Source organism: Psittacula echo, assembly GCF_963264785.1.
Source record: "Psittacula echo genome assembly, chromosome: 3".
NCBI lineage: Eukaryota > Metazoa > Chordata > Aves > Psittaciformes > Psittacidae > Psittacula > Psittacula echo.
The window spans coordinates 110,668,360-110,740,448 of NC_137736.1; the positions used below are offsets into that span (position 1 = coordinate 110,668,360).

The 72,089-nt window shown below is 41.8% G+C and overlaps 1 protein-coding gene across 1 annotated transcript; it reads right to left on the reverse strand.

The window, feature by feature from the left end:
• Positions 1–1,059: 1,059 nt before the first annotated feature.
• ZC3H12C (zinc finger CCCH-type containing 12C) lies at positions 1,060–25,264 on the reverse strand (the record flags this gene model as incomplete). The annotated part of the gene is made up of 6 exons (XM_080613744.1): positions 1,060–2,456; positions 3,221–3,327; positions 4,187–4,421; positions 5,422–5,561; positions 19,073–19,839; positions 25,241–25,264. The coding sequence occupies 6 exons, from the start codon at positions 25,262–25,264 to the stop codon at positions 1,060–1,062; spliced, it is 2,670 nt and encodes an 889-aa protein (XP_080469870.1).
• Between the last annotated feature and the right edge of the window lie 46,825 nt (positions 25,265–72,089).

Genomic DNA, 72,089 nt, shown 5'->3' on the forward strand with positions numbered 1-72,089 from the left:
TATTTTATGAAAAGCATATTTTATCCAGTACACTTGTGCAGCAATACAAAGAAAAAAACCACATAAAACTACTAAATGAGACCTTACGATTTCAGGCCCCCTTCTCCTGACCAGAAATACATAGAGCTTGGTAACAACACACAGGAACAGAAACAGGGGAGGCTGGTTTGGGGGAAGTTCTGAGCATTTGCAGCTTCTGGCAGGCTCAAAGGGGACTGCAAATTCCCAGCACCTTTGAAAATCAGGCAATAAGGCTTTTACCTTATCCATAAATAGTAAACAAAAAAACCCACCAACCATTTTTTTAGCTCCTCCGATTGCATCTGATCTTACTAACAGACTGCATCAACAAAACATGTAACTATTTAAACAAAACAAAGCAAGCAATGAAAAGTGCCATACTATAAATTACAAATATATTGTTACCCATTTCACTGTTAACTGGTAACTCAATTATTTGTTTAAAAAACAAAGTCAGGGCTGTAGCAAATCTTTGTTTCCTATAAATAGATGATTATAGCACAAAAAAGCTACAAAACCAACCAACCAACCAAACATAGATACTTATGGTGTTGTAAAAAGTTCAAAAACTTGGCTTGAAAATTGCCTGCCAGAAGTAGCAAAATCCTTTCTGCAGGTTGTTTTAATACCACACAGACCAAGGACAAACAGTTAAAAACGAAAACAAAAATCCCAACAACATGTAACAAGGATAGAAAGTGCTGCATATAAACCCCTGATGCACCAAAGATTATAACCAGAGACCACAGATTATTTTTTTATATATATATATATATATATATATATTAATTTAAACTGGAACATTTTCCAGATGTGAAAATAGCCATTTAAAAAATTTCAAACTAGAACACGAAACATATCTGGTACTTCTGATGCATGGGGCTATACATACAGACTCCATGATACAGTATTTCACATAAACGGATTACTATATAACCTCCTTGCTGAGAAGGAGATCCCAAATGCTATTGTAGCAAACCTCCCTCAGCATTAGAGCTGAGCTGAAAACTACTAGACACCACAAAGATGCGTCATCTCTCAATAACCTAGCTGAGATTTTTCCATTAAGATGGCTGCAGCGAGCTGCTGAGCGTCCGTCACATGAGGGTTCTTCTTCATAACGATCCTCACAAGATCAGGGGGGAAGATGTTGCAGAGGTTAATGTAAACCTTCTCCCGTGTGTCTTGGTGCCTTAGAGGGTCTTGAGGGATTCCACAGTAAGGTACACGCCAGGTCTGGTCCTGCTGTTCAGGTAAGCTTTGGAAGGCAAACTGCTCGTAACATGGCTGTGTGGGGTTACTTGACAAGGAGTAGGTCTGGCGGTAGCCATATGCATCCATCCCATAACTCTGCCTATCCCAACTTCCCAGCCCATCTTGGCCAGAATAAGGCTTTCTGTGTCTTAATGGAGAATTATCATATAAACGCGAGTCTGAAATGCTGTCTATTCTCGTGGACACAAGGGCTCTCCCCAGATGCATAGTCTTTGTGTGTGTTGAACTCTGAGATGCAGAGTAGTCACTGGGACAACTAGAACGAGCACCAACTGTTGGATGCTGCAGATGCACAGCCATGTATGGAACTGGAGGTTTGTGGTGATGCTTTGGTTCTTCATGACTATAGTTTTGCACTCGTGCAAGAGGCTCATGGTAGCTCTGCAGGAAAGGCTGAGTGTTAAGGCGGCCATGGGGGTGCATATGTTGGCACTTCAAGTTCTCCTCCAGCTGTGGGTCAGGAGAACTCATGTAAGAGCGATCGCTGTAACCCACGTAGGAATCACTACTGCCACAGCTAATGCTCCCTTCGCTGCTGCAGTCAGACGCTACAGAGCTAATCCTATAATCTGTGTCCAAGGAGAAGCGCCTCTCAGGACTACGTGGACCAGATATACTTAGATTTGAATATGTGCTCAGCATAGAGTAATAACCTACATCCACAGGAGACTCACATTTTGGATACTGGTCATAAGGCATTGGTGTTCCGTGATTTTTGGTTGCCATCATCACTGTAGAATACTGTCCCTGTGGTCTTTGATCCTGAGGTGGGAAGTGAACTCCGGGTGGAAGGCCGTTAGTTAAAGGTGCAGTACTTTGGGATTTTGCAGCAGAGGAACTCGGTATGCTAACTAAAGAAGGTACAGACCTGGTTTCCAATTTGTTTTTGGTGGGAAGCTTTTCCTCCAAGTCTTGATAGACTTGAGTCCTTATACTAGGATCCGATTGCCTCTTTGGAGCAGCACGTTTCAGCTCAGAAGTGCCATCATTTTTAGAGCTACAGGGAACACTATTGCTTTTTACCAGTCCTCCCTCACTCGTAGTTTTGGCAGCTGTGCTTCTAGACATGGCACGAAGTTCATCAGCTACAGATCGCTGAGGTTGATTTCCTCTTTCTGGATGATAGTATTTACATTTGTGTCCATAGGTACATTTCTTCCCTATTAATACAAACATAAACAGATAAAAAACCATAATCACCCAAAATCTATTAATCATCAAACAGAAGAAATGTCCCTAATTTACAGTTTTACTGATGACTGAAAAGATCTTGCAAATGGCTCTGTGCAACACAGGGTGAGATCTAAGGTCTTCTCTTTGTATTATGGGAAAAAGAGGCAATGGCAGCGTGCTGCAGCTAGTGCTCTGGGAATGCAGGCCAACACAACCAGACACATTGTGAGCTGAACATGACACTGTCAGTGTGTCTGTACACACCTGATGTATTGGGCCAAGGAGATATACAGGCAGAAAACTTAACAGGAAAGTCCCAGGAGTCATAAGACCAGCAGGTCTCAGCTCAGTCAAAATGGTGGTGTGCCTGTGGGGATTCTCAGCAGCCAAAGTTCAGACAGATCAGTCAATTTTCTGGAAGAAAATTACATGTCTTATGACCAAATCACATTACAAAAGGGCCTTCTTGAGCCTGCAGAATTTAGGTGCTGTTTTGGATCTATTCCTACAAATGATTAATAAATTTGCCCTGTTAGTTCAACTAGTAGACAGAAATGTTCTCTAACTAGCACATGAAAAAAATCACCTCACTTCCTACCATCAACTCAGCATTTCAACCATTTCAACCAGGCTAAGACAACAACGTAAAAACTTCTGTTGAAAAGCTTTTATTTTTGTCAGTGTTAACATAAAGCAGGACCTTGTCCACAGTCCTGGCAGTGCACAAAACTGACAAGTTAAATCAAATTACCATATGGACACGGTTGCTTCTTATGTTCTGGCACAATAGGCTTCTTCCTAAGAAAATTGTCCAGACTTGGCCCATGGCGGCCAAGAGGATCATCAGGAGGCATAAATCTAAAAGCAAAACAAAAAGTATTATGGAAGCAAACAAGCCTTTTCATATTCCTCATGCAATGATCAAGAACCTCATGACTATTTCCCACACCATAACCTGCCATCCTGACATTTTTAAGTCTGGGTATTTTGAGAGCTGTTTTGAAATGCCACCTTTCTGCTGCAGGTACTACCCGAGAGGTGAGTTACAGAAACAGGCACCCCTAGTCTGCTTCAGACAGCTTTAGTCTAGCTCGGCTGACTGCTCTGCAGCAAAGCAGCAGGGCTGCACACAACCCATTCCTAAATCAAAGTAAGGGCAGCAATACAGGTGTGAAACCCCACAACTAACTCTGCAAAACTGCTGACTGTCCAAGACTCTTGCTCCAGCACCTAAGCACTCAAATCCAAGTGTCTGCTTGGGAGAGTGCAGTGGTAACTGCAGTTGATCTGTATGTCAGTGTAGGAAGACACCATAGATGTATCTAAGCAGACAGTTGAAGTAAAGACCTCCTGAGGGTCCTACCAACATGGGGTTTTCTATGACTCTAGGATTTAGGAGTCTAACCACAAGGACTCAGAAATGTGGCTCAGGGTATCAAAAGAACTGGAATATTATACCATATCATGCATCAAAAACACATTGGCATACACCAAAAGAGGAAAAAATAGCATGAAAAAACATATTGTTATAAAAAAGCCAAATCAAAAAACAAAGTTGGAGTACTTTTCACCAGAAGATCGAATCTATGATCCACTATTTCTCCTGTTTTTCTACATGTTTCTAATGATTTGGGTGTAACACAGGAAGTCATACAAGTCTTTGAACTGTCCTTTCCTCAGTTATTGTAGTGGCACATACAAAGATAGAATGACTTACTTGTCATTAACAAATGAATACATCAGCAAGCGTTCATCTATGAACTTCTTCCATTCAGGCTTTTCATTAGCTAGATCCCTGTAGTTATCATTGGAAACAATGATGCCATCTGACTCAAAGGCCAACTTCACTATAAATCGGTCATCATAGCATACCACCCTTCTCCCTTGCACTCGGCGGGATGGTGTGAACACAAGAATCTTCTCCTTTTCTAATTTACGCAAGATTTCTTGATCTACAAAGAATAAGAATTGAAAGTTGAAATGAAAAATAGGTTTGTTTAATCACCACAGACATCAGATTTGATGAAGAAAATCCAAGCACTTAGGACTAAATACGATCTTAAAGGTCCCTTTCAACTTAGTTGATTCTATGATTCTATGTCTTAAGTGGTTATATTTCAGCAGACGATATCTGGTATATGGTATGTGAAGTTACAGCCTGCAGTCAACTGGCAATACTTTCAAAAAAACCCTGCAAAGAAATGAAAACCTCCTGTTCCACACCATTTCTCTAAGACTAACACAGGGGACCTTGTTCATGCTGCTGTGGTTCAAAAGAAACACTATTTATCAAAATACCTGTGAAAAACTTTTCTCACTGAAGGGGTGCTTTTAAACATTAAGGAATGTTTCAGCAAATAGGAGGGCTACACCCAAATACAGCCAAGGATTTCCCGTTACTGAGCTCCTTGGTGAAGACAGACCTCTTCCTTCTTTTTGTGGTACCCTGCAAGAAACATCTTTTGAAATAATTCCAGTATCTCAAGTTAATGGAATTACTCTGCCCACATAGAGACGCTTACTCCTCAGAAGGTGTCACTGCTAATACCCCCATGGACTAAAAAAAATCTGCATTCTGTACAGGCACTCTGGCTCTTCACAAATATTAACAGCATCCCCTAAAAAGAGCTCCGATGTCATCTCATAACCAACAGCAAATAAATGTTTTGTATTAATTTTTTTCTTTTTTTTTTTTTACCTCCAGTAACACTTCAGAATGTATCTTTCCTCGAATGGTTTACATATTTATAGATAAGGTCTTATCAAATCCAAAGAGTTTTCTCTCTAACCCTGCTAAATAAGCATATTTAACATTTTATGTGGTTCCTTCTTATCCTACACAGTCTGTCAACCACCTATCCGAATGCATTTTCTTCTTCTTTGTGTGGAATCTGGAGATCACAAGCCGCTCTGAAAGATGGACTCAGAATACTAAGGTGGAACAGAGCTTACCTGTGATAAGAGCATCAGGTCTCGACTGTTCTTTCCTCCATGCTGGCACAAACACAGTAACATCCTTGTGGCCTCTTTCCAAAAACCAGTCTACTGCCAATTTGATTCCTCGACAAGAAAATACTTCTTTGTTCCCATGGCTGAAACACATATGAAACTTCCTTATTGTATGATTTTGCTTTTCTATGACCATCAATGGAGCGCAGTGGAATGCCCTGCAGCTGCTCTGTGGTTTCTAAAGGCAGCTGGGAGTCAGTCCCAGCCTTCCCCAAACACTGACTTCACTTGCAAAATGGTGTGGGATGCTGAATCTGCCCAACATTTATAGCACCTGTACACAGATTCAGTAAGGAAGGAAAAACACAAGTAGGGAGCATTAAAAATCCTCATAGCCCAAACAAAACTATACGGTATAACAGGCACCACGAAGATTCGATGAGGGAGAACAGGAGGCCTGAAATACCAACATGGAAGAGTGCAATGTGTTTTGGAAATGCCAGCAGATGAGTACTGAGCACCGGTGTGCTCAGTACGGGAAGAAACAGCAAATCCTTGCTACAGGAGTTCCGTGAGGTCCTATCCAAACAATGAAAGAGAGAGGTCTGCAAGCCCAAGGGGATGGCAGGCACTCTGCAGGACAGATGAGGCAAACTGGAGAGACTGGCCAAAATCAACACTTAAGAATTTGCTCAGTACTGTGCTTCAGAAGGAGAAATTAACTGTGTATTAAAAATGCTGTGGAGAGGCAGTTAAGCAGAATCTGATCAGACATAAGCAAAACAAAAGATGTGCGTCTGTTGTGCAATAACTGTCTGAGGTAAGGCAAGAGACACAATTATGTCATTTCCTAAAGGCAGATGAGTCCTCAGCCAACTTCTACAGCCAGTTTTGGGCATGACGTATTACAAAAGACACAGATGAACTGGAAAGAATCCAAAAGAAAGTAAAATGAGACCTATGGGTAAAGGCTGAAGGAAGCACATTTAGTTAATCTGGAGAAAAAAGACAGTCTGTGGAGGAGCAAAACAATCTACAATGTACAGAAGGTAATTAAAATAGAGGACAGTGATCAACCACTGGGTGTCTAAGGAAAAGTTCTGGGAGCAGGAGGTTGCAGGGCAGCCTCTGTGAGAAGAGGGGCTGTCCCACGCCAGGTAGACTCAGCTCTAGTTGGGTCCACAACAGAGGAGAAGGGAATGAGGAACACCAAGGTTAGAGGAGGAGCAGGCACACCCCCAGAGAGATTTGCAGCCTGTGGAGAACAGGAAAAGTGCAAGTGCTGTTTTGACCCATGAGTTTTCTTATTCATGTTCCTCCTGTTTTCTCCCCTGTTCTGCTGGTGCGGGAGCAGCAGCCAACCCACCACAGTCACACCAGGTAAGGACAGAAAAGTCCTTTAACTAGACTAAGGAACAATCAAGACGTACATTACATAAAGCTTTCTATCTGATCAATGGGACAGTCTGCCTGGGGATTTCGGGATCTCCTCACTGGACACTTTGTAAAAGAAATCAGCTGGCTCCTCTGAGGCCAGCCCAGGCTGTCCATGCACAGGAGGAGATGAGCAACTTTCTGAGGTCTCTCCCAGCCCCACAGGTGTGTGTAGCAGAACAAATACACCAGCATGGCAGCAAGCCGCTACCTTTCAGTTGGCTAGCTTGTTGTGTATAGCAGGTATGCCACAATGTGCTTTCCAGAAAGGTAAAAGACAACTCCTTCATCAGGAGTGATTTATAAAGGGGACAGCATGATGATGGATAGCCACAGGGGTCCTAAAAGTTCCTCCTACTCGCATGTTTTGAGGTAAATAAAAACACCAGAAAGTTTTTTAAAAACATCTTTTTTTTTTCAGTAGGACCATTCTGAAGTACCTATTTCCAGCTTTCTAAAGCACATCTCTGCTCTGTGTTCCTTTATACTTTGATACAGCTTGAGTAATTGTGCTATGGATGAAGTGCCACAGTGAGAAGGTGCCAAAGTACGAAAACATTTAAAACAATGTTCAGAGTCCAAAAGCCTGTGAAGGAGGTGGTGTGAACCTGTCTAGGGGTGGAGAGAAAATGAATCATGGCTAATACCTCTCCCAAAGCATCATCCTCAGTAGATGCTGTGCTGAAGGCCCCAAACAAAAGGAAAAAAAAAAAACAACAAACAAACCAAAACAGAAAAAACAAACAAAAAAGAGGGAAAATTAAAAAAAAAAAAAAAAAAAGAGGCCACTACCATTATCTGGATTTAAGTGAGGAGGAACTGTGCTACTTCCTCTTCTATTGATGCTGGAGCTGAGACCTGGAAACATATATTAAGATATTATAATCATTGCTGGATATAATAATCAAAAGTTTGTACATTTAGGCTGACACAAGGTACTCCAAGGATAGTTCCAGTCCATCTACTGTACCTATAGAGCTATTCTAGGAACACTGTAATGAGCAAGACATCTATGTATCTCACTATCCTGTTTAGCTATGGTTATAGGCCTCTGCAATAATACATTCTGTTTTCATCCAATACACCATTACATTGTAATGACACTGTAGTAATAAAACACATAGCAATTATTTTATTAGGTATTGTTTCATACTACCCAATTATTTCTGTTCTTGCTTGCCTGAAAGAGTAGCTCCTTTGTGTACTTCATAGCTTTCTAAAAGCAAAAAATAAAACCACATACCGATAACATCACATGGGCATAGATGGACTGAGCGCACCTTGAGAAGGATTTGGGGGTGCTGGTTAAGGAGAAGCTCCACATGAGCTGGCAGTGCTGGGCTGCATCAAAAGGAGTGTGACCAGCAGATTCAGGGAGTGCTCTCCAGAGATGGAGAGATTCTCCACTTCTTCTCTGCTTTCCTGAAACCCCACCTGCAGTACTATGTTCAGCTCTGGGGCCCTCAATGCAGGAAGGACATGGACCTGTTCGAGCAAGTCCAGTGGAGACCAAGTATCATCAGAGGGCTGGAGCACCTCTCCTGTGGAGACAGGCTGAGAGAGTTGGGTGTATTCAGCCTGAAGGAGAGAAGGCTCTGGGGAGACCTTAGAGCAGCTTCCAGTGCCTAAAGGAAGCCTACAAGAATTCTGGAGAGGGACTTTTTACAAAGGCACATAGGGACAGGACAAGGGGGAATGGCTTTAAACTGAAACAGGGTAGATTCAGATTAGCCATTAGAAACAAATTCTTCATTATGAGGGTGCAGACACACCGGCACAGGCTGCACAGAGAAGTTGTGGCTGCCCCATCCCTGGCAGTGTTTGAGGCCAGGTTGGACGGGGCTTGGAGCAACCTGGTCTAGTAGAAGGTGTCCCTGGCCATGACAGGGGGCTGGAACTAGGTGAGCTTTAAAGTCCTTCCCAATCGAAACCATTCTATGGTTCTATGATTTAAAATGCACATGCACATATGCATAGAAAAACCAGCTAACAGCATTTCCAGCTATGGCAAGCCTAACTACATCTCCCTGAGACAACACAGAATCAGGACACTTGGTGCACATTCAGTACTCGGAGGGCAGCCATAGGGCCTCCTTTGCAAGCCTGATACAAGAAGTTACTGTTCATGCTATCAGCTGGTCATGTGCAACCATAATCATACTGCAATCCATTTTAAAACAGCTGGGAAGGGCTTGTTCCAGCTACTAAATTCCAGTGAAATCACTGTACTGTTATTACTCTAAACAATCTCCATGGTTTCAAATGGATAAAACCACTTTTCACTCCTGACAGCGAACAAGTATTTTGTTAGACCACATTTTAGAAACAGTATTTTTCCTCCTGTAAGTCTGAGAAATCATTTCAGGAATGAAATCCGGGCCTCTCTGAAAGAAATGGACATTCTTGCCTATTGCTTTCCATCAGGCTGGAATTCAAGCCACACTTTTAAAGGTGGAGGGAGGATCAGGCAGTTCTCTTGCCCAATACAGACTATTACAATTCTTTCATCCAGAACATAAGTTTTATATATACTTAAACTTCAAATACATTTAAACTGTACAAAACACACATGGGGAATGTGTTACAATCCATACATTTTTTCTGCATTGCTGAGCAAAGGGATTTATAGCTTCTATAAATCTTCACTTCTTTTTCTACTCCTTTTCAGACACGTCTAAGATGGTATCTGAGTGGATATAAATTCCAAGAAATGTAAATGATTAGTGACAAAGCCTGTGAAGAAGATGTGCAATTAGAATTTGTTCTTTTCTTCCATTTTGTTGTCATGCAGATCTGATGCTCTCCTTTTTGTGATCTCTGTGCTTCATCAGCTTTATGATACATCATATGGTGAAAAGACTGAAATCATCCTGCTGCTTCTGACTTTTTTCCTTTTTTCCTTCTGAATAGTTGTAAAAAAGAGGAGAAATGTTTGGTGTTTTTTTTTTTTTTTTTGTCAAGAAACTTTCTTTTAAAAATCTCTTCCCAATTATTACAAGTATGTGAAAGCTCAGATCAGTCAGGATGTCAGCTGCAGTCCTGGTGCATATAGCTTTAGTTCTGCTTGCTGACTGTGTTTAACCTACCACTTAGTTGAAAGAAGATAAAGTACATTACTTAAGGTTTATCTACTTTTCTTTCATACCATGCATAAATGATTCTTTTTATCACCAGTTTTATATTTGGCCTGTTGATAGCTGTGGTTTTATTTCTGGATTAAAAAAAAAAAAACCACAAAAAAACAAAAAACAAAACACAACCCCCCCAAAAAAAAACACACACAAAAAAAACCAAAAACCACCCCAAAAAAAAACCCCCACAAAGCAACCAAACAAACCCCAACACTTCCTGAACAAAAACCAATAATTTTCTAGGCTCGGAGAGTTAGTAGAAAGTGGTAATACATCTGATAAGAACATGTTCATTTTCTCTGTTACCTTCCTAGCCCCCAAACTAGATTATCAAGCGACTGTCTTGAAAAGAATTAAGGTATACATTCCTAAACAGCGACTACTAACAACAGTTGCAAGACTTAGGGTGTGCTCTAGTGCAATATCCAAATCAACACGGAGCCCTCAGATTTGAAAGCTACAGAAAACACACACATTAATGATAAGAAACATTAGCGATGAGGTCTACAATAATGTCTGCTGAATAAACATACAGGTTTTTACACAACTGGAACGTGTACGCATCAATGTACTTCCCATGTAAAAGCATACTGATTAAAAGCAAGAAGAACAAAACTAAAACACAGATCTGCATGGTAACTTTAGAGGGTTAGCAAATTATTTTCTTCTATCATGTCACAGGAGGAAAACAGTGCTCAGTCCATAGCATAGAGGTAAGAATTTCCAACCTATATCATATTAGTGACTCATTAGCCTGGCAGTGTGTTTTTGCCACTAGCCTAATTCCCTTTTTATATTCTTTCATTTTTTAAAGCTCTAATTTCCTAATCAGAGAAATAATTTGTCCTACAGCATTTTTCAGTAACCCAGCCTCTCATCAGTCCTGAATAAGTTCCTTATATATGTATCTTGGTGCTGACACAAAGTGAATGAAAACAGTTCCCAGATGTTTGGGTTGTTGTTTTGGTTTGGGTTTGTTTTTTTTTTCCATTAGCCCACGATAAAGTCTTTGAAGGAAAAAAAGTTGAAAGCTGCAATGCCTTTCAAAACATCTTTTGTGTGTAGGGCTTTCAATGTCAGAGCACTCTATGGACTATGGCAAGTGTGGTTGACAGCCAGACATGCATGCAGGTGTCTGGCTGAGCAAAAGTCATGCACTCAGCAGTCAGAGGTCAAAAGAGGCAAACACAAGTTATACTCAAAGCTGCCAGTGACAAGTTTCTATCCACATGATCATTACTTGTTGGAAAAATACTTTTATCTATTCCTTGAAGTCACTTCTCAAAATAACCTAAGAGACTAGACAGCCAGTGCCACTGGAAGATGAATTTCTATACCAAGGTACCAAGACAAATTGTGTCTGCCGAGCTCAGCAACACACAATCTGAGCAGAAGTTAATGCAGCTCAATTGTTAGTTCATTAAAATACATATGCAATTAAACTGCCATACGAAAACTACATATGGCATAGGTAAGACAATCAAACCATCCTTTGGTTGACACAATTTGCAGTTGTGGAAAAACTTCTATGTAGACAGGGTATCAGTGAACATTTTACTATGGCCAAATGATGTGCTTCATGGTTAACACACAGGGACAAGACTGAGTTGCCTAAACAGAGATATCTTAATGCTGGTTAGGCACAGTATCACAGTATGCTAGAGATTGGAAGGGACCTCAAAAGATCATCTAGTCCAATCCACACCTTTGGGTATCTCACACTTCCTGCAGCTGAATGCCACTCCTGAATGGCACTGTGGTCCCTGTCACATCTGGGAGGCTTGGGTGTATGCTTGATGCCATCAAGCATCCAGAACATCCATAGCTGAAAGGATGGCTGGGCATGAAAGCTGTAAAAAGACTAAGATAAGTGTCTTGAGTGGGAGTGTTAAACTTAAAACCAACCTCCCCAAATCAGCACCTTCCTCTTAGAAGTAAAAATTAAGTATGCAATGGTTATCTTGTACTGCATTTTCCCTTATGCAACAAAGCACCATCAAGCACCATTTAAATATATAGGCCAAGGTTTTCCGAAAGGGGAAACTGAAGTGCATCACCTCCATGGCCTGGGAATCCTAAGGGTGAAGTCTTCAGAAGAATCTATTAGCTTAGAACAAGATTAATTGATTTCAACCTGCAAACCCAGATAGAAAATGATCAAAATAGTTCAGTCCTTTTGCCTATATAATTCTGAAAGTGGTTGTCTAAAAATTGTAATACAGCTAGTAAAATATCCAATTATCTGCTTATCAGCATTATCTTCATGCTGTGCTCTCTGTACGCACAACAAACTTCAGCTCATATGTTTTCAGCAAAGTTTTATATATATTTATGTAAAATTTGAAACTTTTTTTTGTTGTTGTTAGCAAAGTCTGAAGGCACCCAAGGTAGCCAGGGAAAACTAACAAATATTGAGCAGAAGCAAATGAATACAATAGTTAAAAGTTTTCCCATTGCCTTTGCACTAAAAACTCTGTTCCTTACTCCTTACTTCTTGGTGACAAAAGCCTAACTTTGATTCCATCAAAGTATCACAGCAATAAACAAATTTTAGGCCATTTTCAGCATCTCAGCCTTCTCCTTGAAAAGGACAAAGGAAAAGGACTGTGCAAATACGCTGCAGTGAATTTCTCTCTTCAGAAGGATCTCCCTCAGCCTCAGCAGTAAAGGAAGGTCCTAAAATGAAGTGGCAAAAGGGAACCTCCAAACCTTGTTTCTGCTGCCTCATAGAGAAACAGGACCTTCTCCCCTCTACTCTAGACTGCAGAGGCTCAGCTCAGGAAGCTGGTTGTGTATGAAGAGCAAGTCCAAGAACATACTGAAGATAGATGTAGCTGATGATCTGTCAGCGCTAGATGGACAAAGATCACCATCTTTTCCCTACCTCAGTTACGTAAAGAGGAAATTTAAAGTAACTTAAGTCTCACACACAGGGATACAGAACTACTGTTGACTGAAATGTGTTACCTGCATAGTATCTATGTTGTGCAGCTTACACTAAACAAAGGTCCCATGTGCATTTTAATGTCAATGAACAAATGCCTTTCTTACTCATATGAACTAAGGTACTAAGTGAAGATTTTACATTACAACATCATCATCTACATTCAAAAAACCCCACCTAATGAAGAAGGGTTAGAGCTACACAGTTCTCTGGAAAGCTGACAGGTAGGGCATGATGGAAACCCGAAACCTACCCTTTAGTCCAGCCTCCCTCAGCTGTGGGAAGTGTCTATCAAGAGCTCCACAGCTGCTCCAGGGGATTTGCTGTTCACCTCTGATTTTAAGTTTACATACACAGAAAAATCAGTCTCATCTGTAAGAGTATTCTAACAAAAGACTTTGTGTGCATTAGGCCTAAATGTGTAGACATCTTTCCTCTTCTGGAAAGGAATTAAGTCAACACCATGAAAGCTAAAATAATGAAGAACAAGACTGGATCTGAAGTATCCCATAGAAGTTAAATGGCAATTCTTAAAGTCATAGCCTGCAAAAGCCACCTTTCTGATACTCAGTTGAAAGACCGCTTTTGCTTTGTTTAACCACTTTAATCAATTCATGTTCTTCTGCTAATATGGGAGCTTTAAACTAGAAATACATAAGATGCACCTAATCAGCTGTTTTCAGTTTAAGGTATGAATGACAAACAATGCCACCTCAGCATATAAGAGCTTTCTAAGCAGATAAATAGAAAGTGGGTGGGTGTGTGTGTGGTGGTGGTGTGGTTTGTTTTTTGGTTTTCTTTTTTTTAATTTTGGGTGAGGGAAAGTTGTTTGGGTCCTCGGGGGGAGTTTTTTTGTTGGTGGCTTGGTTTTTTTTTTTTTTTTTTTTTTTTTTTTTTTTAAACTACAGTTTGCTAAAGCAGCTTGTCTGGAACAGGAGCAGTCACCAGATTAGACCAGCACAAATGCCGGCTCTAGCTGGCCAGAGTAAGTTATTCTGGCCCAAACCTTGTTCTGTGCTGCCCTCAAGGGCACCACAAATCCATCCATCATGCAACCAAATATGAACATCCAGTCACATAATCAGATACATCCCTCCTCCCTTGTGTCACACCTAGCTGTCCTCCTACCCACAAAAACACTGTGTTTCATTTACAGGTCTAATAGAAAAATAATCCTTTCAGATACACCCCCCCTCCCCCTTCTGAATTAGGAAGCTGGATCAACTCATTTTGCAGCCACACTGTTACTAGATAAGATGCAGGTAGGAAAGCATCCCTGGCAGCAAGACAGAGGTAAGGTGGAAAGTAAGTCACTCTGCATCACTCATTAGATGCTTTGTGAAACTGCATCCTTGATTAGTCATGCAACGGAGAGACAGGGCAACATGGAGTGTTTTATCCTCCCAGAAGACAGCTGTCTCATGCTACTTGTATTATTTGACACCAGTCACCTCAACCTCCTCCACAAAACTTACTCCCCTCCCCCACACATCCTTTAAAGGAAAAATCGCAGTTCTTATCTAGAATAATTATAATAATAAATGGTATCAAGTATGTGTATTACAACAAGGGAGTAAGAATATAGATCACAGTCTATGCATTTCTGTGAGAACATATGAGGCATCTCCAAAGAATCTCTCTTGAGAAACTATCTACAGTCTTGCTTAGGGAACAAGCTCATTTCCCTTTACCAACTCCAAAGTGAACTCATTGGCCACAGCTTAGAAATGCAAAGAGGAAAGAAAGGAATAGACTGCCAATTTATAGGTTAGTAACTCACACAGTATCACAGTATCACAGTATGTTAGAGATTGGAAGGGACCTCAAAAGATCATCTAGTCCAATCCCCCTGCCAGAGCAGGAACACCTAAATAAGGTTACACAGGAATGTGTCCAGGCGGGTTTTGAATGTCTCCAGAGAAGGAGACTCCACAACCTCCCTGGGCAGCCTGTTCCAGTGTTCCGTCACCCTCACTGAGAAGAAGTTTCTTCTCAAGTTTAAGTGGAACCTCTTGTGTTCCAGTTTATACCCATTACCCCTTGTCTTATCATTGTTTGCCATTGAGAAGAGCCTGGCTCCATCCTCATGACACTCCCCCTTTATATATTTATATACACTAATAAGGTCCCCCCGCAGTCTCCTCTTCTCCAAACTATAGAGACCCAGCTCCCTCAGCCTTTCCTCATAAGGGAGATGCTCCACTCCCTTAATCATCTTAGCTGCCCTGCGCTGGACTCTCTCCAGCAGGTCCCTGTCCTTCTTGAACTGAGGGGCCCAGAACTGGACACAATATTCCAGATGCGGTCTCACCAGGGCAGAGTAGAGGGGAAGGAGGACCTCTCTCGACCTACTGACCACCCCCCTTCTAATACACCCCAGGATGCCAAGACTCCTCCTAACAGGAGCCAAGACATTTGGCAGAAATTTGAACAAGGTTGTCTGAACTGCAGGTAAATTCCTGTATCTGACCCCCTGCTTTGAACATCGTTGTTCTGCACGTAAAAGCTGAAATCTTTCCTTTTTAGGTATTTAAAAAGCTTATTTACCATTACCTATTTTCTTTAAAGGGAAAGGCCAGATCCTGTTGGTAAACAACTGGTTGCACAGCTGGTGTCAGCAACAGGGACTTGTCTTTTACAAACATGGGACTGACTTTCATAATCAAGGACTGACTTCTAGGAAAAGGTAGGATCCGCTTCACCAAGCACAACAAAAACCTCTTCGTCAACCAGCTGACCAAATGCAGAGCTAAAGTATCTTTGCCAACAGGCTGGCCAAGACAGCAAGGTATGAGCAATTCAGGAAGTTTATGGAATGTACTGATGATAACTTAAGATGGGTGACTGATGACCCAACAAGGGAACCTTCTAGGCCTCATACTTACAAACAAGGAAGAGCTGGTCAGAGATGTGAAGGTCAGGAGCAGCCTTGGCTGCAGTGACCGTGAGTGATGGAATTCAGGATCCTGTGAAGAAAGAGCAGGGCAAAAAGTGGGACTGCAACCCCAGACTTCAGGAGAGCAGACTTTGTTCAGGAGATTACTATGTGATATAACTCTGGACACAAAAGGGGCAAAGGAGGGTTGGTTGATTTTCAAGGACCACCTCCATCAACCTCAAGATTAGTCCACCCTGATGTGCAGGAAGCTGGGCAAACGTGACAGGACAAGACTGTCCCTCAGCAAAGGTTATGGAGCACTGAACTGGGACATTCCCAAGCTGCTGGGCCCTGATGGGGTGCACTCAAGAGTGTTGAGGGAGTCCGCTAATGAGATCGCATGGCCATTCTTGTTAATCTTAGGATGTGGTGAATGGGGGTGTTCCTAAGGACTAGAGAAGAGTAAATATTCCTTCTATCTTCAAGGAAGGCAAGAAGAATCAACTCAGGGAACTACAGGCTGGTCAAACTCACTTTGATTCCTGCTAATGCTCCTGGAAGCCCCTTCCTAATAAATTACGTAGACTGGGTGAAGGTGATTTTGAACAGTCAGCATGGATTTATTAAGGAAAAATACACATGACCAACCTCAGAGCCTTCTATGGTGAGATGGCTGGCTCTGTGGATTAGGAAAGCAGTGGATGCTGGTTTTACTGTGGCTTTAACAAAGCTTTTGACGCTGTCTCTTGTAACATCCTCACCGACAAACTAATGAAGTAAGGGCAAGATAAGGGGACAGAAGAGGCAGACTGAAATTTGGCTGACCTGCTGCATTCAGAGGGTTATGATTAGAGCCTAAAGCCCAAGCAGAAGCCAGTGTTGGTCTACCCAGAGGTTGATACTGGGACAAGCATTGCTTAACATCTTCGTTAATGACCTAGATAATGGGAGAGAGTGCACCCTCAGCAAGATTGCGGAGGGTGAGTAACCAGGAAGGGCAGTACACCAGATGGGTGTTCTGCCATTCAGAGGAACCCTGGCAGGGTGGAGAAACAGCCCAGCAGGTACCTCAGGAAGTTCAACAGAAGGAAATGCCAACCTTGCACCTAGGAAGGACTAACACCACACATCAGTACAGGTTGAGGGCCAAACAACTGGAAAGCACCTCTGCAGAGAAGGACCTTGGGGTTCTGATGAACACCAGGCTGACTATGAGCCAGCAATGTGGATTTTCAGCACAGAAGACCAACAGTCTCCTGGGATTAGGCAAAGTGTTGCCAACAGATCAAGGGAGGTGATCCATCCCCCTGCTCAGCCTTGGTGAGACATCTGGAGTGCCAGGTTGAGTTCTGGGCTCCCTATTACAAAAGAGGCGTGGACAATACTTGAGAGAGTCAAGTGAAGGACAATGAAGTTAATCAAGGGTCTGGAGCACGTGCCATTCAAGGAAAGGCTGAGAGCAGGGACAGGAGAACGCTCAGGAAAATCTTACCCATGTGTATAAACACCTGATGGAGGGAATAAGAGAACAGAAACTTTCTCACTGGTGTCCAGTGACAGGACAAAACACACTGGGCACAAACTGGAATACAAGAAATATTGCTTAAACATAAAAAAAAAACTTCTTACATTGAGGGCATTCAAACATTGGCCTACAGAATAGGTCAAGCCTCCATCTTTGGAGATGTTCGAAACCCAATTTCACACAGCCTTGAACTGACACTGGTCTGTGCAGGGGACTGGACTAGAAGATCTTCAGAGGTCCCTTCCAAACTGAATGATTCTGTGATTAAATTTGGTAGAAGACATGTTAATTTGATTCCTGGACACAGAAAGACTGCTGTACTAATAAATCTAATCTGTTTTAAGGCCCTGTAGCATGCATAGCTTGCATGCACATTTGACTCATTTCATGTCAGTGGTCAAGAAAGTAAATTGAGCATAGGAAGGCAGGTCCTGAATATTTATGCTAATACTGAATAAACATTAAGGAAAGGTGACTGATCTGGAGCTACTTCTGGAATGTATTCAGTGCAGTTTGTGGAAGAAGTTGAACCTAAGTCTACTCACAAAGTCTGAGCTCTGCTAACTAGCTAGCATTTACACAACTGTTTTGGATTTATATGTCAAATACAATCTACACCCATTTTAGAGTCTCTGGATAACTTCTTGGTTGAGTACCAAATTGTGTTTGTTCAACTTCCTTGCCAGCTCAAATTGAACAAGATTAGGAACGACACATCAGGTAGAAAGAATTCTCAGGAATACCAGATTTATGAAGAAGTAATATCCTTGCTTCACTGGCTAACACATCTACTTAAATAAACAAAACAAATAATACTGGCATAAATGAAAGCTGTATTTAAATTTAATTTGAGAAAGCCTCATTTAAAGGTAATTGACTTGATTACGAACTAAGAAACTCTGTGCCTTTAGCCCAGAAATGAACTTATATAACTAAGCTAATGAAAACCACATCAAGATTAAAATTTACCTTCTAAACCACGGTGCTATTAACCAGATACTCCTTACGAGTTACCCAATTAGCTACTAATAAATTTGTCATTTAATCATTCTTATAGCCATAAAAAAAAAAATCTCGGGATTTCTCTCTGCCATTTCCTTCTCTCTCTAATCACCTATGAAGTATGAATCTCCCACCTCCCCACAGACAAGTTTCTTGCTATGCACCTACGTAACTGGGGTCAGTATGGGTGAATGCTGGAGGTAAATGTGTTATCTGTGGGCATGTAAATGAAAGTCTAAAATGTAGCAATTTCAAGAATTAATGGCAATAAAACCTAACCCCAAATCTGATAACCAAGACCAATTTCACAGACAGATCAGTTATTGTAAGCCTACCAAGGAGAAGTATCCCTTAAGCCGCTTAATTCTAAATCACTTTTTTAAGGAATCTTAGATTTTCTTTAACCTCCTGTATGTAACTAGATACAGCAATTGCTCATAGCAGTGGTGCTTATCAAAAATTAAGTAAGTACTAGACCAGCAGCAGGAAGGAAAGATTTGATAGCTGCCTACACAGGGACAATGGTGTTAACCCATGGTTCCTCTAACTCAAATATAAATCTGACTACAAGTATAAATTACTGGACTCTTACAGACCTCTAGCCTGATTACAAGATTGGCATACTGTGTTGTCAACAAAGACACTTGCGAGAGAGGTAATTATACCATTCAGTGCTTGAATGGGGCAAAATCATTCTGCTTCCATTTAAATATAAAAGCAAAAGCTTAATGGTCACATACCTCATTGCAACATTGCTGCCATCAATAACTATTGGCCTCAGGTTGTCACCATCTTCTGTCACATCCTCCTGCAATGGAGACTCTGACCTCTGAGACTCTATGGAAGACGCTTCACGCATTACACTAGTGTTAGCATTAGTTACAGTCTGATCAGTCTCAGTTTTATTCCCAAGTTTGACAAGTTCTCCCAAAATATCATTTATTAAAGCATCAGTACCAAGTTTATTTAGTACAAGTTGAACCTGCTCTTCAGAGTAACCCAACTTAAGTGCAAACTCCAGTTTGGTTTGATATTCTCTGACCACATCAGGGGTCTTTTTGACTTCCTTAGGTACTATCTGAGCCTCTTCTATCCTAAAGTCTTGCAAGATTTCATTTCTTTTTAGTATATGAGGCTCTAGGCAAGGAGATCGGCACACCAGTCGGTGAGTCTTAGGCAATAAATGTGATTCTGATGTTGAATTATTCAGTCTCTCTGAATCATTATCAGAATTTGTGCTTTCTTCAGAGTCACAGCTGGAACTTCCAAAAGTCTCTTCAGATGCCTCCTTGTCCACATCTTCTTTCCTAGAATTAACCTTATCCATTGTCGGCTTCTCCACCATTGACCAAGGTACAACTGCATTTATTTGTGTGCCAGTGCTCCCCACATAAAGGTGGCCTAAGTCATGCCCCAGATGATCCTTCAAGCCCATGAAGCTGCTGCATGTACTTGACTCCACTTTGCTGTTTTTCTTGTATTCCTGAATATAAAGTGTTCCGTATTCCTAAAGAGAGAACAAAAACAATGCAACCGGTTACTTATATTGCTTGTTTTGTGTTTTGTTGCTGACTCCTCAGAACTCCATTTATTCCCTTCCAGTAGAGAAATGTGGCTTTTTTTGCTAAAAACTTTTCCTAAGGAACATTTATAGCTAAGGGGATAAACAACTGATCATTTTTTCCTGTGTGTATCAAATGCTTTTACTTAAACATTTCTAGAAATGGATTTATGAAAGAACAGGAAACCAAACACTGCAAATTCACCTACTGTAATGCAGACAGAAGCATGTCACAACTTAGAGGAACCAAGATATTTCTTCTACCTTAAGACAGTATTGTAAGAATAATAAAAAAAAAAATTAAAAAAAAAATCAACTATAAAATACAGGTACTGTAAAAGCATTTTAAACTAAACACCAACTCTGTTGAACAGAGAAGAACAGGCATAGTACTATATCAGCTGGCTTATTAGGCAAACATAAGACATTGTAACACATAAAATGAATTAGTAACACATAAAATGAAAACATAATTAAATTAAAACTTATTAGCCCTAAAAGACACTATCAGTTCAACCGAATACACTCAAAACTATCTCTGAATTCCCTTATAAAGTGATAATTAAGTCAAGAAAGACTAACTGCACTCCACAGAGCACTGCATTAGTAACACACACAGAACTTAAGAGACATGGATTGATCTAATGGCAAATAAAGCCAATGGAAGTCTTTGCATTGATTTTCACAGACCATTTGTCAAGACAACAAGGCAACAAAATTAAAAGCTGATTTAAACTCTCAGACTAGATTTGTGCAAGCCTTTTGCTGAATCAAAACTACATATAGATAGAAATCACGTAGGAAGAACAGAAGAAGAAAAGTTGCCATTTTCTGAACTTCATACACTTGCCACGTCAGTTCTTCTGGAGGAATTTTGCATAACGGTAGTTATATACAGAAGTTAAGTACCCATTTCATCACAAGGATTACTTCCACAACTTACATTTAAAGGCAGATTGCTACCTCTTTCCCTTTTGTTCTTTTAAACAGGAATCTTTGCTAACTCCTTCAACAAAGAAAGTAAAAGATAAATGATTTCTCATAGATAAAAATGGACCATATGGACCAAATGTACTGCAAGGTTACCATAAAAATGAAGAATTTACATTAAGGGAAAACTATGGAACAAAAGAGTTCTTTTACACTTCCATCTTGTAAGGCAGAATATTAAAGTAAGATACAGAGTCAAAGGACTTCACTTGACCTTGACAGATACATTACAGACACAAATTTCATCAAGAACAATATACCTAGAAAAAATACTATGTCAAATAGAATCTCGTGATCTATACTAACAAATAACAGGTATGTCGCAGGAACAGCCAATATCTGTCAGCAAGTTCATTAACCCTCCTATCCCCTTTATGTTAGCAGATAAGAATGACCCAGTATTTTTAAAATACAGTGTACTTTCCTCATCTTGGAATAAAGATCTGAGAGTGCACACACAAGAAATTAACCCAGAGGAAAGACCAGAGAGAATCAAGCAAAAAAATCAGTCTGTAGTTCAGTAAAAGCAGACTTCATTGGCACTGACTGCTGAGATACCACTGTTGTGGTGGAGCATTTTGGCTATGGGGCACAAAAACTTGCTTTACCTAAGCTTTTCTAGTTCAACTAAGTAAATCTATCGTCAGTGTTTTCATCTCCAACACCTTAATCCAGGCAACACTCATCAGAAAGAAAATACGCTAAAGTTTTATTTAGATCTGACCTTGTTAGAAGGCAGCAGAGCTGTAATTCATATGTATATCAATGAATATTACTTTCTTTTAACTCAAAGCTTTAAGTTTTCAAGTAACACCACAGATTATAAACAACAAGAATTTAGGAAATGAACCTTTTCACACAGTGATTTATTAACTAACATAATGCACTTGATAGCACAGCGCTAACAGCAAATCACAACAATATCCCAATAAAAGGATACAGTTAAATAACCAACACTGTGGCCTTCGCAGCACAGACACCAACACAAATAAAAAAATTAAAAAAAAAAAAAAAAAAAATCTCAAACAAGAAATCCCTATTGGAAGCGAGGCTGCTTAGCAACCAGCCTGTAGTTGCTAGGATGCGCTCCTTTAACATACCATCATGAATACTAGCGCAGCGAAAGAATAATTTGGTATGAACAAAAGCCCATGAAAGAGAGCGGGACTTAAGTGCGTCTGGTTTCCCTTTGGAGAACAATGCAGCTGCCAAAACGATCTGGAAGCCCCGACATCATTGTTCCACCAACCCCACAATCTGCTCTGACTCGAGGAAGTCTAGTTAATGGGCAACACTTTTAAGCTGGACTGAAAAGTTGAGCTGGCTCATGTACCACTGCCACAGAATACGGGGAGATAATGGGTCACTGCCTAAATCCATGTACTGTGAAATGTCATTTTAGTATTGAAGTGAAAGTAGAGGGAGGTTTTTTTTGGAAGGGGGGAAGAGGAGGTTGCATATTAACAGCACGGAATAAACAAAGCTTGAAGTGCATAGACAGAAAGAGGATGTTTTCTCAGTGTTAGTTAAAATAATACTTAAGTCATTCTTCAGTCACTTCTTCCTTGAAGTTTAAGTGCTGTACAGCAACTACAACTGCAACACCCTCCACCTCTGAATCCACCCAGGGATTCAAAGAAGTCACTAGCATATGAATATGTCTGAAGATCAGGCATTATATGAAACATACTTTAGATGATTTGCACACGAAAAATGACTGTAAACTGAGCTTTGTCCATTGTTGGGAATGTATACGTAATCAGCCTCACAGCTATCTATTAAGTCACCTGTCAATCTCCATCTTGCTCCAATATATAATTGCTTCTTTTGTACAGAACTCTACTGTTTTTCTGAAACTATGTAAAGAATAAGGTAATAAGAGCAGCAGCTTTAAAATCTGTCACAGCATATAGTCACCATACTATTGCTTTAAAGCGTAGTTGAAATGATGTTTACACTTGTAAATCCAAAGCTAAAGATTTCTGAAATAGTTTTGCATGAGCAGTACACTATTCCTGGCATCTGGCCTAAACCCTGCATTCAAACTGCATTTATTTTCAGACAAATTTTTAGAATGTCTATGAACTTTGTACACCATATGGATCTCTTAAAAATGCTAGACTTTGGAGCTCCCAACATGATGTCCTTTATGAGATTCATTGACTAGAACCATGAAAATCAAATGTCACTGTTGAACACTGTTGGAATTGATTATTTTATCTTGATTTGGTTAGGGAAGAGCAACATGCCAGCCAGTCTATTTGAATTAATTTGTATCCCAAATAATCACTAGTGTACCTATATATAGGACAATGAAGAACATGAAAACCAGAAAAGGTCATATTTATCCAAGGAGCAACATCAGATAAGAACTCCTTGCACTCTTTATTTACAAAGACTTTCATTACACACATATGGTTTTAAAGTATACCATGCAATATAGCTTAGAAAAATATCTGCTATGAATTCTGACTCAAGTGAGAGCCAAACAAACATTAAAAAATCTGCTTGGGCAGACTTCAACCAGAAAATCATTGTCGAGAAAGTCTCCAACTTTTGGTTATGCTCAGCACAGCCGAGTAATAGAACTTGTTTTTATGAAAAAAAACTAACAAAACTGTTAACTCTCAATTTAGACATACGTATGACAACGTTTGTTTTAAACTATATCCTGTTTAAAACTACAGTATCTCACACTAGGTTCACTGTTAAAGGCCTAAAATACTGTATTACTGAGTCAAAGGCATTTATAAAGTATAAATGTAATACTCTGTACTACTACATTGTGGAAATGTAATCTTTTCCCATTTCTTAGAAGTCACCATTATTTTCCACTAACCATTAATCAGCCCATTAATTCACCTTTTCACAAATCAGAAATATTTCTCAAAGGGATGTGGGCAAGTACATCATCTTATCTTTTAATATTCAGAATATTTTCCACTTACAACTGAGCATAAGAAAAGCAATTTAATGCAAATTTAGTTCACAGAGGAAAATAACGAAGAGTGAAACAGTGTCATGTGGCACAGTGCAACAGAGCTTGTCTATTCTCAAAAGGCTGTCAAAAGTTTCCAAAGATACATTCTACAGTGAAATAGTTCAGCCTATTTTCACACAGGCAGACTTTTTCTGAGTCTTCTAAACACAAAATGGAAAATATTGAAATCACAGTTTGTTGAAACACTGTCGTTACTTGTCACAAATAGAAGTGCAGAGCTGATCAGAAAATAAAAAAACCTGATTGTATCTGTTATTCAAATGATAGAGATACTGTAACAATGCAAATAAAATAATGAATATGTAATAAATGCCTACTGCTGTAGTTTCTATGTATTTAATTACCATTGCATTTCAGCAAGAGCTGTTGTCTGCATCATTCTATCCAACAAAGGAAGGATGTCCCATTGAACAGATTGGTTAATGCTCTGGGGCAACAGATGTCTACTGGAACTGCAGGAGACCAGCAACTGGTGGCCTGCCCATCTTCTGAAAACTTTCAATAGACTCATGCATATGTTCACACAATAGGGCATGTGGTAGAAATGCAAACCTCTTTTTAACCCTTTTATATGCTCTCTTTCCCTCCCAACTCATATATGAAGGTCTTTGTTTTGGGTTTTCATTTTTTTTTTCTTCACAAGATTCTTGGAACACAGGCTCCTGGTGTATACAGTGTTTGTTCTTCAGCCTAACATCTGAACTCAAAACATAAAGCAGATTAGAAAGTTCATAAAAATAGCCAGGCTAGACCTGACACACTTAAGAATAGCTTTCAAAGCCAAAATATTTGACTGGAACATGTTCCCATCCAACAGCATCCTCATGCTCTATTTTGCAGTACGGTATCTTCAGGTAGCCTGGAATGGAGCTCTTCCTATTTTCACAAACACTGGAGACCGCACACATTGTATGGTATAATGTAAAAGACGTTTGATTTTTTTTTAAAAAAGCTTTTTCTACCAGTCACAAATTAATGTAAGTAATAGCTCATTTGCAAAAAAAGAGTAAATACCTGTAACTTAAGAGTTGAAACCTCCCTTTCTCCTGAGGGGACTTTAGGAGAATTTGTTCTGTTGATGGCTAATGCCTACCATATTCAAATTCTGGGAAATACACCATTACGAATGCTTTTGAAAGTTCCTTAATAGAACACACTAGGTGAGATCATTGCTCTTTAATATACTTAAGTCTTCAGGCAAAATTGGTTTTCTTTCCCTCTTTTTCCAAGAGACACCCAAAGTGTGCAAATCTTAGCCGACACACACACTAGCTATGCTGTCCAAATGCAAACCGATATGCTGAAACACCAGAAAGGTGAAATGTCCCATTTCTGCAGAGAAGTCCATATACTTACGTTCGCTGGAAAACACACAGACATTGGTTTCTTGTAGCTGTTCCAGAAGCAACTCCTTAACACGATTTCAGCTGCAGACTTCAGGCAAGTGAGCAGAACAATGAATGGACGAACAGATGGACCCACGATGTCTTTGCTTAACCTATTACTGAGCGGACGCAGAGCCAATCACAACCCGCAGAGCTCACAATTAGTTGGCTGGGCAGATGCAAGGCAACCTCCCCACCCTGCACCAGGTTCGGAGGTTTCTAAGATAAGCAAGTTGATGTCATTCTCAGGGTCTGCCCCGGGCAGCATGTGTATTAACGAGGGGTGTGCAGCAACAATAGGCCATACAAAAGAGACTAGCAGGCAGCTGCTGTATGAGAGCCAGAGTCATTAGGGAGCAGGCTGCCAACAAGAAACACCTGGCTTGGGCAGACTTCAGCTTCTCCTCATTGTTTCTAATTCATGAAACAAAGAAAGGAATTATTTTTGAGTAGGAAAACTTGTGAGTTCGTATTAAAATATATCAGTCTTATGGAATATAATCCCTTTTCTGATGGAAACAAAAAGTTCTTTGTAAGGAAAAATATGAAAGAGAAAGAAATCTGTCGGCAGCTATTGTAGTTCCCTTTTCTTGTTAGCAAAATTAATCTTACTGGTATAAAGTGTGAGGAGGTATGAAAGGAGCCCACACTAAACACTGAAATATATTCAGAAACTGCTTTCTGAATCTACTGACACTTTTGTACATAAGTCAATAAATGTAATAAATTTGCATTTACACACAACCCTAAGAGAGTACTTCTGGGTAATTTCAATGGAAGGTGAAACTGATTAAAGTAAACCCACATAATATTAATATGAGGAATAATGGATATTTTTAAGTAGTGGCATTGAAACATTAGGGCATTTGACAGAAAGGAACTATGAATCACCCTTTTGTTCTGGAGTCACTCATATTTATTTGCAACAGAACTTCTTTCCCTTTTATTTCACAGATCTGTTCTAGATGCCAAGATCTTCTTGTCTTTGCAATGATGAAATATTTGAACAAAAGTCAGGAGCTAGGCCATAGACAGCTTTTTATTGTTTTCATTTTTAAGCAAATCACAAGGAAACACAAACTTCAGCCCACACCTCCTCTCCCTGCCCCCTATTTCTAATACCATCAAGCCCTGCAACACACACATTTACTGATATAACAGTAGCAATGATCAAAAAAAGTGGAACAACGTGGACTTTCAAATAAAAGTTGCCACTGCTGGTAGCTTCAGTGAAGACAGCTCAATACAGAGGAGGAGGGGATTCTATATTTGCAAATGCTCATCTGAATGACTACTAAAGCATATTTACTGAACTTCAGCAACACTACAGTTGTCCTCCTCTGCTTGGCAGGACAAGCAATCTGCTGGATTAGGGCAATCTGCAGGGAAACGTAGCCAGTGATTTCAAAGAAGAAAAGAACATGAACAGGTTGGAATTGTTTTGAATAATTTCCCAGGATTTATGTGGATATTAAAGTGATTCAACATAGTAAATGAAATCACGTACCATCATGCTGTTATACTGATGCATTTATCATGTGCTCAGCTATTAAACTGCAAAGCAGAAACCCCAATTGTAGTTTCTCAGCACTGTCCATTAAACACTCCTAAGAACAACCTACTAACACCACTATTTTGGAGCTTTGAAGTCGGAGGCAGGAGGAGTCTCCTCACTAATTTCTGCCACTGTGAACACAAAGAGTGAGAGAAAGCTACCCATGAGCACAGTGGGATGCCTGATCTCCAGCACTGGATTAAGCCTCTTTGCAAACAGAAAATAAAAGCAGTGATCTGAAAAAGCTAATCAGTCCCTGCTGTGGTATTTAGACTACCTCAGTTGCTGGTATTGGATAATGTTAAGCATATTAAAACTTCTGTAGGCAAAATAGGAAGCCAGTCCAGTTCACCTGCGTCCAAGAACTGCCCTCAAATGCAGTCAGAATCACATTAGTTGAGTATCCCCCTGATTAGAGCCAGGTACTTCTTTAGCAATACAAGAAATGTTCGTTTTGCAGAGGACATGTATGATATGCTTTATGTGCATGTCACAAATTGAGAACACCGTAGCACAAAAGTGATGTACTTAGGGCCTTACAAGCACAACTAGGGCAAGTGTATCTGGCTTAAAAATCTGCCTTAAAAATAAGGTTGTAAGAAGTTTACTTGAGAAGACCTGCCCCCTCAATGTCTTCTACAGTAACAGTAAGAATAGCTCACCCCTCAAAACAAGTCTCCATACTCCAAGTGCATGTCTTCAGGGAACCAGGTCTAAACTTTGGTTGCTGATTATTGTAATGTCATCCTGTAGCACTATGACCAAGGCCAGAACAGATACAGTCTGAAGACTTAAGTTATGTTGTCTAATTTATAGAAAATATTCTAACAAGCTGTAGTTGCATGAATTAAGAAGACATTTTCTACCTCCACCTTGTGCACAATGTCAGTTACTTAAACCAGATGCTTGTTCTGGAAGCATCTTCTCAGCTCTTCCCTAAAAGAAGCTGGACTGTCCAAGGTTTACAAGGTGTCAGACTGTCCTATTAAATCATGCTTGTGATGACAGAAAAGCATTTGTACTAAGGTTTAACTAGTGCATGAAGCTTTCTTCTGGGAATGATGAGCTCAACAAAGAAACCTTAGTAAGAAATACTGGCTCTGACTCATCACTAGAATGGACACAGTACAAACAAACAAAGCAAATTCTACTTCTGCAGAAACCTCCAAATCCAATAACCTGGCTAGTTCAGCAATCTCCTACTACCATATCTCAAATATAGTGAAATTAGTAAGCTAAAACCAGTCACACCAAAATACAGCAAAAGTAACAGCTCTTCAAATTTCTGGTCTTGCAAGATAAGCTATAAAAACCTGGTTCTGAGTCTCTTAGAGATTGGACACTGTGTTCAGTGCTCATCAGGTCCCTAATGCCACTTGATTAAATGACAGGCCAGCACAAAAGCCTGAAATGGCTGGAGCTTGGGGATTCCATGGCGGAAGGAGATTTCCAAACAGCACACAGCAAGGTGATGGAATGCTGCAGAGAGACACGGACATGGGTGAACCTCTCCTGGGTGAGGGTGGGAAGAACAGCATCCCTCTCCCATTGCCCAGTTTGATATAAAAAGCACATATGGGAGGATCAGAAAGACGAAAGGAGGGACAGCTGGGAAATCTGGGCAGTGTAGGCTGAAGATATTAGGGAAGCACTACTACAAGGGTTAAAACCCCACCCTAAAAAAGAGCTGCCAGTTCCAGCCAACTCTTCTTGTTTCAAACAAAGCCTTATTTAAAAAGAAATCATTTTATGCAAGCATACAAAATGGTAATTCTGTAACTCAAGTGGTATTACTGCAGATAAAGACAACTTGTGCCACTGAAGTATTTCATTATCTTTTATTGCAGAACTTTATGCTAAGCCTCCAGTAATAAATGATATATTTGCAAGAACACGCTGCACAAGCTAAATCAATCACATACCACTGCATTTATGAAATAGAAATGAACATTGTATGCTACAGACAAATCTCACTGATGTGGCACTGCAAAATATCCTACATTCACTACTGGACTTGGGAGCTGCAAGGGAGATGCTTATCTTTAATATTAGGAAGTGGCAATACAACAGAAATCCTTCTTTTTCAGTTAGTATGTTAAGAGATGCAAACTATTTTAAGAACACTTTGAAAGAAGTTTACCTAGTTTTGAGGAATAACTGGTGCTCTAGACTGTATCTAGACAGCCATAAAAACACACACACACACACCCCCCACTCTATAGCTGTAGAGAGCAGTGAACTAAACGACCAGTAAAAAGTGCCTAGAATTCATTAAAAATTGGCACTGTGGTAAAGATCAGTAATGCATTGCCTAGAAGAATAACTAGTCTTTAAAAAAAAACATATTTAAAAAGGATCAACTATATTTTCAAATGCAGCGTAATTTCTCTGTAGAAAAATATGCACTTTCAAATGCATTGAAACAAAGCAGTGAAGAGTTCTGCCACTCTTTCAAGGACTCAGTTGTCTGTGATCATCCTTATAATTCAAAAAAGCAGAGCTGCATTTTCCAGCAGACCATCATCTTAAAAGGTTAGAATGTCTACAGTTGCTAGCATAATCCTGTTAGATGGTCACTACTGACTGCACGCAAGACTTAAGCAAACAGTTGCAACATTTATCATGTCATCCTCTAAAGAGTTTTGAAGAGGAAACCCCTAAGTTTTATCATAAGCAGTGATTACTTTTTTGCTAACCATGGGTACAAATGGATCCAGTCCTTCCTTGTCTGTGGGTAGACAAAGGCCACGATCATGAGACGACGAAGTGCCTGCCTGCAGCTGCACCTAACTGCAGAGTCTGCCTACATTAGGAGCCCAACAAGCTTGAGCCATACCAGACAACCAAACAGAAAGCATAAAGCAGCATTTCGGAAAGGCAAAACCACTGGCGTTACTCGTCATTACCACACAGAGAAGCAGCTCCTGAAATGCAATTTTCTGAAGCAAAGATTTTAATTTTGAAAGTAAATAGTTTTGACCAGTCAGTCTTACCTCTGTGCCTGGTGAAATCTTGGATCAGATTCTCCTGGAAGACATGCTAAGGCACATGAAAAACAACAAGGTGCTTGGTGACAGCCAGCATGGCTTCACTAAGGGGAAATCCTGCCTGACCAATTTGGTGGCCTTCTATGATGGGGCTACGAAACTGACGGACAGGGGCAGAGCAGTTGACGTCATCTACCTGGATTTGTGCAAAGCCTTTGACACTGTCTCAGATGACATCCTTGTCTCTAAATTGGAGAGACATCAATTTGACGGGTGGACCACTCGGTGGATAAAAAACTGGCTGGATGGCCGCACACAAAGAGTTGTGGTCAACGGTCATGGGTCGGTGTTGGGACTGGCCTTGTTCAACTTCTTTGTCAGTGACATGGACAGTGGGATTGAGTGCACCCTCAGCAAGTCTGCAGATTACACCAAGCTGTGTGGTTCGGTTGATATGCCAGAAGGAAGGGATGCCATCCAGAGGGACCTTGACACGCTTGTGAGGTGGGCTGATGCCAACCTTATGAAGTTTAACCATGCCAAGTGCAAGGTCCTACACCTGGGTCGGAGCAATCCCAGGCACAGCTACAGGTTGGGCAGAGAAGAGATTCAGAGCAGCCCTGCAGAGAAGGACTTGGGGGTATTGGTCGATGAGAAACTTAACATGAGCTGGCAGTGTGCACTCCCAGCCCAGAAAGCCAACCATATCCTGGGCTGCACAGCGTGTCTCACTAGTGCTGAGCAGAGAAGGATCACCTCCCTGACCTGCTGCACCATCCTTCCTAACTCAGCCCAAGACACCGCCGGTCTTCTGTGCCACAAAGACAGAGACTCAAGGATTTTCCCATCTTTAAGTGGATGCTCCAACTCCAGAGTGGTTAAAACCTGGCACAAACATACAAGTCATTATAACCATACCTGCACCAGTACACTAGGGCATATGCACACAGATGGCAGGATCACAGAAGTCTTGTTTTCAAGGACAGTAAATCACATGATTCTTGGGTTTTTTTGGGGAACAGATATCCAAGATCCCTGCATCCAAAGTCAGGGAAACATTTTCCTTTGCCAGGGGCATAAGCAACGTGAGCATTTCCACAGGTTGACCAGTTAAGGCTCCACTTTGCAACCAGGCCTGTGTTCACAATGGTAGAATCCCTTCACTCCCTGCTCTGATACTGCCATGTGTAAGACCCACACCATTCTGTGAGTCTCCTTTTAGGGCCGAGGCCTTAGTTACTGTTCCCTGTCTGGAAAAAAAAAAAATTAATTAATTAAAAATACAAATACAAGGAAGAATACAACAGCTGCCACCAGCACTGACAGATAGGTCTGACAGTCTTTTTAGCTTTCTTTAAAACTGCACTTACACACAGAATCACACACAGAACATTAGGAATTGGAAGGGACCTCAAAAGATCATCTAGTCCAATCCCCCTGCCGGAGCAGGAATACCTAGATGAGGTTACACAGGAATGTGTCCAGGCGGGTTTTGAATGTCTCCAGAGAAGGAGACTCCACAACCCCCCTGGGCAGCCTGTTCCAGTGTTCCGTCACCCTCACTGAGAAGAAGTTTCTTCTCAAGTTTAAGTGGAACCTCTTGTGTTCCAGTTTGAGCCCATTACCCCTTAATACCCATTAATACTTAATGCAGTATCTTGTATGCGTTTCTGCCTGCAAGAGCCTAAACCATTTAAAAGTTATTTTGAAGTTATTAAGAAAATTACCCAAAATAAAAATCCTTTTAAGGATAAAAATCCTTAAAAAGAGAGAGGAAAAAGAAAAAATAAAATCACCAGCCACTGGTGTCTGTAGACACCAATGGGTCTATCCTATTTTTACACACTTTACCAAAGAAATCCAAGAAAATCCATCCTGTAGTTCGGCTACTTCAATGCTTGGCCTTCCAGTTTTACTGGAAAGTTTTAAGGGGTCTGCAAGCCAGAAAACACAGAAACCCTCTGCCATACACTTAGATGGCTGTTGAGCCACTGTTCTCATCCACACCACGGCAGTGTGAAAATGCTGCCGATTTGCGCAACAAATGGGGGAACAGTGTTTGTTTTAGAATTACTGCTGGAGGGCACTCTGTTTAATTTCTTTCTTAATTTTATTATTTATGAATTGAAGCACAGACACCAAGATACAAAGCATTCTAGGAAGAGTTTCCAGCAATACATGTTCGATTTGATCTCTTCTCACTTCTAGAATGAGTCATGCTGTCTGGATGCTTTCTGAGCATGAAAATTTGAACTGTCTAATTAACTTTCCCTGTGACAATATTGGGTGGCCAGACAATGCCTACAACTGTACGAAGTGTACGCCGTCATGCTTAGCAAAGTACTTTTATTCAAATTTGTTCTGTCAGAAGAAAATCCTCTAACAAAACTAACACGGTTATGTGAAAGAAAAAGGTATTCTCTTCATTTAAATACAAATTTAAGAGACTTAGCTAGTCAACCTAACATCTTTTATCTGTGCCACAGACTATTATTAAGAGTTTGAAAGGCTTGTCAGAGGAAAATAGGCCTCTCAAACTGTCTAGCGACATGGCCAGGTTGTGTTTCAGGTCATGCTGCTGGCAACAGAGCTCCATAATCTCCAGGGTTCCTGGACGGAGTTCAAGGTGTTGGTTGGACTCTGTGTCGCCCTAAATGGCTTCATAGGGTTATGCTTGTTTGAGAGACAATTCCTGTGCCTGTACCACATGGCTGCAGTTGTCATTTTGGACTGGAGCCGTCTGCAAGAGAGCTGCCAGCAGCAGATTTTCTGCAAGACTTTCAGCCTTGCCATTTACTCTCTACTGGGATGAAAGAGCCAGAAAATACATTAAGGTCCAGTTTTTTACCCAGATTTAGTAAGTTAAGAATCAGGGAAGAGATTCGAGACACACTTAGTGTAGGATTATTTCTTACTTTCTTGGAAAGCTTTTAATAGACCTGACAAGTAGCAGTAATAGCCAGATCTTACAGAAAGTGGGTTACTGTAGCTGCAAATCTAAGTTCAAAAATAAATAGGAAAAAAACCAGCTACACAGAAGTCTATCTTACTACTGGTCATTTAGGTAAGGCTTTCCTTCAGATTTACTGAACTCAGGAGAGACCACCAGGAAGCCTTGAGCTGTACTATGTACTGGCTTTGAAATCCTGGTATTTTGTAAGTTAATAAAACAGCTTGCTCACTTTGGTTTAATAACCTTGTATGTCAAAAAAGAGACAAACTGTTAGTGATTTCACATAATTTTTGTAGGTCTTGAGAATCCTAGAGTCATTTCATCCTGAGCTCAGAAATTTGCAACTTTTAAAGTAGAAATTAGTATCACAGACCAAATTTCCTTACATTTAGTCTCCACTCCATCAATATTTTTTCTTTTTTCTTTTTTTCTTAAGTTGGAAAGCCAACTACATTTTACTAACACGAATACCTGTAGATTCCTTAATGAAGGTTAGTATTTCAAGCCCTTTTTGGCCCCCAGAGTTCACATTTTGCTTTTCAGAGTCCCACCTTGTCATGGAGTTAGATCTAACGATGACAGATGCAAATGGGAAGGCTTCATTCAGAACTATCAACATTTAGAATAATTTAGTTTAGAAGGTATCTCCTGAGATCAGCTAGTCCAACAAACCCCCAACTCGACACAGGGTCAACTACAGTAGGTTGCTCAGCACCTTTTCCAAGTCAGCTTCTGAGCAACCTCCCCAGGCACCCATCCCAGTGTCTAAGTATCCTCATGGTGACATTTTTCTTCATCTCCAGCCAGAATATCTTTATTGTAACTTGCGACAGCTGTCTCTTGGTTTTTTTGCTGCATGCCTCTGAATACTTTGTTTTCTCCATACCCTCACATTACGCAGCTGAAGACAGCATCAAGAGCCCCCTTAGTCTCCTCTTAGTAAGGCTGAGCAAACTCAGCTCTCCTAGTCTCTCCTTGCACATGATGTGCTTCATCCCCCGATCATCCTGGTAGCAGTGTACTTGCCTTGCTCCATGAAGTCAGTGTCTTCACCTGTCCTTTACAGACTAAAACTGGACAGTGTTCCAAATGCAATCTCATCAGTGCCAAAAATAGGCAAATGACCACTCTGCTTGATCTGCTTGCTATGCTCTTGCTAACACAGCCTGTTTGGCCTTATTACCTATTTTTGCAACATCATCTTCCACTTACCAAGGGATGAGGCTTTACTTTCCACAAAAGAATTCCATGTCAGCAGATGAACTAAACTCTATTTACAATGCCCACTGAAGGCATCTGTTTTCAGTCTGCCTGCTATGAACATTCTCTCCCCAGAGCTCCCACAGGCATATCGGTGAGCGTATTCAAGCCGCAGATGAGCAATTTAAACTGCTCACAGAAGTACATAGAGCGCAGCAAGAAAAATCAGCCTTAAGAAGATGATGATGCTTGTTCTCACATTAATGAATTTGCCTATTTGAGGTCTCTCTTGTGACAGCTGTATATATCGAAAGGTAATGGAATCTGTAACATACTAATGTCTGAAATGCAGCAAGGTGTCCTGCGTGAAATACAGACTGCTACCACAGCCTCACAAAATGTTGGAGCTGCCAGTTTTATGACACAAATCAGAGGGAAGACCATCACAAAATACTGAACAAAACTTTAAGGAGAGACTATGCATGGTATCAACACTATCAAAGCCAAAAAGCACTTATTTTGAGTCTTGAAAAAGACAGACTGTGTAATTCCACAATGCAAACACATACTAAATCTCTGTGAAGATCTGTAGATTGATTTCTCCCAATTTATCAGGCAAGGGTGGTTTACACCAAGTTTCACTTACAACATAAGTGATGGTCAATTCAGAGAAGGTGGCAGAGAGCTCACAAGAAATAAATCCACCATATTGAATGAGTCCTGGTAATAAAAACTCCAGCCAGTGGGCACCACTGCAACACGTTTACAAGCCATGCAAGTCTTTTGCTGGAACCAGATGAAAGTCACATCAATGTCTGCATGATACCAGATGTTATTTTCTTCCACATGATGGCTACAATACAAAGCTATTAATACACAAGCAAAGAAGTGGCCAGGGAAACAACAGCTGAAGCAGAAAACTCTGATTTTAATCTTTCAGCAGTAAACATGGGCTGCAGCTCACAACTTCAAGAAACCCAGACTATAATCCTAACAGCGACAGTTCCAGAAACACTAATGAGCCCAATTCACATCTCAGCAACAGTGGCAAAAGCCCAGTTGGCAGCCCAGCAAGAATGCCAGCAGAAGCAGCTGCTAGGACTAGTGAACCCAGGTGCACAGCCCTGGGCACTTGCACACCTCAGCCCTTCCCTAGCCAGAACAAACCATTTCCAAAAATGGATCTGACATTACAAATAGTAGCTATTGGAATTATTGCTGAAGGAGAAATCATCTGAGGTTTGACTGTTTTAAAGTGGAAAGGGCTTAGGGTATGTGCTGCATATGGATATGGCTGCATAGTGGATATGGCTGCACACTATGAGGCTCTCAGACCCTCCACTTATATGAAGTGAAGATCTTCATGAAAAGTGTTGATGGCCCTTCTTACAAGAGAAATGTCTCTCATCAAGGATGGGGCCATGCATTGATATTGGAAAGATTAAGTAAGATAACTTAGTGACTCAAAAAATTAGGTTTACAAATGATGAAGGATTGAAGAAACCTGTCAAGAGTCATGGCACCAACTATAATGGTGACTAAGAAAGCATAGGTATGAGGATTTATAGATACCGGCTACTTAGGTTAACAGTCTGCAGAAGAAAAGGAGACTATGAAAGTAGCTTCTGTCAAAAGAAATGAAATCTGTCCCTTTTCCAGCCTATCTCTACCAAACCACCAAATTTCATTAGCCCTAAGATAAAAGGTCTAAGTCACAGCACAACAGAAATTTTCAGCTCATCATAAAACTTCAAAGCCTGATGGGACTGATTCACTGATTTTGCAACTTAACACATTACTTCTTACAGCTCACAGGGGAGGAAATTCACACAAATGATCATTTAAGAACTATCATGACAGTTTTTGTCAGTTAGTAAAGGTCTCAAGGATTTAAGACTCTTCCCAGTTTCTGCGATTTACCTACTTGCAGCAAGCAGACTGCTTTTCAGGTATTTGCAATAACCTGCATCACATTCACTGTTTAACCCCCAGCTTCACTGACTTCCCCAATTTTCTGGCACTCCTCTACAACTTTCAACCACCTCCCAATACATTCCTTTCATACCAAAAGAAATTACTGTATTTCTTCAATTGAGAGGACTATTAACATCTATTAAACTCTCCTGCACTCCCAACCATATGTCTTGCTTCACCTCTCCCTCCTCTCTCCCCACTCTTTTTTCAAAATACTAACTTCCTATTAAGTGTAATCCTTCCTTCTGAACATAGCTTTAGTTTCCCCACTATCCACGCTCTAGAAAACTATAATTTTAATACAGAATAAATTTTAAATACTATGCATAATCTTGCAGAAGTTTTACACATAGGACATATCTCAAAAGAACTCAGAACCAAATCACTTTAGGCTAAAACAGAGGTATTGGGAGCTATATTTGTGAGCACATAGGAGCTTTCTACATTTAAAAGATGGCAGACTCTGGGATGGTCTAGCATTCTATTTTGCATCTATCTATCCGTACACACACACGTATGTGTGCACATATATATACATAAACAGCCATCTCACAGAGAGCAGGATGACGTATGTCAAGTTTTAAAGTGTTTCACTGGTATCATAAATCAAGCAAATACAGCCTTAAAATGCCCAGGCAGTCAGGAGAGGTAGTCTGACACATGTAAGGCAGCCTGGAACAACGATGAATCGTGCAGTTGCAGAGGGTGATCTTCGTTACTCCCCAGGGCAGATTTTGAAAAGGTCTTGTTCAGACCTTTCTACTCAGGACAGCAAAAGTACAATTCTTAAAATTAAAGTACTCTTTCGGAACATTCTCATTCTGCAGCTATGATTCAAGAATGAATGGAGCTTGAATTTATCAAAAAGCTAAAGTAACTCCTTAAGTGGGGAATACAATATGCTCGCAGAACGGTGAAGTTGGTGTCAAGTGTCAAGCCCAGCACTTCATACTAAGCAAAATACAATTTGGATTTTTGGTACTGCAAGCTTAGCCTTTTACATAAGAAACATGATCTAACCTGAAGTAATCGATCCTGATAGGTAAAAGAGAAACGCCTTGTTCATCTAAACAGAAAGCCCCAAGGTTATGAAAACCTCTGTCAATTTCTGCTCATCGCTAAACAACATGGTAAGGAACATACCTTCTGACAGAGCCTCAAGCTGCTACACAAAACCATTTAAAGATGCAAACCTTCACAGTGAAAAATCTCCTCTAACTCTGGAGAGCTGCCTATTCCACAAGACATGCAGAGGAAAAAATATGGAGAGAAAAAATAAGTAAAAAAAGAAACAAAAAAAGGAAGAAGGGGACACACACACATAATGTGGGAGAAATGCCTCATAACTCTACCAGGAAAGCAATTATGAGCAGATTACAATTGATTTTCTATCTATGCTAACTGGAAATGTCTACAGTTTGAGACCAGGAGGTAAGAAAAATGACTGCTTCTTGTTACACCATCTCACATCTGCTTTTGTTATATTCTACCTTTAACATATAATTTAGTAACTGAAACGAAGTGTCAATTCTTTCAAGCATAAAAATATGGGTTTGTTCAATTAATGGGCTTCTTGCCTCAAACATATGGTAGAAGCAGTGTATTTATTATAAATATTTAGTAAGCTTGAAGACAGGCATTTTAAACATAACTATACATATGTAACAAGAGATACAAAGCACCACTATACAATAACTTCAGTCTGAGGTCAGAAACATTTCAGTCTCTTGATAGAAACAACTTGCTGCAGAATTTCTTTTTCTTACTTCAGGTACAGTTTTCAGTACCACAAGACAAAACCCGAAGCATTAACTACCTTGATCACTAATAAGGCCACTGGCTAACTGCCATGGCAACAAACATCATGGAAATGAGTGAACGATGAAGTATCTCTTGAATAACTTAAGAAAACCCAACACCTTATCCGTGACTTTCTAGCTACATGTGGGACACTGCTTCGCAGAACAGCAAAATCAGCAGAACGGCGTTTACAGGACAGGAAAAAGAGGAGGTTTACACCATAACCTTACACATCATGCATTTTCTAACCTTCCTCTTCATTACTATAATCCCCTACTACTCTTTCTTACTACTGCCACTCTCTTTCAAGCACTTCAGTTCTCAAGAATTATTTAAAATACAAACTACAAAGAGATCCATGACTGAAACCTCTTTTAATTAAAAAATACAGTGCAACCAGCAAAAAACCCACAGAGACTTGAAATGTTCAAGGGCAGATTTGTTTTCTGTTTGTTAGTTTGTTTGTTTTTAAATTACTGGTTCAAGCCAGAAGTTATGGATCTGATGCAGAAAATACCAAAACAGATTTTATGACTTCTGTAATGAAAGAAGTCAAACTAAATCACACATCTCCTTTATACCAAACACGGAATTGCTTAGCTATAGGCATTTCTGAGTACAACAAAAACTGACCCGAGCCAAGCAAGTTCCTTGTTTCACCTCCTGCTGACTTCAAATTGTCCTTTTCCAGCTTGCTTAAAGACTATTTTCAACTTCATATAGGATGTATAAGATTTAACAGAAGAAAATCTCATGAGGTTTTCAACTTACCTATATAAAATTGAACAGTAAACAGGTTTCATCAAATATTGAACTGAATCTCCAATCTCTTCAAGTCTCAACTGCAAGCCTAGTTTTTTTCAAAAGACTAAACGGCTCTGGAATACCACTAATGTTTCTAAAGGTTCGTACAACCCAGAGAATCAGGCAGTGAAATCACTCCATTGGACTGTGCTCAGCTCAGCTCAGCAGTCAGCCTGAAATGCACAGTCTACACAGATGAGTCAAGTGTGGATAATTCCTTCATGCTCTGTCAGGTTGAGAGTATGGGATTTGTTTTTAAATTGCATACCTTCAATAAACTCCAGTTCTCTTTGCATTTACAGTACAAGACAACATTTTTAAAGTGTGTTTTGATTTGCAGATGCCTAGAAATACGGTTAGTGGAGTTCTGGCTATCAGGACCTTATAAACAATAACTGCCTTTTGAAAAGAATCACAAACAGTAAGGTAAATATTAAGACCACTGAGTTACTGCTGCCCTTTGGAAGTCTAGTGTAGTAATAAAGGTGTAATAACGTATGTTGGATTAAAACCATGAATGCAGGAAGGTTTGTGGAGAGATTAAATACTTTCAATTGGTTCAACTACCTCCATTAGGGAAAAAAAAAAAGTTTTTGAATTCTCAAGACTAGCTGACGTGACTAATAAAAAAGAAGGGGGTGAGGAGAGAAAACACAAAAACCTTCCCCTATTTCCCTCAAATAATTGCAAACGTGCTTTAAGCTAACATAACGAATTCTCTATTCACTACAGTACACTCTGTTGAAGAGTAATACTTCACTTGAAGTATCACCAGACAGAAAGTGTAGTTTTTTAAGATTTATCTAACATGGTACTGGAAGAAGCGGTACAATGAACTCACTGGCTCGTACCATGGGCAAATGTGAAGTGGTAAGCAGACAACAGAAGAGGAAGGACCCTGTCACTTTGAAAACTCGAACATATTTAAATAGTTTATTTTCTTTCCAGATCAAAAGACTATGCTACTGCTATTCTAAGTATGCTGTTAATTGCATTAAGAGCTGCAATTATGAATTATGTCTCTGCTTTGCAAACACAGACCAAGAGGACAAGACAAAGTAAACAAGACATTTCAGTACATCTGCTGCTAAAGAAGTGCAGTCTACTGTTCAGTGGGATGGATTTACTTAACCCAACTTTCAGCAACACCATCGCTTAAGGGCTATTTGGCCCTACCAAAGGTACCGAAGCAGTCAGGCACGGGAGTGCCAGACAGGGCCACGGCCGGCTGCATGACGTGCTGCACAAACACAGCCCAGCAGAGTTTCCTCCCCCGGGGGCATTATAAAATAACGTCACTGCTCCACAAATACAACCGTACATGCCCTAACGCTGTTACACAGACATGCCTGCAGAGTTAGGTCCAAAACACACAGGTGGATGAAAATTAATTTTTGAGATAAACTGGAACTTAAAAGCCACAGCTAGATCTGACGATGGCGCAGCCAACGCTTTCAAAGGTTTCTGCCTATTACGGTTTGGTTAAACAGTACAAGCTGCAACTTACGCAGCCGGTTCTCTCACCCAAAGTGAAGAGAACACATCTCTGCTGTTCGCAGAGAATTCCTAAAAACAACCCAACAAACCCAACCCAAACCCAACCCAAACCCAGAAGTCAGAAGCAGGGTAACAGCAGAGTAGGTAGAATACCTGAAATACCTTTTAAATTCCTTTTCAGGTCCCCGGTACTCCGGGTGAGGGTGTCCTCCGGGACAGCGGCAGCTCCGGACAGCCGCGGTCGTGCCCCCGGCAGCAGCCCCGAGGACAGGCCCAGCGCTGGGGTATGCACTGCCACTCCCGCAGGCTCGTCCCACGGCTCCCGCCGGGGTGGACAGCGGCCAGCTCCAGGAAAACTTTCCGCAGGGCCGCGGCCGGCCCCGGGGCCTGCCGAGCAGTGGGGCGGCCAGCGCCAGCCCCCTGGGATGGCGGGGCAGGGATACGGGGCTGTCGCCTACCTCCCCGCGCAAAACCCAGCGGCAGCGGCTCCTCCCGGCCGCGCAGCGGCCTCCGCCGCCCCGGCGACCTCCGCCGGGCGACCTCGGGGAGGCGCCGGGGGCAGGGCCGGCATCACAGCCCCGTGTTGACACACGCGCCGGCTCGGCCCCAACAATGGGCGGTGCCGGGGCGGAAGCGCGGAGCGGGTTTTCGCCTCTCCGCCATCGCCGGGGGCAGCCGTGCATCCCACCCCGCCCCGTCCGGGGCCGGGTCTCCTGCGGCCCTGCAGCCACCCACCTGCAGGCTGCCGGCAGCAGCATGCTGTGAGGAGGGCGTCCCGCCCCGCCGGCGTCGCGGACGGGAGTAGCGGTGGCAAGGTCGCCTTCACCTCGCCTGCCTCCGCGCCTCCTCCCACCGCCCTCCTCATGCCCCCGGCGCTGCGAGGGGCGCTCCGCGGGGCTCTCAACCAGCCCGTCGGGCGCCCTGCCTGCTTCCCGCCGCGCTGCTAGGAGGCCGCGCCGGGGTGGCCGGGCGGCACCTGCTGCCGGGGCGCGACTGAGCCTGACAGAGGAACCGCCCGCCCGCTCGGCCCTGCATGGTGAGGACCCGGCCCGGCCTGGGCAGCGGTCTGTAGCAGTGGGACACGGATCACCCGCCGCGTCATGGGTTCCCGCCGCAGGGAGAGGGCTGCCGTAGTAACACCCTTCCGAAATGCTCACATGTTACCGTCCGCTGACCGGTGTGCCCGGCGTGGAGGAGGTACTGCTGCTGCCTTGAGGAGATCTCCGCGTGCTTGTGAACGTTCACTATTTAGGACTCCCTACTGCCCCTGGCTTTGCAGATGGACAAAGGGAGGCCGGAGATCTTTCTGTCAAGAATAGCAAACTGGGTCTGTGGCGGAATTGGCAGAAATCTTAATTTACGCCCCATGCTCTAATTATGAGATGTTTTCACCCACCCCGCAGTTACTTTCATGCAAATGAAGTAATGTACCTCACACTATCCCACCCTGCCTTCTGTGCTCTTGCCGGGGTGACTGAGCACGAAGAGGCTGGTTAGGAGATATGAATGAAACGCCGGCAGTGTGATCACGGCTTGCACGCTGATTGAGTGTATCCTGGCAAGACACGACGTACAGCTATTGCTACTCAGAGACTGGAAGTATGTATATATAGTTGTTACTCGCTACTGTTCTACTACTATACTGAAGTTTATAAAAGGCTCTTCCAGTACCCAGCAGAAAATGGACAAAACTTCTGCATCTAGTCTGTGCAAATCTGGCACAGAAATATGATCCTGAAGGGCCAGTTTTCAGAGTTTATTTTTCCAACAAAATGTGATAGTTTTGTCTGGACAAAAGGTTGTAGAGGAGCCCGGCTATACTGCTTTCCCATATATGTTTCAATAAACCTTTCCCTTTTGAGGTGACATAGTCTGTAAGAGCGATGACATGATTTTCTCTGTTCTACTCATTCAGTACAAGATCTGTCAATTTTCTCAGTGTACTTCATCCCCATCTTGAGGGTTCAGCTCATGGTGCAAGAGGCTGGCTTTCTCCTTTGGTTAGTTATTTAGCTGTGCAGAAGGAGTTTAAGACATCTACTAAAAAAAATTCTTGTTCCCTCAGTCCCAAACATGCGGATGTTGTTTAAGAGTCCAGAGACACAGAGTGGTGTCCAAATGCTACTATGAATATTAATTTAATAGAGGAAATCAGGGAAAGCAAGACTAAATAATTAGACACTTGCAATGGTACTCTTCTGCTTATTGTGGAAGCCTTTGCTGGTGATGGAGGAGCATATGAGTCAGTTAAAAGCACTGCAGTGCTGGAGAAAATGGTTCTCAATTATCAGAATAAGAAATAACAGAATAATATGGAGTGGAATTGATTCTGAAACTACTTAAAGTCACAAGAGAATTTCACATTTTATTTTTTTCCTTAGTATACCAGAGTCCCAGCTGAGTTTGCCTAAAGGATCTTTTTGACCTCATCTCCTTTTGAGAAGAGATTGAAATTCTGTAAACCTATAGTACCTTTGTAATTTATTACGATGTGCTACTTATAAGCATGAGTTAAGTTTGCTCGAATGTGAGGTTTACTCAAAATGAGGCAAGCGGCTTGATGTCACTGCACTGCACATTGGTGAAACCTCATTTCCTCTGTTGCCTTAGGAAGCAAGTTGCTTCCCAATTAAAATACACATTCAGTTGTCAGAATCCAGGATTTTTCTGTTCTGTGACCACAAAGCCCAAATACGGCAGTAGTACCTTGGAAAAGGGGTTGTAAGCATTAAAAGACTTCCTCTGCATAGGACAGTCAGGAGCTGGGGACTCATATGCCTCCACAACTTGCCCATCTCTCTTTTCCTCTGGGTTTGGTTCCCTATTGTATGTCCACAGTCTTTCCCACATCACCATTCTTCTGGTTTTGCTGAAACTCAGGATTTCCATAGCTTCCCTGGGACTTTCACATGTTGCACAAAACTTTCCTGGTCAGTAAACGGAGGAAAAAGTTGTTGTTGATGAACGAGAACACACTCGTGGGATTAATCAGTACTTAAAAGCAAGACGAGGGAAAACAGGACTAGCTGCCCCATTCTGAAACAAGAACCTCCTGTATTTCCAGAATAAACTACAATGTAACAGTACAGAACAGCAAAAGTTTATAAACAATGCTTTTTCCATAAAACTGGCCTGCCACAGATATTAACTCTCTTTACCTTTCTATCTTCCTTATGATGAATGTCTTGTGAAGTCAGACTTGCTTTAGCAGATTTGCATCACAGTTACCAGTTTTTAAATTAAAAAATACATGCTTATTTTCAAAATTTCTTTACTTTCTCAATTATACTGTGCATTTAATCTGCCATTTCTCCTTTTCCCTTACAAGCTACAGCTCTTTTCCATGACTTGAATGTTTTCTGCCTGTGACATAGAGAATGCCTCCTTTATTCTTGCAGTTGTCCAACAAGCTGGTCAGCCTCTCTAACTGAATCTACTCCTCACTCTCTTGGCCTGGGAAACCTGTGCTTTGTGCCTCCAGACCACTTTTAAGGTAACCCGTGCCCACAACTCTCTTGATCCGGCTTGTCCTTGAGATGATCAGATATCCCAAAAGCAGATAACTGATTTCAGCAGAATATCACTATTAGTGCCTGTTGCTTTTGTCTTCTTAAAGAGCTGCTGCTTCACTTTAAGATCTTAAACATTAAGTCTACTTCTTGCTGGCTTTCTACTTCAGTCGTTTGAGTACCTTTTGCAGGTAGACACTCATCCTTTACTTCCACTTAACCACAGTTATGGTCCCTGGTTCCAAACTGACATCCTTGAAACATCTAGAAGATTTGTCAGTTCTTTGTTTATCCTCCACTTGGCATTATTTTACCTTTTCAGCCACCACATTTTGTCCATTTGTGCTGCTTCCGCTGTTATTTGCATAGAAAAGCCTACATACTTTATATGACAAAGCTGCTATGACAATGTACATTTTGTTAATTTGTGTTACCACAGCAACTGAGTCATGCAAAAATGTAGTGTTACATTGTTTGGTATTATACCTTGATATTCTAGTAAAAAGCTAGAGAAACATAGTCTGTGTGGGGCTACTATGGAGCTGCAGCTTCACTAGGTAGGCAAATGTGCCTACAGGATAGGTATCAAGAGCTGGTGGCAAAATGTGCTTACTAGGTAGGATCCTCTTGGAATCTAAATCCAGTTCTGTTGAGTTCGGGGAGGAATTGCAGGCTTGTTGCAGGAGGGGTTTAGGATCTTGACAAATAATGGAAGTGGTCTAAGAAACATTAGACGCAGGTTGGGGGGACAAATTTAACTGCTGAGGCTAGGCACGTATAAAAAATTGCACAAATTTAGGACAAGGAACAATTGTTAAAAAACTATCTTCCAGAAAGGAATCTGGAGTCTACTGTAAGTCACAAGCTGAATATGAGTCAGCAGTATGTTTTATGGCAAAAATAGGAAACATCGCAGGAGGATGTATGTGTGGGAACTGATCCATGCACTCTATGGATCCACATCAGTAGAAGGGCTAGTTTTGTGCATTGTAACTCAAGAAGTGCATAACCAACAGGAGACAGGGCAGGTGGCAACCAGCATGAGCAGAAGACTGGGAAGTCTAAAGGAGCTGGAGTTGTTCAGGCTAAAGGCGGAAGAAAGACATGCTAAGAAGTCTTCATATACTTAAAAGGCCATTGCAAAGAGAAGAAGAATGATCTATTCTTGGTAGATAAGGTAAGATGTGATGGATTAAATGGCATCAAGGAGGAAAAGCTTTTTTAATGGTAACATTAGTGAAGCACAGCTTTATGTTACAGAGAGTGTAATAGTGTCTCCATTACTGGATGTCTTTATGTATGTACTGGACAAGTAGTAAGTACTATTGATCTGGCATTGGAATTGGAGCATGGACTAGGACACTAATCAAGGTCCATTCCAGACCTATTTTTCTGTGATTACATATAATCTGAGGCTTCTCATTAGTCATCATTCCTTTATCCAGTCCCATTGTACATTCTATTTTCAAGTAGGATCCCTAATCATTCCTGTGTTCTTTGGAGGACAAAAAATGTTTTGTCACATTTTTCTCTGAGCATAGTGGAAGACCAAAGCCTTTCTCATTTTCCTGGCAGCCTGCAACGGGTACAGACTGCTGAGTTGTACTGCACTGAGCTGCTGAGATAACTATGATGATTTCATGTGAGTCAAATGTGCAATAAAAATCATTTAGATACCCATCGTCGGTCTATTCAAAGGCATTCTACATAAACACTATATAATGTCAACATAAATCTGAGATTCTTTAGACATATACTAGATAAAATTACTCAATTCATTAAATGTTAGTGTATTCTGGACCTACGTCATGTGCACAGTCCTAAATTCTTCCATCTTCACTGTCAGGAACCCATAGTAATTTTTAGTATGAACTGTACAATGTTACTTATTTTCTAGGCATGATTTGGTTTCATGAAGTATTGTATATTTAAAAAAAAAATGTAGTTTAGCATTCACTTCTACATTTCAATTTAAAATAAATAGCTTATACCAAGAAGAATTGGCTTTTGTTTACTTGCCAGATCTGATCAACAGACAGCATTCCTGATAGCTTTTTATTTTTCCAACCATCTTATCTATTCTAATTGGGTATTTCTTCTTTCTGCAAACTTTTGCTGTTATAGCCTTAAATCAGCATGGCTGTGAGAGCAGACCCATGCATATTTTGGGCTCCCTAGAATAAAAATGCTGTTGTAATAATTGCCAATGCTGAATACATTATTTGCTGAGCTTTTAAAGACAGTGATGTCCATCAGGAGTTTAAACCTACCCTTTTTCCCCTTAAGGACAAGTTTGTCAAATTGTATAGTCATTTTATCCTTTCAGAGAATAAGAATTTTCCTCCTGTATTGATTTCTTGTTAAAGACTAATAGTATGCTTTTCTACACAGAACATGTATTGCCCATGTGCCTGTGCTGATCAGCATATTCATAGGTGATGTGGAAGAAGAGGTGGGTAATAAAGTGGCAACGTTTCATGATAATATTGGATTTCTCAGAGTCACAACAACTAAAATCCAACCATGAAAAGCCATTTGCTTCATGTGAGGCAAAAGACATTGGAGTTGTAATGAAAATGTCAGCATTCAGCCATGGCTGAAAGGAATAGATATTAAGAAAATAATAGGAAACAGGAAGCATCATTAAGCCACTGTTAATGGTTATGCATTTTTTTGAATGGCAAAGCAGCTCTTGCCTTCATATCTCTAAAGAGAGACAGTAGAACTAGAAAAGAGCAATATGGATGATCAGGGATATGGGACTGCTTCTCTATGAGGTGTGCTGAACTTTTTGACCTGGAAAGGACACAGCCAAGAGAGGGTATGAGAAGGGCCTGTAAACGATGGATAGCACAAACCCCATGAATAAAGTACCTATCTTAATATAGGAGTCAGGGAGTAACAGATAAAATTGCCAGATATCAGGTTTCAGAGAGGCAAAAGGAAAAAATCCCTGAAACTACCAATATTTTCAGAATCATCAAATCACAGAATACCAGGTTGGAAGCAACCTCAAGGATCATCTGATCCAACCTTTCTAGGCAAAGCATGACCTAGACTGGATGTCCCATCACCCTGTTCAGCCAAGTCATAAAAGTGTCCAACGTTGGGGAATCTCCCTGGGGAGATTATTCCAGTGGCTGATTGTTCTCATTGTGAAAAGATTTCCTCTTGTGTCTAACTGGAATCTCTCCAGGACTAACTTGCTAACTTGTATCCATCACTCCTTGTCTTTTCCATCTGACTCCTAATAAAAAAGGAGTCTCAATCTTCTTTGTAGCCCCTCTTTAAATTCCGGAACATGGTGATAAACTCTCCTCTGAGCCTTCTTTTCTCCAGGCCGAACAAACTCATTTCTCAGCCTTTCCCCATACATCTTCCCAGTCCTTCAGTGTCGTGGTTTAAACCCAGGCCGTAAATTAGAACCACGCAGTCTACTTCCCCCCCACCTTTCTTCCCTCTGCTCCTGGAGGGATGGGGAAGAGAATCAGAAGAGTGCAACTCCCATGGGTTGAGATAAGAACAGTTTAATAACTAAGGTATAACACAAATCACTACTGCTACCACCAATAATGATAATGACAAAGGAAATAACAAGGGAAGAGAATATAAAACCTCACTGACCAATACCTCAACCCCACCCCAGGAGAGTTCCAGCCCTTCCGGGCAACTGTCAGTTCTGCATCCTGAGCATGACGTGCTGTGGTATGGAATACCTTTTTGGCTAGTTTGGGTCAGGTGTCCTGTCCCTGCTTCCTCCCAGCTTCCCCTCCTCCCTGGCAGAGCATGAGACTAACAAAGTCCTTGGTCAGGCTAAACCTTTGAGCAGTAACTAAAAACATTGGTGTTATCAGCTCTGCTCCCAGGCTGAAAGTCAAAAACACAGCGCTGCACCAGCTACTAAGAAGGAGAAAAAATGACTGCTACTGCTGAACCCAGGACATTCAGCCATCTTTGTGGCCCTTCTCTGGACTCCCTCCAGCCTGTCCACATCTTTTTGTATAGTAAGGACCAAAACTGAACACAGCATTCCAGGTGTAGCCTGAGAAGCACTGAGTAGAGTGGGATGGTGACTTCCTTACCTGTGCTGGTGATGCCCTTGTTGTTGTAACCCAGCATGCCTTTGGCTTTCTTTGCTGCAGCAGCACACTGTTCACTCATATTGAGCTTGCTGCCCACCAGGACCCCAAAGTCCCTCTCTACAGAGCTTCTCCCAGGTGGGCAGATCCTAGCATGTGCTGCCTTCTTGGATTGTGTTTTCCCAGGTGCGAGACCTTATGCTTGTCCTTGTTGAATTTCATATGGTTCTTGTTAGCCTGCTTTTCCAGCCTATCCAGGTCTTCCTGCAGGGTAGTTCTCCTGTCCAAACTGTCCAATTCCCCATTCATTTTGGCATTGTTGGCAAACCTGGTAAGGGTACACTGGATCCCATCTTCCAGCCTATTTATGAAGATATCAAAGTGTTAGGCCCAATCTTGATCCCTGGGGGACCCCACTGGTGACAGGTTGCCAGTTTGAAAAGGAACTGTTCACCACCACCCTCTGGGTACACACAGTCAACCAGTTCCCACTGGACAGACTCTTGTCCAGACCGTAACGTGTCACTTTCTCTAGGAGGAGGCTGTGGGAGACCGTATTGAGAGCCTTGGAGAAAGAAAGGCTTTCCTTGGCTTTTCCTTTCAGAAAGCAAGTGGATATGTTCATGGAATAAAAATCCTTCTAGACTTGTTAAAAACTAAAGTATAGAGATCTCTGTTTCAGCAAGTCCCTAAGACAGCCCCAAACTCCAAGTTCCAGCCCCGCTGGAGCCCTTATACATTTGTTTGGTTCTGTGCTTGGTAGAGGACGTCTTCAGCTGGGTGATCTTGGAGGGAGGTCCTGGGCTGTACCGAGATGTATCCCAGTGTGAGCATGTCCCAGCTGTGCTTCTGCAGCTTTGCAGCACTATGGGAGACACTTAGCCTGGGTAATGATCAAAAGAATGAGCAGGAGACAGAAATCTGCCTTTGATAAATCAGAGCTTTTTTTAAATTTTTGTTTTTAGTAAAAAATCCTCTGATTGCCTACCACATCTGTGCGCACAGACAAGTATGGACACATGTCTGACTCCATTAACACCTTCTCCTTCATCATGAAAGGGCCAAGCGAAATCCTAAGGCACGTTAAGGCCACAGAATGGGTCAGTAATGCTGGGGATGGGGGAAGCAGTGAAGAAATTCCCTTGCTGTGCCTGCTGGAAAGTGAATCAAGCAGATGCAAACACACTTTCTGCAGCTGAGAGACATCACTTGGGGAATCCCTGAAGTGGGTTGGGGGGGGGGATCCCTGAAGTGAGTGAGGGCGGGGGTCATGCTCACTGTTCTCAAAATTTCCAGAGCATCATCAAGAAAGAGAATTATGCACTGGAGAATTATCCACAGAGCACAGGAGAGCAAGAACATGTGTTTGAAAAAGCCTGACTGAAAGGAATATTGCACAGGCTTTCACTCAGCAGAATGTATTCATGTTGGCTTCTGGAAACCTGGAAGGATAGAATTCACCCTAAGCAGCAGCTTGTTGGAGAACCAGGAGACATTGTATAGCCAGGGGAAGAATGTCAGTGCTGAGGAATTCTTCATACCTATGATCCCCTTCAGACTGGGAAGAGCACTGGGAGAAGGTAAAGGAGAAACCCAATGTTAGCTTAAAAGAATTTTTTATTACCCCATATGTTCATTTCTTACTACTGCCATGCTGTGGTTTAATGATTAAGAGAGAGAAAGATATGGGGTGTAAAATGCCTTAATCTCATTTATTTACCGTTGTGTGTTTGTATTTTGAAGCAATGAAAATTCAAACAAAATTATTTGCTACAAAATTTCAAATTTGAATCAAAACCCTTAAAACACTGAGCACTTTTTGATGCATAAATTTTACAGAATTTTCATTAAGTAAAATAATTTGTGTTTCCATCCGTGCTTGGATTTTTTTTGATTCCTTGATTAGGAAGAAGTTTTCACTCTGAAATTTTCTTTAGTTTATCTGAAGATGTTTTAAATGCCAAAGTTTAAAATGCAAGAGCACTTGGATGATCTGATAATCAAATGTTGACCTTAGCTCTTTTATTTTATTCACAGCTGACACAAATTGACAGACCATTACAGAAGATCAAGCTCTTTTCTGTCCTTCTGCAGCCAGCCTGGCTTTTGGTCACACTCTGCTGTTTCACCTGGCAGTGTTTTTTATTATAAGTTTTATAGCTCAGCACTGTGGGTAGTTGGTGCTTTTGCAAGGTGAAGTGATACCATTTTGTTTCCTTCATTTTGGTAAAATCCGATCTTACTGATGCAAAAAAAGAATCAATGATTGTGCTTTTCTTCTTGGGGGTGGGGGAGGAACGTTATAGTGTACGTAGTTCTGCTTCACAATGGCTCGGAAGTGAGCACAACAGTTACCGCAAACGAACAAAATGGCTTTCAGTTGCAGTGAGACTTTTTTTTTTTTTTTTTTTTTTTCCAGGAACTGTGCAATTTGCCCAAAAGCTGCTGACTACACATTACATTTTGCATATCATTAATGAGATAGCAGTAATATTTTCTCTCCTCATGGTTGCTATTCATTATACCTCATCTCCAGAGAAATGAGATTCTCTACTTTCTATATTCCTTCCATTTATATATTTATTCTGCCCCCTTTTTTTGAACAAAGCCCCGAAAGCAAACAAACATTAAATCAACTCAGTATTTATTTATTTGTAGTATTGGAGATAGCAGTATTATGATAGTTGGGACTGAGATTTTGTTCTCAGATTTTGGATGGCTTTGATTTCTTTTCTGATTTTTGTACCAAGAGAACAGTTTCCGGTATCTGTACTTCAGCTGCGAGGAAACAGTGACTTTATACACTCACCTTTTTATCTGCTCCAATCTTTGAGTCTCTGGGGGCCTATTTCCCCCATTCCTGGCCACTCTTGTCTGTTCTTATAAGAAGAATCATAGAAATTGTAGAAAATAGTATGAGAAGAGACATCATTTGTCCTATCATTGTACTCCACAGCAGGATCATCTTCACCTAAATTTGTCTGGAAGGTGTTTGTCCTTCTTGAGAATTTCTGATGATGGAGACACCATATATGCTGTAGGCAAAATGCTCCAACACTCACTGGTATGTACTGTTTGAATAGTTTCCCTGGGAAATGTCTTTCAAATAGTCATTGTGGGATTAATTCTTTATGTGTTGATGTTTGCAGGTATGTATCTACAAATACTAAAAGTTTCTAAGTTTCTGCTAGAAGAAGTGGAGATTTGGGTCTTTATTCAATTGCCTACAGATAGATGTTCAGAGCTATCTGAGATGGAAAGAGTATACCGTATATCTCACCTATATCAAAAGCAATTCGGACTGTCTCATCCATAGGACAGGTGTGGAGTGCAATTTATTCCTTTCCTCTTTGTCATACCCTTTACCCTTGTTTATCATGTTGCCTCTAGTCTTCTGTGAGCTACACAAGTCTGCTATTTCTTTAAATGCTGTTTATTCTCAAATTATCGTATTTGCTCCCCTTTTGACTCTTCCAGCTGGTTCACATAGTTCTCATAATAAGGAACTTGAAACTAAACTTGTGGTGGAAGAGACACAACTTACCATTTAGGAGAGTGGGTGGGGAACTTAATAAGAGGAAAAGCTCTCTTTCATTACATCACCATTGAAGCAAAAGCAAAAGCTCTCTTCCATTACATCACCATTAAAGCAAAAGCAGTACATGCAGCTCTGTAGTGCTTGCATCAGGCTATACTTACTGTAAAGCTGAGTGCTGGATACCAGTGAGCTACAATGCCTGGTAGGAGAATATCAAAATCAGCAAGTGTCATGTCAGCAAAAGTGTACTGGCTGCTCCTTCATGATTTATAGAGTCATAGAATCAAGGAATATTTAGGGTTGGAAAGGACCTTGAGATCATCTAGTTCCAACACCCCTGCCATAAGCAGGGACACCTCACACTAAACCATGCCACCCAAGGCTCTGTCCAGCCTGGCCTTGAACACTGCCAGGGATGGAGCATTCACAACTTCCCTGGGCAACCCATTACAGTGCCTCACCACCCTCACAGTAAAGAATTTCTTCCTTATATCCAATCTAAACTTCCTGTGTTTAAGTTTGAACCCATTACCCCTTGTCCTATCACTACAGTCCCTGATGAAGAGTACCTCCCCAGCATCCTTATAAGCCCCCTCCAGATATTGGAAGGCTGCTCTGAGGTCTCCACGCAGCCTTCTCTTCTCCAGGCTGAACAGCCCCAACTCTCTCAGCCTGTCATCATACAGGAGGTGCTCCAGTTCCCTGATCATCCTCGTGGCCCTCCTCTGGACTTGTTCCAACACTTCCATGTCCTTTTTATGTTGAGGACACCAGAACTGCACACAATACTCCAAGTGAGGTCTCATGAGAGCAGAGTAGAGGGGCAGGATCACCTCCTTCGACCTGCTGGTCACGCTCCTCTTGATGCAGCCCAGGATATGGTTGGCTTTCTGGGCTGCAAGCGCACACTGAAGCCGGCTCGTGTTCATTTTCTCATCAACCAACACCCCCAAGTCCTTCTCTGCAGGGCTGCTCTGAATCTCTTCTCTGTCCAACCTGTAGCTGTGCCTTGGATTGCTCCGACCCAGGTGTAGGACCTTGCACTTGGCATGGTTAAACTTCATCAGGTTGGCATCAGCCCACCTCACAAGCGTGTCAAGGTCCCTCTGGATGGCATCCCTTCCCTCCGGCGTATCAACCGAACCACACAGCTTGGTGTAATCTGCAGACTTGCTGAGGGTGCACTCAATCCCACTGTCCATGTCACCGACAAAGATGTTGAACAAGACTGGTCCCAACACCGATCCCTGAGGGACACCACTCATTACTGGTCTCCAGCCGGACATCGAGCCATTGACCACAACTCTTTGTGTGCGTCCAGCCAGCCAGTTCTTTATCCACCAAGTGGTCCATCTACTAAATTGATTTCTGTCCAATTTAGAGACAAGGATGTCATGTGGGACAGTGTCGAATGCTTTGCACAAGACTAGGTAGATGACGTCAGCTGCTCTCTTCCTGTACATCAGTTCCATAGCCCCATCATAGAAGGCCACCAAATTGGTCAGGCAGGGTTTCCCCTTAGTGAAGCCATGCTGGCTGTCACCAAGCACCTCTTTGTTTTTCATGTGCCTTAGCATGCCTTCCAGGAGAATCTGCTCCAAGATTTTGCCAGGCACAGAGGTGAGACTGACTGGTCTGTAATTCCCCAGGTCATCCATTTTCCCCTTCTTGAAAATGGGGGTTATATTTCCCTCTTTCCGATTGTCGGGAACTTCACCTGACTGCCATCATTTTTCAAATATGGTGGACAGTGTCTTAGCAACTTCATTTGCCAGCTCCTTCAGGACCCACGGATGGATGTTGTCAGGTCCCATGGACTTGTGCATGTTCAGATGCTTAAGATGGTCTTGAACCAGATCCTCTCCCACAGTGGGCCTAAGGTCTTCATTCTCACAGTCCCTGCGTCTGCCTTCCAAGGTTTGGGTGGTGTGGTCAGAGCGTTTGCCAGTGAAGACCGAGGCAAAGAAGTCATTAAGAACCTCAGCCTTCTCCAAATCCAGGGTAGCCAGTTCTCTGATAGCTTCCAGAGAGGGCCCACATTGTCCCTAGTCTGTCCTTTATTTGCAGTGTATCTATGGAATCCCTTCCTGTTATCTTTCACATCCCTAGCCAAGTTTAATTCTAACTGGGCCTTAGCTTTCCTAACCTGGTCCCTAGCTTCTCGGACAACATCCCTGTATTCTTCCCAGGCTGCCTGTCCCTGCTTCCACCGTTTATAAGCCTCTTTTTTCCCCTCAAAGTTTCCTCACCAGCTCCTTATCCATCCAAGGAGATCTCCTGGCCCTCCTGCTGCACTTTCTTCTAGTCAGGACGCAACACTCCTGAGCTTGTAGTAGGTGATCCTTGAATATCAACCAACAGTCTTGGGCCCCCCTGCACTCCGGGGCTATATGCCATGGAACATCACTAAGCAGGTTCCTGAAGAGGCCAAAGTCTGCTCTCTTGAAGTCCAGGGCAGTGAGCTTGCTGCACGCTCTGCTCACTGTCCTGAGGATCTTGAACTCGACCATCTCATGATCGCTGCAACCAAGGCTGCCTGGAGTGTCACATTTCCAACCAGCCTTTCCCTGTTGGTGAGCACGAGATCAAGCATGGCACCTCTCCTTGTCGGCTTCTCTATTACTTGCAGAAGGAAGTTGTCTTCCACACAATCGAGGAACCTCCTGGATTGCTTGTGCTGGGCCATACCTTCAGTCCAACAGATGTCAGGGTGGTTGAAGTCCCCCATGAGAACAAGGGCCTACGAGCATGAGGCTGTTCCTATCTGTCTATAGAGCACTTCATCCACAGATTCCTCTTGATCAGGCGGTCTGTATCAGATCCCCACAATAATGTCCCCCATCACTGTTCTCCGTTTAACCCTGACCCACAAACTCTCTGTCGACTGCTCACCTGTCCCCAGACAGAGTTCCATACTCTCCAGCCTATCCCTAACATAAATAACAACTCCCCCTCCCCATCTGCTGGGCCTGTCTTTTCTAAAGAGCCTGTAACCTTCCATTCCAACACTCCAGTCATAGAAGCCATCCCACCATGTTTCTGTGATACCTATTATATCATATCCCTGTAGACATGCACACATCTCTCATTCCTCGTGTTTATATCTACAATGCTTTCTAAAAGATGTTCACAAAATTAAGATGCCGTAAGTACTCTTAAGAAAGTTTATTCTCTATCACTAGTTTAAGAAGGTATTTCCTTCATTCTTGAAGTCATGGAGTAAATTTTCAAGTTTGCATGTGGGGAAGGAATACTGAGAGGATTTTTTGCATATATCTGAAAAGCCAATTGATCTAAAAATATGCTCCATTGTAGCTCAGTGTTCAGAAATATTACTCTTTTCTATTTTTATAAACAGCTTTAAATGATTTATAATGGTTCCTTAAAAAAATTCTTATTACTCTAGTACATCTTATGATGGAGGATAATTGTTTCTGAATCTTCTAATTGTTCATGTGTCAATCAGTCTATAAGACACTCAGAACAGTTTTGTGAGAATAATGGAACAAACTTCAAGCAGAGAGAGTTGTGTGAAGTCAAAGGAAATACAAAGAAAATATAAATGATCAGTCTGTGAACTGTGGGAGAATGCATGAGTATTTGCAAAGAATGTTTGTGGTAAATCCATACAACTTTGATCATACCTTGAATTTAATAGCATTATGATACTAATAATGACCATAATGTACATATAACCTGGGATTCTGAATTTCATATGAGTATCATTGCTTTAGAGACATTGTCACAGTTAGAAAGATAGAAAACAAGATACAAGATAGAAAAGTTATTTCACATACTGCTTCCGCTATTTGTGGAAGAACAAAAATTTTAAACATGATGTTTCATATCTAGAAATATCATATTTAGCTCCTGCTGCTTTGATGTTCTGGGTCCAAAATCACCTGAGAGGAAAGACAGGACATTATTTTCTCTGTGTAGACAGAGCTGAATTAGATTTTCAAGTCTGAACTGTTCTTGCACTTCTAGATCCACAGGGCAGAGACCACTGGAGGCTTCAAGTGGGCTTTTGGATCAGTTATTCTGATGCAGTGTGAAGATCCTGGGTGAGGCCCAGCTATGACATGTGATCTGACACATGTACTGAAGGCTTTTATGTTAGAAACTTTGCAAAAATTGGTTGGGTTTGTGATTCTGAAATTGAAGACTAATCAACATCTTGATTGGATACCCTCTGCTTTATGATATTGTCTAATAATATGTACAATTTTCCACTCACACCATATATTGCAAAGTGCTTGGAATTCATAGTTATTAATTAATAAATCTATCCTGCAGTATTCTCTTACTATTGTTACAGCTACTTGATATAGTTTTAAAGTTAAGTTATAGGCAAATCCGAATCTGTTTATTGTGATACACAAACTGCTTCTGAGTTTCTCTGTGGCCTTTTGTATATGAGTTTTGTCTTTGTAAAGCTTTACATTGTTTGGAACTTGCTGACATAAAGGACAACCTCCTTCTTCCAGTTATTCAATTATTATTTATTGTTATATTATTGTTACACTTAAGGGCTTATTAGTAGTAGATTGAGAACTTGTTCTAGATGTTGTACAAACACAGAATGAAAAGAGGATCTCTACCCCCTCCATAGCGCCTAACTTAGAAGAAGAGAAAATAGATAGATGCCACAGTCAGAGGCATGTGATCTGAACAATCATTGGTTTTGGAGATATGAAATGAGATATTTCAAGATTTATGGAGACTCACAGAATAGTTAGTGTTGGAAGGGACCTTAAAGATCGTCTAGTTCCAGCTCCCCTGCCATGGCCAGGGACACCTTCCACTACACCAGGTTGCTCGAAATCCCATCCTACCTGGTCTTGAGCACAGCCAGGGATGCAGCAGCCACAGCTCCTCTAGGCAACCTGTGCCAGCGCCTCACCACCCTCATAGTGAAGAATTTTTCCTAACATACAATCTAAATCTACCCTATTTCAGTTTGAAGCCATTCCCCCTTCTCCTATTCCTACATGCCCATATAAAAAGTCCCTCTCCAGATTTCTTGTAGACCCCTTTTAGGTGCTTAAACCTGCTCAGGTCTCCCCACAGCCTTCTCTTCTCCAGGCTGAACAAGCCCAACTCTCTCAGCCTCTTTATGTAGGAGAGGTGCTCCAGCCCTCAGAGCATCTTTGTGGCCTCCTCTGGACTTGCTCAAGCAGGTCCACATCCCTCTTATGCTGGGGGCCCAGAGCTGAATGCAGTACTCCAAGTGGGGTCTCATGAGAGTAGAGTAGCGGGGGAGAATCATCTCCTTCAACCTGCTGGCCATGTTCTTTTTGATGCAGCCCTGGACACGGTTGATTTCTGGGCTGCGTGCGCACACTGCCAGCTCATGTTGAGCTTCTCATCAGCCAACACCGCAAGTCCTTCTCCTCAGGGCTGCTCTCAACCCGTTCTCTGCCTAGCCAGTATCTGTGCTTGGGATTGCCCCAGTCCAGGTGCTGGGTCCATGTTGCTGACAAAGATGTTAAACAAAGATACATAGACAATTCAATTTTTCTCCTTTGAATGGTGACTTTTCTACTGAAACTGTACGGTGAAAAAACCCAAAATCATTAAAACTGAATTGAAATCTCTTTTCAAGCCCAAGTAATATATTTATTCATTTATTTTAATGGACACAGACATTTCTCATCCTGATTTAGGGGGGAGAATTTTTTTCAGTTCTTGAAAATTCTCCTCAGGTGGAAATGTAATTTCCCATCTGCCTCTTCCCCAGAGGACGGGGATGAGGAAGGGCTCTTTGAGTCTTGTGGCACAGCCTGCATTAACACAAGGATGCGTATGGTAAACTGTACTCACTTTTCATCAACATCAAGCAATTTTATAGTCAATTTCCCTGATTTTGACTTCTTCCAAGTAATCCTTAATAGTGACTACTAAACATGCCACTAGTGCTTTCCAAAATTTAGCATTAACCATGCTGTAAGTGCCCTGAGTTAAAGAACAGCTTCTCTCTAGAAGCACTATGAGAAGCAGTGATATGAACAAACTGAAACTGTGGCTCAATGCTTAGGTAGGATGTGGAAGAGGCCCTGACACTGGTTCTCTTTTTCTGTTGTAAAATGTCAGGTTAATTTTAGTTACCACTATTGCTTTTACTTGGTGTTTGTTCAATCTGTAGTTGGTCTGAATTTGCTTCAGAATTGCAGACTATTGAACTTAAGGCAGAGTGACACTGAGTTGGGTTGATTCTGTGTTAGCAGATTTGTTATTGTTTAGACACACAGTTGTGGGGTGAAATCTCACCATCTATTTAAAAGTGACAGTGGGAAAGATTAACATGTTAGAGAGACATAATGATTTCCGATTTGATGCTTTAATATGTCCTACTGCAAAATTTGCTGGCTGGATTGCTGGGTGTGTAATTTGCTAAAATTGCATATGCAAACCACATTCTGAAAGGGTGGCATCTTAGGCAGAGGTGAAAAGATAGCTCAGAAATGCTTTCTTAGCCCAAATATACTTGCCACATGCTAGACTTAGCCTAAAAAGGGATGATTAATTTTTATAAATGTCTTGAAATCCCCAAGATTATTCCTGTGTTTCACTGTCTGTACAACACATTAACCACAATCTATTGTGATTGCCACTCTGGTTCAAGTAAAAATAATACTGCAATTATTTATTATAATCCAAAATTAATTTCATGCAGGTCTAGAGGAATGTACATAATGTGGAATGAAAGCTGCCTCTCTATCAGCACCAGCATGTGAATTTTCAGTAAATGAGGACATTTGGTGATGTTTCAGCTTTCATAGACAAAAGGTAAGAAAGATTTACATTTATACATAAACATGTGCAGCACGTGGGAGGCTCATCTGCCTCACTGCTTGCAGCAACTCCTCAAATGAAAATGAACACTTGTTAAGAGTACTATTCCAGGAAGTTCTAAGGGTCCATGCTGCTCAGTGTGCCAGTGGCCCCAGGAACAAGACACCTTAGATGTATGCCACAACACAGTCTGGATAACAAGCTTATCCTCAGTTTCAAAGGGTTATGGGGTTGAATGAATTGTTTATTGATTGCATACGAAAGAACTCAGCAGCAAGAGGTGGAGGTTCCACGGTATACCAGAAACATCCATACTGTGTCCTAGGGACAGATACAGGTTGGTAATGAAACAACATTAGTACAATTAGTAACCCAGCAGGGAGGTGGGAAGAGTCTAGGCCATGTATCTGCCTTTGTACCAGAGCACTTGTGTTTCAAATTTGGGACTGGCCTCCATTGCAAAAGCCTCAATGGATTTGTTTTACTGTCTTGGTATTTGCTGAGGGGTGAGCACAGAACCACTTCCTTCCTGGGACAGATGGAAGAAATATTTTGCTCCTCGGTGTCCCAGATCCACGTGGTTCTGTAGGATCTTTCATGTTTGGAGTGGCAGGAATTGCTTGATGGCAGCATTAAACAGCTTTGATTTTTAGCTCAAGTCCATTTCTGGGTTTTGCCCCTGCTAATGGTCCTGTGTAGTGAGCATATTCAGGGTTCTGGTACCCAGGCGTTCTGCATGAGGTTTATGTTTGCTTTGTATCCTTGAGTAGTTTCTTTCCACTGGGATTTTGGTTGGCAAAGAACCAAACTGTGCCAGTTTGTTAACTGGGGCAATGGTTCCCTACCATGGAAAAAACAAATCCCCAGGCTGCTTTTTAGAGCTATAACATGTTAGAGACAGAGCTGGGTGTTCCTGGACTATCTAATGTAATGTTAGAGGTAACCGAGAGTACTGAAATCACGAGGCTACCATCTGCCTTCTCTATAATTTACTCAAAAGATAATCACTTGTTCTCATACTTGCTACTCTTTAGTAGGTAACACTGAAACTTTCACGTAAGAGATAGTTGTCTAACATCAGTCAGGCCATGAATTTAGTCTTACCTCTTTCAGCATAAGGCATTGCTAACCAAGGATTAGAAGCTTGCAGCTTGGGCATGGCTTAGCCATCTTGATAGCAATTTATAAGCATTTTGCAGAAATATTATCATAATATGTACCAGGACTGGCTCTAGGCACATCACTGAATGAACAAAGCCCCTTTGCTTCTCCAAATGTGTTGCTGAAGGCTACGGTTGCAGGAGGATGATACTCCACTAGTTAGGGTTAATTTTGTATCCTGTTATCTGAACAGAGCTTGCAGCAAGCCTGAATGAAGCTTGCTGTTCTTGCCTCATTTTCTGTTAATACATTTTCAGGATGATGTGCTAGCATTACTGCATGTATGTTTGCATCACACTTAATCAGTATGATTAATCTGCAGGCAACAATCTCCTATATCAGGAAAATGCCTGGTCCTTCCCTTAGATGTCACAACATCTCTCCCCGTATCAGTCCTGATTTTGAGGATCAATTAAATGTGATGGAAATTATGTCATAACCTGGGATTTTATGTGAGAGTAGATGGATTTTTCTTTCTTAATGTGATTGAATGTTTGGCTTTGTGTGAGTTATGTGTTTGGAAGAAGGCTAAAGTTTTAAAACAAGAGAAAATGCAGCCTTCTGGTCAATTGCTTCTCATCCGTACAAAGCAGAAATTCATAAGATACCCAGTAACCACTACTGCTACCACCAATAATAATAATGATAAGAAAAATAACAAGGGAAGAGAATACAACACCTCACGACCCATCGACTGATACCTCGCCCTCACCCAGCAGCGAACTAGCCCTTCTGGGTAACTCCCAATTACATCCTGGGCATGACGTGCTGTGATATGGAATACCTCTTTGGCTAGTTTGGGTCAGGTGTCCTGTCCCTGCTTCCTCCCGGCTTCCCTTCCTCCCTGGCAGAACATGAGACTCACAAAGTCCTTGGTCAGACCAAACATCAGTGTTATCAGCTCTGTTCCCAGGCCAAAAGTCAAAACCACAGTGCTGCACCAGCTACTAAGAAGGAGAAAAATGGCTGCTACTGCTGAACCCAGGACAGTATCCACCCCTTATTCCATACCATTCACGTCATGCTCAGATCCCACATTTTCAATATACCATCGCTCTTACATATATATACATCCACATACACACACAGACAGAGAGAAAAAGAGATTATTTCTTAGTGCATGGACCAATCTCTTATAGAGATTGCTGCTGAGTCCATCCGGGCCATGATGTCGGGCTCCATCTCTTGGAACAGTCCTTCAGGGCAGGAGAAGCTGTGTGCAGTGTTCACACTCATGAATAACCTGGGCAATAGTGTCCATTGTTAAGTCCACCCCTCGATCATGAGTCCATCTCTATGTTGCATCTCTGCCCTGGTGGCCTGAAGTGTGTCATGGGCCCACCAGCCTCGAAATAATTCACCCTCCTCTTCAGCAGTTTCTGCAGCTTGTCGCTGGGGACTCCATACAGCTGCCTTCCATCTCTGACAATTCCAAAGCACTGGAGGGGCCCAGTGGACTAGATACTTGCCCAAAGTGTCCGACACACCCTGCCACTCATGACTGTCCAGCCTTGGGGAAAACCTCTTGGTCCTCCTATATTGTTGTCTAACCCCAGACAAGACCCAAACCTGACTCTGCTTAACTTTCGAGATCAGACAAAATGGTTGTGGGTAAAACACACTCTGTGTGTGCGCCAACATGGTGATCCCCATCACAATCAGCAGGCAGGTCCCAAGGGTACCCAAAGGCCATTCAAAACCTTCAGAACTCTCAAATGATGCTGCTGTACTTGTCACTGGGGCTGTAGCTGCTGTGCTTGTCGGCTCTCTCACCACCAGCTTCTCTTTTTCTGAGTCCAGATCTTCCTCCTCTGCCTTGCTGGGAAATGCTGCGTGGTCTCCTGCATCCTCCTGGGGATCAGGCTCGCGGGGCTCGCTGGACAGCTGCTGGGGGATGCTCTCGGCTGCCGCGGGGCTGAGCTTGGCCGCGGCACTCGGCTCCTCCGCCGCCTCCTCCCGCTGCTCGGCAGCCGCCTCCTTCCCCTCCTCGACCGCCCCGACTTCCTCCACCAGCAGCCGCTACCTCCCGGCCTCCAGCCCTGCTCCCGCCACCGCTTGGTCCCCGGGGCTGCTCTCCCGGGCCGCTTCCGCTGCCACCAGCTCCCGGGGCCGCTCCCCCTCAGCTCCCCGCAGCCTCACGAAGATGGAGGCAAGGACGAGCACCAGGACGATGAAGAGCAGCGGGACGGCCAGGTACAAGTCCACGGCCACGTCCATCCCGCCCTGCTGCCAGAGCCTGCCCATATTACAAGCCATTACCATAAAGTTCAGTGAAAGGAGAACCCTATCCCAAGCCCCACACTTGATAAACACCAACACAGCAAATACCGGTTCTAAGTAAGCTACGACATGCTGAAACTGTGACGTCAAGAGAAACAACTTTAAGAGCCAATAAATCAGCATTGTGCCTTGGTCAGATCTGTCATTATCTCAACCCTTCATGCCCCACATTGGGCGCAAAAAAGAACTGTTGTGGTTTAAGCCCTGTCGGCAAGTCAGCCATGCAGTTTCTACTCCCCCCCCGGCCTCTTCCGGAGGGATGGGGAGGAGAATCAAAAGAATGTAACTCCCACAGGTTGAGGTAAGAACAGTTTAGTAACTAAGATATAACACAAATCACTACTGCTACCACCAATAATAATAATGATAAGAGAAATAACAAGGGAAGAGAATACAACACCTCACAACCCATCGACTGATACCTTGCCCCCACCCAGCAGTGAACTAGCCCTTCCGAGTAACTCCTAGTTACATCCCGGGCATGACATGCTGTGGTATGGAATACCTCTTTGGCTAGTTTGGGTCAGGTGTCCTGTCCCTGCTTCCTCCCGGCTTCCCCTCCTCCCTGGCAGAGCATGAGACTCACAAAGTCCTTGGTCAGACCAAACATCAGTGTTATCAGCTCTGTTCCCAGGCCAAAAGTCAAAACCACAGTGCTGCACCAGCTACTAAGAAGGAGAAAAATGGCTGCTACTGCTGAACCCAGGATGCTACACCATTTTGGCCTGGGCCAGCTGATGCTGTGTGGGAAAAAGCCCGGTTTAGTACAGGCCTTGGACTATCCCCTGCAGGCAGACTGGATGAAGTTGCTCTGGTTTAGTGGAAGTGGGGTGTCTACATGGATGTAGGCTGTGCTGTGCCAGGTGGTCGGATAAGAGTCCCTGAGCTATTATATTTACTTGTACAGATGTGGTGTAATAAATAGTCAAATGAGCCTCACTATCTGTATTTTAATTATTCTTCTGTTATATGGGTTTAGAAAGTATTGCAGAAGTGCTATCAGAAGGAATGCGCTGAGGAAGGGTGGTGAGATGCTTAGGAAATGTGCTACCAGGACCACTTTAAACACTATTAGTTAACTGGAACACTGTATTAAATGAATCTCTGCCATTTCTTTTCCTACTTTAGTGTTCTTGCATGCTCAGCATAGATGACACCCCAAAAATGAAGTAAGTACATATAAGGAATCCTTCCCAAAGTAAATGATAGGAGTACAGTAACCATGCTATCAAGTGCATGTGTTACTACTATATTGCAAAGCATGTGAATGTTTTAGTTGCTGTTGGGAGCAAGTGAGTCTCATGTTGTTGCTACCTGTTCCTCATTGTTTCCCTGTTTGACATAATGAAAAGCATTTGTAAGGTCCTCTAAAAAAAATGGCTGCAGTGCGCTACCACCCAAAAAGCAGCTGTTTCTGCATTCAAGGTGTCTTTTTGGCTGTACCTGCAGTACTCTTAACATATGGCCTGACTGGAAAAATACAACATGCTGCTCCATCCCTGCTGGTCTGAAGGCTGCCCCTGCTCATGTAGAGGACAGACTGAACTGTGAAACTGTGAACTGTACACCGGAGCTCTTATGGCTTTATTATTATAATTCACTATGTCTCAATCAGCTTAAAAATAATAATGCTTGTGCCAAGTGACAATATATTTGCTTCTTGACTGTGCTCTGCTCTATATTGTTTCCTTTCCTTGTACAGTGCCTGGTTCATGGACAGTGTTCCCTCAGAGTCCTTTCTGACCCTGGCATGAGGTTCCTGGGTACCCACTGCTCCTGGAGTGGTGTGTGATGGAAGATGTCCTCTGCTGGAGGACATTCTGGACTCATGCCATACCCAGGCATACTCCAGGTCCCTCAAGGTCGAAAGTCTGAGAGAGGAATATTTAAAGCTTTGAATGTGCTGGATCTCGCTTAGTGTCAGAGGAGCTCTCACATACTAGCAGCTAAATAAATACCAAACTAACTGCAGACTCACAAACATGGAAACCCTTTCCAAGCTGAGCTTTTAGTTAAGCATCACCATTCCCAAAATATCCATCTACGTTGTCCCATGGGTCACCCCCGCTATCCACCGTATTAAAGAGACCAGAAATTGCTTCACTTCCAAGTGAAAATACGTGGCAGGTGTCAGCATCCTTTCTAAGGTATAAGACCAGGCTGAATGTTTCCAAATTAAAAGGTCAAATGTGCCAGCAGAGAATTGCAGGAGCCAGAACAAGATGCCGCTGATCAGATATCTGAAGCATCTTGGCTCAGGCTTAAGCATAGGCTGGAGGATCAGGGATCTGAAGCCCTTCTCTCTCTTGTCCTGCAAGATGTCACGGCCCTGAGCTCCAGCTTTCTGTGTGCCATGTGGGCTCTGCCTGTCGGCTTCATTGGTATCTGTGCATTGGTATCTGTACCCCTCTTGGTAGGCAGTGGGGACTAGCTGCTAGTAGCTCTTTTAAAGTGATTATTTTGAAGGGCAGCAGCTCAAGGGAGGTGGGCTGGGATAAGGATGGGAAAGACGTTCACAAAATTACCAGTTGTTGGATGTTGCAACTCAAATTTCTCCACCTCAGTCAGTGCTGTTTGTTACTTTAAATTCCTGACTCATTGTATTTTCTGGCCCTCTCTCCCCACTCTCTGTCCATGTCTCCATACTTCATTCTCCCATGCAAAAAGTTAGAAATGGGATTAATTTGCACTAAAGGCTGAGCTCCTCACCCTACTGCTGGCCCCAGGCTTTGAACTGGGAATGGGCAGGAGCTGGGATAACAGTGTGGCAGCTGACACTGGCAACTTCAGCCACAACTGAAGGTGGAGAGACCACTCACAGACCTTTAGGTGAGCTGAGAGGGCAAAGGGAAAAGGTGAAAACAGGCAGCAAAGTCTGTTTTAGGAGGCTTGGAGGAGTAGGGATAAGGATGAGCTCCGTGCAAATCTGAGGAGGCTTTAAGGAGCATCAGGGTGTTTGTGATATCTTCTCCTTCCTGACTCACTAGTGGGATTGCCTGTGGCAAGTACTCACTTTCAAAACTGATCCAGGATTGGGATTTTTTTTCCTGAGAGTAATTAAGATTTCCAGAAAAAAAAAATCTTACGTCTTTGGTGCTGACTGCTGTCAGCTTCTTGCAGATATTTTGGCTTGTATATGCCAGGATTAGACCTTCTGTTAGTTGGTGTCCTGCATGGACTTGCTCCATGTCCACTTTATACTGCATCCTGCTAGCTAGACCTCAAAGACCATTCAGATAAACTCCAGATGAACTTAGGAGAACGCAATGCCTTTAGGAGGACACTGGTGGTTGGGGCCAGAGATGTCTCATCACTCAGTACTCATCTTCTGCAAAATATGCCCCTTAAAGATGTCAAAAAATGGTACATAAAATAATATTTTTTTAATTAGGACTATTGTTTATTATGCATCTAGGTTTTTTGGCTAATAGAATTGTGAAAAAGGAGGAGGAAATAGGTGAGCCTAAAAACTGAATAAAAATCTTTTCCTCATTGCAAAATGTGTTTTCCATTAGCCGAACTCCTGATGAGTCAGTTCCAGCAGCAGGGCTGAACTCTACTTGTATTTAACACCTCTGAATGCTCCTGTGGTCTTTACTTGCAGTGATACCCAGACATAATTTGTAGAAACAGTAGGCAAGAGAGGGGAAATTCAGTCTGAACATTTTGTCCTTGAAATTAGGGGCACAAAGTTAACAACATAGCTAAAACCTTAATTAATATTATTTTCAATCCCCTTTCTGAACCAGAAGTATTGACATTTCTGGTGTAATATCCTGAATGCAACTCCACAGAAGCTTTTGCCCACATACCCCGCTGTAGGAACCACAGCACCTGAACATGTCCTTGTTTGTTGCTCTGTTCAATCAACTTTAAATACCAGCAGCTTTGCCTCAGCAGCAATGCCTTGGGCACTATTTGTCATGCTCTGTACACTTAGTCAGTACCCTGCACTTTGCTGTGAATCTAACCTTCCCTTTTCTTTCTTCAAAGCCCTCAAGGGTGAAAAACAATTTTCTGGTAGTAGTTCTGCTTTTTTAATGGATGAAGAAAGTATTCTATTTATTTCTAAAGATGTACATTTATCTTTCATGTCCTTTTCCTTTTCTTGTTAGCTGAGAACCTAATGCAAGAGTTTCTTTTTCCCTCAGTGGATTTTTCCACCTAATTAGTGAGAAGTGGCAATTGCAGTGTTCACTATGTACTTGTGCTGTGGTCAAGCCACATTCAAGCACTGTGAAAAATGTAGTGTCATTTCCCACCAAACATAATGAACAATATCAGATCACCTACTGAGTGGCAATCTGTAAATCACTGACTGCTCAGGAGTTGATGCAGAGTGATAATTTAGTGGTTGATGTTCCCTGTTTACTCACAAAGCGTAAGTAATATAAATTTGTAGTCTACAAGATGATGTATAGGGTTTAATTTTTATTTCACAGAGTCTGGAGGGGCTGTGATGGTTTTGGTCTGTCCAAAAAAGTGTCTGTCAGACGCCGTCAGCAGTGTTGGCTGTACATGGCATGCATGTGGGCTAGCTTTAGCCAGCCATCTCAGGTACTAGAAGCAGGCTAGCCATGGCACTTGTCTTGTACTGCCCATGTGCCCTTTGTCTCAGCCTGCTGATTGAAGCTGGCAGCTTTTGGAGATAAATTCCCATTAATAATGGAACTGGGATCAGAAGTCTAGTCATTTCTAAAATAATTGCATCTTTAAATGGGCATAATGGAGGATAGAAAGTCCTCAACCCCTTCAGCTAAGCCTTTCAGCAATCACACTGTGTTTTTATTGAAATAAATCAGAGAAACACTCCCTGCCCTGTTTACGGTCTCCCCAAGCCAATCAGGTAAACCTGAAGACTCAAAGTAAGGGAAGGTCATTAAGTACCACACAAAATCCTGTTCCTCCCACTGAACAGTGTCCCTTAAACAAAACAACAATTAATTGCTGCTACAACATTTCCTCACTCAGTTGGTATGCAAGGGCATGTGTTTTATGGCAGCAATGAGATGGGATGCAAAGGTGAAAAAAAAATAATTCTCAGTCATTTACTGTTATCTGTTTGACAGCCCTAATAACAGTAACTTAATAAATGATTCAGTATTTTTTAGAAGAAACAGTAAAAGGTCAGTTCTTCACTGCTGAGAGAGCGAGTATTGTATCCCAAATGTTCAGGGGGCAGTACATGTACCATCTGCAACATCTGAGTTTAACTTTCCTGGCCAGATTCTAACTCAGGAAGAGTACAAAGGCCTGATCCCATGGTCCTTCAAAAACAAGGAAACGACTCCAGTGGACTGCCATGTAATAGCAATAAAACTCTAACATGAATTAGTTAGGTTAACTTCAACCTCTGCTGAAGTCAGTGAAATTGACCTGAGCATAGCAGAATAGGAAATCCAGCAGGTTATTTCTGCAGCATACCTTAGTTTTTAAGTCGGCAAACTCAGCCTAGTCACAGGAGATGCTCCTTGCTGTGCACTTAGAAATCAGTGCAATAGAGCTTACTTTCTAGTCATGCCTTTCATTGTAAATCGACTGTAATATTTAACAGCTTTCAGTCAAAGAAACCTTTTGTGCCCTTATTGAAGGAGCCACTTAAACAAATACTTGTTGGGTTATACAAAAAAGCTTAGGAAACCAACTGCTATTTATTTTAAATGGAAACAGAATCAGTATCCTTTTAAACCTATGTTTTTCCTAGCAGTGTCAAAGCTGTGGATATCATGGGACATGAGGAAGAAATTCTTTATTGTGAGGATGGTGAGGCACTGGAATGGGTTGCCCAGGAAGGTTGTGAATGCTCCATCCTTGGCGGTGTTCAAGGCCAGGTTGGATGAGGCCTTGGGTGGCATGGTTTAGTGTGGGGTGTCCCTGCCCATGGCAGGGGGGTTGGAACTAGATGATCTTAAGGTCCTTTCCAACCCTAACTATTCTATGATTCTATTCTAAGATTCTACATGCCATACTCCTAATGCCTAGATGGGAACCCAGGTGTGATATTGAACAAAATGGCCTCTTTTCTTGTGCCAGTTTCCTACATAGCTGAGAATTATAGCTGGAAAAAACAGGGCTGTGTGGCTCCTTACAGGTCACCTAGTTATCCTTTTACCCAAGGGCAAAATAAACTGTAACTATGCCAATATGTTCTTAAAGACAATGGAGACAGGCAGGAGTCAGCTGAGGCCTCACTTGCTCTGAGCCGGTTGTGAGTATCTTCTGCAGATTTCCAGGCAGCTGACTTCTGGTTTATTCACTCCTGGGGTGGTTTATGTCTTTTTGCAAGACTTTCTTTCATCCCGTGCCTCTCTCTAACTGTACCCTTTCCTGAGCAGTGCTTCATCTTTCTTTCTGTATACGTGCGCCTTTAGTTGGGAATTATGGAAGTATGGAAGTATATCCATTATGCTAAGGAAAAACAGAATATTTTTTTCTGATGTTGTTGGGGGGTTTTATTTGTTTGTTTGTTTGGGCTTATTTATTTTGGTTTTTGTTTCAGTTTGTTTGGTTTTGGGGTTTGTTTTTTTTTTTTTTTTAATTTCTATTTTTGTTGTCTGTGTTGAAGAATGTTTCAACACAGGAGGTTGGGAAAGATGTGCAGCACCTTTCATCTCGGTTTAGTTAGTTCATAGTAATGGCCCCAGCTGTACTAATTCAAAGCCATTATCATGCTTCTTGGTTGTCTGGATAATACGAATCAGCTGGAAGCATTGCCCAAGGAAGTTGTGGCTGCCCCATCCCTGGCAGTCTTCAAGGCCATGTTGGATGGCGCTTGAAGCAACCTGGTCTAGTGGAAGGTGTCCCTGCCCATGGCAGTGGGTTGGAACTGGATGAGCTTTAAGGTCCCTCCCGACCCAAACCATTCTATGATTCTAAGATTGTGGCTGGATGCATAAACTGGCATGTTCCCATGGTAGGAGGAATATGGGAAGTGAATAATTCTCAGGTATAAGCCTGCTCCAACCACCTTAAGTTCAAAATAAGAAGAGAATATGGCACTTGGGACTGGTTCAATAGCTGAATAAAGAATTTTGGCATTTATAGCTAGAATTTTAAAGAGTCCCCTTGCAGTGGATTTATGAAGACATGCAAACCCAGAGAAAATGGTATTATTTATAGCAGTGTCACAGGTGGAACAGATTAGCTGAGATCACGGCCATATAATTTGAAAAGTCAGTAGGAGATCTACATTTCAAATGATAGTTTCTTTCTACTTTTTCTCAGATGAGTTTCAGCAGGGCTAAATTCCTGTTTTTAGGCTGATTTGCACAGATGCATTACCTGGCAGAATATAATACAGACTCCTGAAAGAATCTGGTTTCTGTAGCTGGTTGACATAATTCACAGCATATTTAAGGCAGTAAGATTTTGCAGCAGAGGGAAAACAGAGAAGAAAAGATGGGAAGCAGAAGAAATGATGCCAAGGTCATTTCAAGATCATTTAAGTCATTGGAAGGAGATGCACTGGTTTCTGTAGCATTTGGGTTGGGCCTACAGGAGACAATTTACTAGAGCCCTGGGCACTGGAGTGAGTTTGTCTTTGTAGTTTATTACATCTAGTGGGATTACAGCAAGAATGAATTTAGCAGAGTCCCCAACCTCTCAAACAACTCCTTGATATGCTGTCCCTTTCCTCCTTCTATTTTGCTATTTCTCCTCTACACCCTGATTTTGGAGCACGTGGAGTAAGAAACCTTTTAGGTGAGACTGGGACAGGGTAGTGGGGGCTGATATGATTAATGTGCTGTGGGAAAGGAGGGTAGGACAGGGGAGGAGAGGTGACGCCAGGGAAAGTTTACCTCGAACTCCTCTGTGTGAGAGCTGCAGGCACTATCAACTTCTCCTGATGTTCCCTGCACCTGTGAAAAGAGTGGAAGAGAGAATTTCTTCAGGCCTTTTGGACCCATGAGTATTGCTAAGCCCTTGATAAATGAAACTCTGCAGAGGCTACTCCAGCTTCTTTAGCGAGATAGCAAAAGACAAGACATGACGTAACTGTCCAGCACTCAGAGTAGGGCTCAGTTTGAGATTACAAAATCTGAATATGGGGAACTGAGAGCATTAGTGCTAAGGATCCCATTGTGGTTATTGGCATCCCAGCTGAGACGTGCCTGGGGTGGAGGGAGCTGCTCAGCAGCCAGGCATTAGAGACGTGTGTGCCTGGTTGTGTGCCCTCACATAGTATCACCTAAGCTGCCTGGCCTCCAGCAGGCCAGAGTCATGGGGTGTTTGCCAGCCACATTTGGACATCTTGGGTGACCTGTGGCATCCCAAAGAGTACTAAATCCTCATGTGTGGAAAACTGAGTCAACCAGTAGGTAAACATGTTAGGGTGAACTGCATTAATTCTCTGGCATCTGCTGGTTGTACTTCCTCAGGATTCAATCCATTTGTCTGCACATAGCTGCTGATCAACATGTCCTTGAGTATCCAAGACATCCATGTGGGCTGGTACATGTGGCAATTATGGATCAAAACTTTTTATTCTTTGCTCAGGCAAAACAACGTTCAGGGTTGTTGGCAGTGCTGGTGAAGAGTATAACTGCACATTGAATAATTATTTAATACTATGTAGTCATGCTAAGATATTGCACTCATTTCCCAGGAACTAATCTCTAACCACAGAGAATGATAAATTGACTGACATCCATTGATTTGTTTGTGACAGTGTTTAAAAAGAAGAAGTTATTAAAGTACTATTGTGATCAACACACCTTCACTGATTATATATCTGATCTATCTCGCTAGGCTGATTTCCCTCTATATTAATAACTCTGAAACTTTGCTTCCTCTAACAAAGAGTTATTTCTAAATCCAGTATTTCCATTACGCAGTTAATTCCATCTGTTTTTGCACATGTGCTGGTTACAGATGAAAAGTCAGTGTTGGTAACATGGTATTATGTGAACTGCCAAATATAGGAGATGAGGTGCCCAAAACTGCTGACTGGTTAGTGGCAGACTCTCCTCATACACTGCAAATATGCAGGAGAAATCGATGTCACCAGGGAGCAATGTCACCTGGACATTTTCTTCACAGCTCTGAGATTCCCTCTATGGGGTATGTAGCTGTGGAGCATTGAAGCCATGGCAGGCAAACTTCACCTAACTTCAGTCAACTAGAAGTAAGGTCCAGGCTAAGTTTATAAAATAGGCTCCATCAATGGCCAGAGAGGCAGAGAAAGATATTTCAAAGGGTGATTCGCTTTCCCTAGTGACTAGAGAGAGAACTTAATCATTAACTGAGGCTGGATACCTAACTTTTAGACAGCTGAAGTTATGTGACATGAATACTCCTAAAGTCCAAAATGTGTAGGAACATTTGCAACAGCTCTGGAGCCTTTTGCTTTGCACTTTGAAAACTGATGCATCTGCTGTGATTTTAAGTAAAGGCCTATTGTCAGTAAAATTGAGGCGTCAGTAATAAGCCTGACATTTAAAATTGTGTTAATGAATTGAAAGACCGAGAGAGACCATTTAAAATTACATGCTTTTCTATCCGTGCACTGAGTAACTAATGCTGTCCTGGTTACTAATTTCTGCGTAGTTTAGCAGGGTACTTAGCCTATTATCTTACTCATTTCCTCTCGAGCAGAACTCAAGACTGACAAGTACTATTGTGCATATTGTTATCAATCACTGCCACTCTTTCTGCAGTTGCCTTAATTGTACTCCATTACTTGTACCAATATCTTGTATTCCAGGACTTTAAATAAATGGTCTTAGTTTTAAAGTTGCTAGTGAAGAAGCTACTTCAGACTTTGGCATCTCCAGAGACTGTTTAATAGTGAAAACAGATTGCAGAAAGCTTATACTTTTGTCTTCTATCTGATACTAACTTTGCTCTAAGTGTGATTTTAACATTTATATCCCATCCAATGAATCATGTATAATGGATTGTGTTTTGATCATCACCTCTGATTTTAGAGTGAAGTTTGAATCTCCTAAAAGGACCTTGTATTTCAATCATATGAGTCTATAGCTTCTTTCTGATGGATTTAAGGACCTTAATTTTCCACTTCGGGTTCCCTTTACAAATTCAAGGTCATTGGTTTAAATAAGAAAACATAGAGAAAGTACTAAGAAATGGGCAATTGTTACCAACCGTGCTCTACATTTCATTATGGCTACAAAGCATTTTAGGAGTCTTTGGAATGATCAAATACTAAAATGAAAACCTTGACTAGTACCTTTCAAAGCTGACAAATTATTTGAGACATCTTATTTCTTAAGTATGCACCTTGACACATTGACTAAAATTGCTGGATTTGACAAATGTGCCAACTCCCAACCTCTAAACATCAATTCCTTTCATTCAGTTGAATTAAAACTCCAGAAATATTGACCGCTAAATGTGCCAATATTATGTTTAGGAAGAAAAAGGGACATTTCTTCCTTTCCATGCCATTTTTTCTATCAATCAGATTAATGAGCAGTCTTGGCTTAGATAGAAATTTTCTGTACAAGTATTTTTTGACCTTGAATATTAAAGTTGGCTCTGGCAAACAACACCGGTGAGAAATCAGATATACATACTTGGGATTTCAAGAGCTTTTTAATTTTTATGTTTGTCCCTTTTATCTGGTGCCAAGAAGTCTTTTATTGCAGAATTACTTCTCAACTCCTTTCCAGTGAATATGTAAAATCCTACCTATGGCAGAGAACAATCTCTGTTTTGATAGGTATGTT